The sequence below is a fragment of the Quercus suber genome, unplaced genomic scaffold, assembly GCF_002906115.3.
Source record: "Quercus suber isolate HL8 unplaced genomic scaffold, Cork oak 2.0 scaffold_40, whole genome shotgun sequence".
NCBI classification, from domain to species: domain Eukaryota; kingdom Viridiplantae; phylum Streptophyta; class Magnoliopsida; order Fagales; family Fagaceae; genus Quercus; species Quercus suber.
Window position 1 is genome coordinate 1,039,337 of NW_027069505.1, and position 57,311 is coordinate 1,096,647.

Below are 57,311 nucleotides of genomic sequence, written 5' to 3' on the forward strand. Positions count from 1 at the left end.
TAGATGGTTGGTGACAAAAGATAGTACCTTGAATATTTGGCATAACAATTGGACGAATGGGGGAACCCTTAGAAAGTTGATCCAAGGGCCTATTTCTCAAGAAGCCAACCTTTTGGAAATTAAAGATATTATGCTTGATATGGCCTGGGATTGGGAGAAAACAACCTTTGAGTTGCCAGATGAAGTTAAGGGATTGATTCGTGCAATTACAATGTCGACCTTAGGAAGTGGCCTGGACAAATTGGCCTGGGCCGGTTCATCCAATGGGTCCTTTGATGTCAAAAGTGCATATGGTTTTACTATGGAGTCTTCCAATGAGAGTGCTTTCACTGCTAGCTGGATTTGGAAGACAGATGTGATTCCAAAGGTTAGAATGTTCCTTTGGTTGTGTGCTCATAATAGTATTGGTGTCAAGGTTTGCTTAGGAAGAAGAGGAGTGGTTCAAGATGAAGTGTGCCCTGTTTGCTGTAATGGTGCTAAAACTATTTTGCATGCTTTGAGAGATTGCTCTCACCTAAAACATATTTGGAACCAGCTTGGGGTCACGGCCTCTAATTATGATTTCTGGCATGCTAATTTGTTGGATTGGTTGTCTCTTAATGTTAGATTTAATGATAAGCTGCATGTAACAGGTATTCCTTGGAAACTCTTGTTTCCATTTGCTCTTTGGAGTATTTGGAAGAGTAGGAATGATATCGTTTTCAATAGGAAAGGTCGGAATCAAAAGTTGGCTTTGGATATATTTATTGTGTGGCTGCTCCAAGAATGCAAGGCCGTAGAGTTTTGAGGAGAATTAGGTGGGAGCGGCCTGTGCAAGGTTGGAAGAAATTGAACACTGATGGGGCATGCAGTGAGCTTCACGACCTGGCTGGTTGTGGGGGAGTGGTGAGGAATGAGGATGGGCAATGGGTAGTTGGGTTTAGTAAGCGGATTGGAGTCACCAATAGCTTTGCAGCTGAGTTGTGGGGGCTGCGTGAAGGTCTAAAACTGTGCTGCAATTTGAATATTCATTGTCTTGTAGTTGAGATGGATGCCAAGGCTATTATTGATGTGTTACGGAATGCAAATTATGATAACAACATTATATCACCTATTCTGGATGATTGCAGGCAGCTGCTTACCAGCTTCCATCAAGTCCGCATTAATCATTGCTTTCGACAAGCAAATCAATGTGCTGATGGTTTAGCTAGGATGAGCTTTAGGATATCTACTGATTTTCTTATTTTTGATAGTCCGCCTGTGGACATTTTAGATGTTTTTAAAGATGATCTCAATGGGATGTATTTTAACAGGATATGTCATGAACCTTGTATTGGTGCTTAGTTTTAATACTATTGTCTTTTCATAAATTAAAAAAAACAATACGCTAACTCCAAAACTATTAGCGACTGACTCTAAAACTGCTAGCAGCAGTTAGAGTCGTGGAGCCACCAAAAAAAAAAAAATTGTTTATTTGAAAATTTTGCAGCCTCTATCTACGCTTAACGCACAAAGGTATAGAAAAAGATTAAATTACTGAACATAGAAAAATCTACAATAACAGCGTCTAGTTTACCAAATATTATTCTAAATTTTTCTTCGTTTGCATCATTATAACTCTAGAATAATTAAATAGTTTTACTACTAGCCAAAATACCCATATATATATAAAAAAAAAAATACTCTAATTCCAAATAAAGTTTAGATTTGACAAGAAAAAGATTCTAAGGCTCTTACCTCAATTATGCAGTCAAACTTTCTCTATTTAAGTATTTTAGGTAGTCTCCTCTCTCAAAATATCTGTCATTATACGCTAACTTAAATTAGATTATATATAGCTAGAGTTTCGGCCTTATTTTCTAAAAATCCCTTAGTAATATTAATTATAAAATTCACCCCATAAACAAATTTACTTAAATACCCCTTCTTTTAAATCTTTTTTTTTTTGGGGGTATTACAGACAGTATACAAAAGCTATGATGCTTGGTATTGTAATAGAGCAATACATCTTTTAGCAAATTTTTAAATGGTGATACAAAACCGGATGTGGGAGCTTTATATATATAGAGTTTCAATTCTAGCCAGTTTTGTTATATAAAAAAAAAATGGAGAGCCTAATGTAAGCGCTCTTAAATGTTTAAACCAATTAAGGTACATTTTTGTAGCCTCAAAATAGGTTACACATGTGAAATGGATCAAGATCTTCTCCATTTGTTTCAAAATATGGAAAACCTATGTCATGATAAAATTTTAGTGTTTTATAAATCCAAAAGTGAATATAGTCAAAAGTGGATATAGTGTAGATTTTATCGTGTACTAAAGATTTATGAGAAAATAAATTTATACTATAAAATGGATATATATATTAGGCATTTTGCAAATCAAAACATAAAATTATTATTAAAAACAAAGGATTATATGTAACCGTTGCATACATTCCTCTCACATGGGGTGAAAAAGATGTTAGATGCAATGGTTACGTAAAATAATAAATCGTAGCGGTGGGTTATAAAAAACGAAGCAGATGCTAATTTAAGATGTGCATGGTAGGGACAGTACCATGTGCTTGTGGATTGTGAAGCTTCTCAATCACCCATCAATAAGCATGGACTAGTTATTCCTAACTTTTTGTCTTCTTTAGATAATTCTATTCAAGACCCCATTATCCCTACTTTTTCCTCCCACACATTTTTGTGGTGTTTACGCATCTTTCACAAACTTGTTTCAGTTTTTTCTTTTGTTAATTAATTGAAAGATCACAGCAAAGAGATTCTGACACTTCCTTTGGGAACATAACTTGCCCACATGCATTTATGCTCTTTCAATAAGAGTAAGACCCATAATTAAGAAACCTAATAACCCACACGATCTAAGAGATGTAAACAGCAGAAAATAAAATATAGAAAAGATAAAAGCAAATACTTAAATTTAAGTGGCTCCCCCAGAACTAGGGTCAAGTACACAAAATTAATGTAATTTTATTGTAACCGTTACATTAAAAGTTACATGGATCATCAACATAGATATACTATTCTATTACTTGAACTACATGTCATCCTTATGTATTCTCAAATTCCAAAAATACTCCCTAATAATTATACTTACCCCAATTTTAGGGGCCCTTGATATAATTAACATAATAGATCAGACGTACACATCCTATACGTAAACAACAATAATAATTTGATAACATGATGCATTTAATCATTTATAATAATAATAAAATATATATATATATATATATATATATATATATAGTTGATGCCCACTTTGGCAAAGAGGCCTAATGGCAGGAAGAAACCTAACAATATGGGAGGAAAAGAGTTAGTAAATTGAGAAGAAAACTATTAAGCCCGAATGACAGGAATAATGAATTATAAACCTAGAAAATAATAAATGAGCCTCAAAGAAAGCAAGCAAGCCTAAAGGAGCCCAGAGAAAGAAGTAGTATACCCATGGGCATTATGAGAAATAAAAAGCAAGTAAAAATGGGCCAAAGAGACCTGAAATAATGAATTAAGTTAGTAAGGAGTTGATGAAAAGCCCATGAACCCTAAAAGTAAAGGATATGGTGATTTGGGTTGGGGAAGCCCAAAAGAATAAGCGAAGGCCCATGGGAGTAAAGAATTGGAATGGGCCGAGAATGCCCAAGAAAAGGAAACGAGCCGAGGATGCCTAAGGAAAGGAAATGGGCCGAGGATGCCTAAATGGATGAGATGGGCCAAGGGAGCCTGGAAGCAATGGAATGGGCCAAGGAAGTCCAAAAATAGCATGAATACTAGCCCAATGACAATACTGGGCCACTGGAATTAAGCATACAGCAGGCTCAAAAGAGGCCTAGCAAGCATAAGTCAAACAATAACGCAGCAGGAATGATAGAATGGCACGGCAGAAGTGCTAGCAGATCCACGAAAGAGGCAAAAAATGGATTAGAGAAGGAATAAGCCACAATCAAGCAAGGCCCAGCCCAGGAAGTAAGTAAGACATAAAGAACGAAGGCTTAGGGAAACATTCACACCACAAGAGGTCAAGAACGAGTAGCAGACTGTACAGACAAGCCTTCAAGTCATGACAAACACATGAGCAGCAGACAAACCATGGACACAAATGAAAGTGGAGCATGCACAAGACTCAGGCACCACCAACCTGTACCCAGCCAATATAGGAGTGGTGGGCCATAGGTCAGAGGTAAGAAAGGGTATGGTCTGGCGGTGGGGAGAAGGGGGAAGCCTATTCTGGGGTTCCTGCTCAAACTTTTTTGGGGGAAATATCTTACTGGGATGACATACCACCCAAAAGATGGAAAGATGAGTTAAAATCACTAGGTGTATGACATGAGGGATAGTGAGAGAGAATGTCCACCCTTACCCGGATGAGAATGCCACGGTGAGCAAGCAAACAAAATAGGACTCTTTGTCTAATAATGGGATGTGGCATGGCCAGCACAGATAAGTGGTGGTGGCTGGGCAATTGACAAACCAGTGGGTGGTCTAAAAGGACACTCACACCAAGACAAAAGCAATTTAGGGGTAAAATAGTAAAAACTTATCACTGCAGGCAATATAAAAAGAGACTCTGCCATGCACAGTAGATCATCAGAAGAACAACGGAAGGCAAGAGTGAACATAACAACCCTACAAGGGAACAAGAAAAAGAGAGAAAATGGAGTAGCAAACTTAAAAAGAAAAAGAAGGATTTAGAAAGAAAAACAAGAAGTAGGCAAGAGTGTGATAGTAGGCATGCACCGATAGGCTAATCTTTTCTCTCCCTCTAAAAGCCTACCCTCTAGTAAGGATTAAAGAATTTAAGCATAAGCCATTTAGACCCATTCTCTCAAAGTGGGTAATTTTCATGGCAGGATCTCCCTGTGAGGTTACCCATATTGAAGAAGCGGTTCCCTTCTTGGACTTAACTCCGTAAGACAACCAAGTGTGGCAAACTGACCATTCTTTTTTTCATTTTATGGATTAAGCATTGCATTAGTGTTATTTCTCTCTTATTATTATCATCTTATTTATATTGCATTTATATTGCTACATTGCTTTACCTTTTATTTCATTCAATATTTTCTGATTTCCGGCTAACAGTAAGCGTACTTCCTTTTATTGTTGTTATATTATATATGTCCACCATAACCCTTTTGTAACAGTTTCCTCTACTATGGGCATGTCACCAAAGTTTTAGCAAAGGGGCCTTAGTTTGCACACAAGCTAGTTTGGGGTGTGTTGCAGTCAAGCCGATCATGACTCTCCTACCTAGAACCTTTGGGCCGTAGCATGGCAGAAGGTAACCTAGCCCGTAGTTGCAAAAAGGCCCACCATATATATATATATATATATATATAAGATTTAAGGTTTATAAAAAATAAAATAAAATAAAATAAAAAAATAAAAAACCTTGCCCCTTAAGCTAGGGTTGATTGCATAATGATAATGTCATGACACTTTTCCAATTTCAGCTGGAGTCGTGGGAATTTTCCCTCCACACACATTATTGGTTGTGCTGAGAATTCCTTCCATGGAAAGAATGGTGGCTGCTTCGATGAAAAGATGAAAGCTAATGCCTTTTTGATCATTTGCTAGAGTATATGATTCCTCTACGCTACTAAAAAGTAACCTGAACAAACTTTGCAACAACAGATTTCCCTCCGTGCCTTATTATTTACTTTTCACCACTGAAATGTTGCCATTAAATTTAGGTCCTTAGATCACCAAATTTCACATACCAATCACCACAAACTTGGGACATAAATAATGGAATATTAAAGAAGAATGCCCCTACACTATTGATGGTGCATTGTTGTCTTTTCAATAAGAAAGTGATAGCAAGGAAACCTGTTTCTTTAGCAACTTAACTCTATTTCAAAAGTATACACATCAAAATTAAAACTCAATAACTTGAGCTAGAACCACTCTTTTTCATCACAAATTGGTCGAAAACACATTAGTACTTTGTCGTAATGCTCTTAATTAACAAGTTAACAGTCAATTCCTATGATTGAAAATTACATGATTACTTGAAAAACACATTAATTAGAGGAAAAAAAAAGTGTGTTGGGAGAGACAGATAAGAGAGGAAGAGATCACACAAGGACCACAAACAAAAAGCTTTCAACTCCCTCTACTACTTTATTACTTGATCATGAAATTCTAAGATGCAAATTAAATGAAGCCCTTATATTATATGAACAATTAAATGATTATAGTAAAAGGTTCAAGCCCTTATAAATTAATTCAAAAGATTATAATAATAATGGGTATTATAAAAGCCCGAGTGGAAGAATAATACCAACCTTACACTTTATATAAAGTGCATGATGCATTCTCTAGTTGGAGAGACATAAAGCAATCTTAAGAAGTAAGCCCAAGTCTCTTAAATCTTTGAATCAAGCACTTAAAAACAACTTTAGAGATCCTTCAAATTTGATCACAATTCTTATGGCTTCTTTACAGTTTTATAGGGCATAAAGTTGTTTGTTTTTTATATTTTTATTCATTAAAGAATTATTCAGCTAATGGTTGATCTTTCTGTGTCAGCTAATCATTGGCAACAATTGACGATATCCATAGCCCAAACCAAATGACATGATTATTGGCAGTTTTTCTTTGTCTATATATAACATAGGTTAAATTTCTAATATCACTTAAAAAAAAAGAATCATAAATTGATGTGACAATAAATATAATTCATATCTTATTAATAAAATAATAAATAAATTACATGATTAGTTTTTATTTTGTTTATAAGTTTACAGTACTGGTAAACCTATGTAATAAAATAACAGTAAATGTAGCTAGCTATTTTCATTTTGTTTTATATAGCATTCACCATCTTAGTTGATGCAATAATCCTAAAATATTCTTCTTAGTAAAAAGTAGTCCCGGACAATATATAAACAGGAAAATATTGCCACCAGATGTATGGCAAAGGGATCTTATACCTATTGTCTGTAGCTTTTTTTTTTGGGTTGAGAAACACCTATTGTCTGTAGCTAATTATGCTCATTAAAGGTAAATCTCTTAAACCAACGCTAGAAATCAGAGGGAAAAGATTCTAGCTAATTTTCTGGTATAGGGGCTGTTGTACGTTGATAATATTCCTATGCACTACTTTTATACTGTTTACAATTATGGAATTGAATTACCACTTGTACGGTTGGAAGATTGTTATTAAAAGTATGTCTAGATGCTGTAAACTCACTTCAATTAAGCGATAAAAATCTGTCACTTCATATATAACAAAAACAGAAACAAATTAAGTTTGGAATTACCTTAATTTCTAAGCTTACTAATAGTAAGTAGTAAGGCTTACACACATATACATTTAGGTTATGTTAGAGTAAAAATTCTATCTTATATCAAAAAATAGTATGAAGTAAAGCTCAAATTAAAAATATAGCACGCCTACCCTAAAGCCCCAATTAATTAAAAGGTCGACATAAGGTCCCCTACATTTACAACAGCCACATGCAATTCGCTTTCAAAACCATTGCAATAACCCATTCAAATGAGGATCATAATTATAACAAGTCCCTCTCAACTAACTACTCCATATTTTCCCAAAAAGTTACATATATAGTAAAATAAATTTGTTGTAACTTCAGTTACTAGAATTTAATTTCGATCACTAAAGTCTTTTTTTTTTTTTAATTGTTGGTGTAAATTTCTGACCAAATTTATTTTAAATTTCTTGTATTAGATGTCATAATATGCATGTGAGTCGAACATGACTTAATTTTGATTAAAAAATCAGAAGAAAAATTTGAGAAAATGACCATTTCTCAACCTACTTCATTTTTAATTTTCTTACAATAAGATTGACATATTTAGACAAAAGGGGTGAATAGAAACACAAATAACTTCAAAGAATCTAATTAAACACCAAATTTAGACCAAATTGAATTATCTAATAGCTAATACTAATACTTATATAGAGCATGTCCTTTAGCATATCGAACATTCCCCATGCACCCAACGTAAGCCATTGACACCCAAAGACTTCTCATTCCTCTCATCCACCTGTCCTACTCTCTCTCTCTCTCTCTCTCTCTCTCTCTCTTAAACAGATTAACAAAGAATCAGCCTCTCTCATCGGAAAATGATATCTTCAACACATTGTTGGAGCCCTCAAAAACTTCTTCTGATGCTTCTTTTTCTCTTAATATCATTTTCATTTCCAACAAGTGCCACAGTTTCTCAGAAGCTAGACCAAACTCCGCTGCCTCAAGAAGCAGATACAGAAGTAAAGTGCGGTTCATGCCCTTGTTCCAACCCATGTGTCCAGCAGCCTCCACCACCGCCACCATCTCCGCCACCGCCACCACCAACTCCAACTCCAAAGTATCCATCCACACCGTATTGCCCTCCTTTGGCACCACCACCACCAAGATTCACTTACGTCACAAGTGTGCCTGGTGGAAATTTGTACAACACTGATCCAGTATTTAATACTTGGGTGTATCACTCAAGTGCCGATCGGAATATGATTGTGGGGTGGTTGCTTTTGCTTGGTTTTGGAGTGTTGGAACTTCTAGTGATTTGGGAGACTCTGATATAGACCAGAGAATTTGGTCAAGATTGAAGGTCTTGGAAATGGATACATATATATTAGGTCTGTTCTTACAGTTCTTGTCTAAATGTTATAACATGAATATTGTTTTTTTTTACTATGTTATTATACTTTTGTCCTCTCTAACATAGGTGGTCCATTGTGGAGATCAAAATATGTTTAATCTCTTTTTTTTTTTTCATGCAGAAATAATTGAACTTTCAATTTACCAAAATAAATTAATACAATTCATATGGTTGTCTTGTGTATATCTTTCATGTAAGAGGGAAACATTAAAAGAATTATGTGTTGCTTCTTGAACTTTGGATAATTTCTAATTAGATTAAGGAAAATACTATAGGATTATTCGAACGACAAGTTGGAATTTAAAATTATGCGTTCATGAAGAATGGTTGCAAAAGAAAATACAAATTAATAGGAGGTTTAGATAATGTAAGTGTTGATTATTATTGTGCTTGTTAATTTCTTCAAGGAGGAAAATGATCCTACCCATTTTAGAAGGATATATTTCATGTTCAAAATATATATTATAAATTTAAAAGTGTTCATAAAGCTATGCTACTTAAAGCGTGAAAATATTTATTTATATTCAAGAAATAAAATTTAATCTTCAATAAATTACTATTTTTTTAATTTTTTATATCTGTGTTTTCATTCAATCCAATGCCCAAATCAAAATTCTTAACTAGTGCCACGGGTTTGGATCGTGTCACACATTTTGATTTTGACAACTTAATTATGAAGCTTGAAAAAAATGAGAGCTAAATTCGACCAAAAAAACCCCAGAAAACTTAAAGAGGTTCTGGTTGCAGGGAAGAATAAAAAAACCCAACAAATTTACCTTTTAAAAAAAGCTTCAACTTCACTATTTGTCAAAATTATTATAGCCAATTGGTCCGACACTCCCTGGCGTCAGAGTTGCTCTTTATTCGGTTTTAGCCACCGGCCACCCAGACACTAATAACCTATCTTTAAGTATGTAATATGTGTCACTATACGAGATAGGTATATATGACGTACACAATCAAATTAAAGTTTTGAACCACCCTCATTGCTACCTCAGCTTTTACTCTTTCTTAATGTACTTCCAGTTCTTAGGTGTTTTTGGTAGGAGGAAATAAAGTTTATCCTGTTCATAGATCACACACACCATTTATCCTGTTCATATTTAAGTTATAGTAAAAATTATGACATAAAAATTAAGAATCTAGAAATGAGCATTTATAACTGCAACAACATTGTTGCACTTTCTAGATGTCAGTGACTCTCAGTGATCACAACCACAAGAAGAGCTTTAAATGAAGCTGTGTCCCAACAAACTGCAGCTCAGAGTATCAGAAAGAGCATTTTTCCCAAGTCCTCTAATGAGAAAAAGGGATGCAATATTTTTTGACTTCAGCAAGGATAAGATAAAAAGTTAACTAATTTTAGTAAAAGAATACAGGTAAATGTTTGTGCTTAATTACGTGTCTGATAGGAAAGAAATGACAATCAACCTTCTAGAATCTACTCACTAAATTAGGGGGGACCATGGTTTCACAGTTTTCTGAATACTAGGGGCAGCTAGTTGGCCTTATCCACAGTTAGGTGAGCATACTAAATAGTAAATAGCACGTGTGACTAAAAAAAGAGAGAAAAAAATTCGGATGTTGGCGGTAAAGAAATTTAACTATAAAATGGATTTGGCTTTCTTTCCGTGGTTTTTAGTATTTTAGAGGGGATACAAGTCTATTCTGTGTTCCATCTTGTACTGCTATCTACAAGAGGGAAGTCTCACTCATGATAAAAGACAACCACTCTTGTGACTAAAAAAAGGTGTGGAATTTAGATTGTGTTTGGTTCCGTAAAATATTTTTCAAAAAATATGTTCTTTTTCGGAAATGCTATTTTCGGAAAAGGAAAATATTTTCAAGTGTTTGGTTGCATTATGAAAATTATTGTAGAAAATATTTTCATGTGTTTGGTTCTATTCTGAAAATGCTATTTTCCTACACATTTTTCACATTTTCTCAGCATTCAAACAAATTTTATTGCAAAAAATTTCAAAATCACAGCTAAATTTCAATCCACAAAACAAACCACAGTCAAATCTCAACACCACACACCACCAGTAAGGTGAGGCTAAGGTGTGTGACGCGAAGGCGCGGGTTCGCAGTGTGAGTCGCTGGAAGTGCGATCGACAATCGACGATCACTGGGTCTGGAAGGGCGATCGATGATCGGCGCTCGCTAGGTCTCGCCGATGGGTCTGAAAGTGCGATCAACGATCGCTGGGTCTGGAAGGGTGATCGACAATCGGTGCTAACTGGATCTCGCCGATGGGTCTGCGTCTCGCCGAGCTCTCTCTCTCTCTCTCTCTCTCTCTCTCTCTCCGAAAATCAATTGAAGTGAAACTAGGAACGGAAATGCATTTCCGTTGTCTAAGGGAAAATAGAAAGTGATTTTCCGAAAAATTCTATTTTCTGTAACTGCCAAACACACGAAAAATGTGAAAAATGATTTCCTTAAATTGTTTACCACCAATTCAAACACAGCCTTAAATGCATTGAAGGTCAAATAGAAGCATTTGATTTTCCAAGTCAAAAGAACTATTTTGATAAATGGAATAGAATAACAACTAGACATCTAGGTGATGAAAGCATTGAGTATCAAATGAAGGTGAAGAGGTGAATGCATGTGGGCGTTTAGGAGCCATGAAATGGACCTGAGATTAATGATACAATTCAATTAAGAGTCTGTTTGGAATCCGCTTATTTTGCTGAAACTGAAAATTTTTTGCTAAAAATATTGTAGATAAAGATAAAAGTTAGCTGAAATGGTATATTGAGACCTATGAATAGTATCAAAAGTGCAGTTGGACTCATGAATAACAGTAAAAATAAGTTGAATAATAAAATAAGTTGGCAAAATTAATCATACAATACGGACACTAAGTACTCTTAAATGTGTATGACATGAACAGTTGAAACACATATCCTAAATATTATATACAAAGAACTAAGCAAGAGAATGTAGACCTATGATGTCTAAATGTGAATGCCTCAATGATGCACCCTTCAAGTATGTATGACATGCTTTTGACAATTTCATCCCAAAATGCAACTTGTGACAACCACTTCCTAAAACCAACATCGGAAATTTTCAAGTATGATGATACCCTAGGATTTCTAACTGAACATGAAATGAATTTAATGACTAAGGACAATTAGTACCATAAAGCACATACCATGAAATTGAATCAAACTTGAGTGAGGCATTTTGTTGGACATTTGGTGAGCTAGATGCAAATTGGACATGAAAAAGGTTTGTTGCAATATGAAACAACCCAAAACTTTACACCCAATTCCCAAGTTGCGCAATACAGTTGATCTTTGAATCAAGAAGCCCATCATTACAAGATTGTGTAAAATGACAAACATGAAAAACATCTCACAAAAATTGGCAAACAAAATCACCATCTAAATGATAGGGAAGGAAATGTTACTTGAATTCAATCTAAATCCATGCAGAACAAAAACTCATGACATCCAAAATAAAAGATGAAACAAGAACATAAGAGAATGTAGAAAATCCCAAATTTTGAAACCCAAGGTTCAATGCAAAACTTCATGAAATTTGATCTAAAATGAGAGGATTAGAGACAATGCCATAGCAAAGATGATGTGTGAGGAGTTACACTCAAGAATGTCTAGTTTGTCTTTGTCTATTGGATCACCGACATGTAATCACACAACTGATTACTTACGGAAACTCGGACATGCAGCTAAACTTAAGCTTATGTAATTTATGCGTACATAAAAGTGCAAGTTCAAGCTACAACTTATGCTCTAATAATGATCTTTAAAAAAAAAAAAAAAAAAAAAAAAAAAAAAAAAAAAAAACTCATGCTTTAATAATGATCTAACGTAGTATGGCCAAACAAGGTTTCCTTTTTTTTTTTTTTTTTAATTATTTTATATAATTTTAAAATTCAAGAAACAAAATGCAACTCAAATCAAAACATGAAAAACAACACATGAATGCAAACACTAATGTAAAGTTGTACACACTCCAAGCGTGTATGATGGATCCAAAGATGCACCCTAGGAGGAGCAAAAACAAAGTTCTGAAGAGACAACAAAAATACCAATAGCCTTCCTAAGATACTCAAAGTGAAGACCAATAGCCTTCCACGAGTTCATAATTAAAATGGTATCAATGTAATGCCACTATGCTTTGTCTGAGTGAGTTGAACAACGTACTTCTTGGAGATGATGATGATGGCATTGTTAGTACAATATATTAGTGCCTCCATCAATGCCACAATCATTTAGCAACTGTTTCATCCACAGGAGTTCGGGTGCAACAGCTGCCAACGGCAATGCATTCCGCTTTAGCCAGTGGACAAGAACTGACTTCTTCTTCTTCTTCTTTCTTCTTCTTTTTTTTTTTTTTTTTTTTTTTTTTTTTTTTTTTTTGAGATTAGTCAAAAAATCAGGTAGAAGTAGAACCAACCATACTATTGTGGTTCTCAGCATATTGTCATTCCTCGCAGTACAAACTTTGTCTTGCTAGTTGCTAATCTTGCTTTGTACTCTTGTTTTTTGTTTTTCTTCCTTTTTTTGGTGTTAGATCTATTAAAAGGAGAAAGTAGATAATAATAATGATTTTTACTTTCTTTCATCCAACATTTTTTTCTCAGATGAATTCATTCGACAATTCACTTGTATAACTATTCAGTATATAATCCATCTTTAAACATAAAATGACTGGACACTTTATGAATATAGCTGTGCCCGCCTAAATAAAATGTGCCTTTTACAGTCCTCTGTTTGTTGAAAAACCATGTTAGCCCAGCTCCATTCCAAAATAGCCACGTCCAACCAGAAGGCTGCAGCACCTGTTTGTCACTCCTTTAACCATGGATAGGTCAGTACAGTTCAGTCATTACACACTTTATGCTCGTATGGTCCTTCCTCCCCCAAGGAAATCTGTCCAGCCAGATGATAATGCTTATTTCAGGCATTACTGCTTCCTAATGACTTGATTACCTTACGCCGCCACATTGCAGTGTCAGGATTAAATCTCAATTCCCATGTAGGCCAGTAGTGCAAGTCCTGCTTCAATGTTAGTACTCGAGGCTTCCCATTCAGGTGAATTGTTCGTACACGGACAAACTCCCCATGTTCTAATTCCTGAATTTATGTAAAGAGAATCTTCATAAATAAGCATATGACTTGGTATAACATACCTACCAATCTGATGACAGAAGAATTAAAATACGAACACACTGTTATGCTATAACATTTCTACTATTGGTTCTAAGATAGCAACAAAGAATATCCGATGTAGAATTACCAAAATACTAATTGTCTGACCAATAGTCAATTGTGAATATATATTGTGCCCTTGCTTGACTATGTATACACAGTATGTCTGACTCATGCATAAGTTGGAAACACAACTCAGAAAATCATCATTGACATTTCATATGCACTGTAAATAACCTCTCTGCATATAACGAACATAATCCATATGGAAATATACAAGTAACAATGAAGTGATATGCAAAAATTATAAAGATTTTTATAAAATTACTTGAATAATAACCATGATATCTCCCACTAATATTACCAGAGTTAACAAGGTGCAAGCTTATGTCAGTAAAAGTTGACTAGCTCTGATAATGCTTAGTATCTTGTTAGTCAAACATACAATTAGCTTAGCACATATAGCCACAAGATGTCAAAGGTCCTCGCAGTCCTTATGTCAAAGTGAGCCTTATGAAAGTGATTCAAATGCAGTTTTACCCAAATCCCAATATAAATACAAACAAAACCCATGCACCATGACTTTGCTAACATTGAATGCCTATACTTTGGCCTAAATTAGTGATCTGTGGAAAAAAATGAAACAGAGAATTTTTTTTAAATCATTTTTATTCTTCATATTGGCATTAAATGCTCACGTCACTTCCCTTGAAATTGGATAACCATGCATCCAACATCACAATGTATTCACTTTCAAAGCATTATTGTAATTTTTCAAAGTAGCTATCAACATCAAATATTTAAATCAAAGGGAGAGAAAGGAGAAGGGGGGAAAAGTTAGTGGATTAAGGGGGCATTGTCAAATTTTCAAGCATCACAACCACAGGCACATGCACGCACCCACACACAGACAACATATAAGTAGAGAGAGAGAAAGAGAGAGAGAGAAGAGGAAGGTAAGGTTGCGGATATACCTTTGTCACATTAACAAAAGCATCTAAATCAGGAGTCAGTTTGCCATTAACTTCAACGATCCACTGAAGTGCATACAGACCATACCTATGCACTGGACTGCCATGGCACCACCTGATAAATTTTAAAAATTGTCAAGCATACACAAGTAGTTGAAGCTTTAACGGTAAGTAATGAAATTTTATCAAAAATGTAAAAGAGTGGTGCAGGGTGATATTAACATTCAGTGACTATTTCAATCTTCAAAGAGTATGGGAGGAATTAGCTAGCTGGCCTGCACTCAAGGTAAACAGTGGGTAGAAAAACAATAACAGTCAATGTTTTGTGTTGGCTGATGCACATCAGGCTGAACACTAGCTACCCAAATTGGCCTAATTAACAACTTTTGTGGGCGCAAAACATTTCTGTATAACACCCTGAGATGAGCATTTAGCAAAGACTTAGGCTGAGCTAGTCAATGGGAATGCTAACAGAACATCAATTATGCAATTCCTTAAAATTATAAAATTATATACCCCTTCACGTCAGGAAAAGCATGGAATACTTGTAAATTCAAACAAATATCATACCTTGCCACATACACACCATGACCTTCTTCAGGAAGAAATCCAAGAGCACGAACTGCTGGATGAGGATCATGAACAATACACCCACACCAATTTATTACACGTGTTGTGCCATTGCCATCCCTAACATCTGTCCCCACAAGAACATCGATTTCATGTCCCTGGAATCATACAGATCAATGTATGAATGACGATTCATTCAATAGCTGCTTCGATTAATGTATGAATGATGGTTTATTCAATAGCTATTTCTTATATCAAAAAGGATTCAATGCACAACAATGTGAAAGAGGCAAATATACCTAGGCAATACTTTCTTGAACCCCTGCTTCTAAAAGAATGTAAAAGTAAAAAACAAAACCCACATGGGACATATTATTTGCTTACCTGCCGAAAAATGGTCATGTTAAGCTTCCCATCATTGTTGTCACATTTGTCTAATGCTTGGCAAGCATTTTCTATGTCAAGGAAAGATGTAACTGGCTCTTTGTTGATTGCCAAGACCATGTCTCCTTGTTCTAATAAATTTTCAGCTTTTGATCCAGCCAAACAACCTTTCACACGTAAAACCTGTCGTCTAATTGGATCTTTCTTGACAAGTGCCTTCAAGGAACATTCACCAATGATTAATTACAAAAATAATGAATTTGGTAACCAAAAAGATTCATTCAAGAAGGAAATGATGTAAAGAGACCAAAACATGATGACAAAACTTAACTTATCACATCTAATGGTGCACCATTCCAGTATCTAAACCTAGAAAATTTTGATGATGTTTAGCCATAGCAATACATCAGGTGAAACATCCATTAGCCATTAAGGCTGTTTCATCTATATCTACATGTTCTCAGGAACCAAAATAAAATATTATGAGCAATGTGAATTTTTTTTTTCCCACTGAAATAGTAAGCCAGTATGGATTCACATGTGGCCAGCCACAACTAATCTATGGAGAATCCATAACTGACTCCAAAATATGTGGGACTAAAGCTTTGTTGTTGTTGTCGAATGGATTCACAATGAAAAGAGAAACAAAGAAACAAACCATTTTCTTTATAAAAAAAAATTTAACAGCATTTACAAAGTCGAACGCAGGAAACAAATGCATTCATATTGCACACCAAATGAAAGCGAAAGAAGGATAAAATATTTTCTCAGGAAGAATATGTACTTGCACCCAATCATCGCTCAGTCCAAAACTCCGGGCCTTTGATAGCAATGTAGGATAAAGTTCAACCTCTAAAATTCGAACAAGTGGCATTGGCTTTTTGACACCATTTATGAGAAGAGGTGGCCCATGTGCACCAGATAAGATTTTGTCAAGGACTTGGCTGATTGTATATATCGGGATTCCTCTGACAAATTGATGATCCTCAGACGAATTGCAACCAAATTTCAACTGCAATCAGGAATTTATATGTCAGATTCATGCTCCAAAGGAGCACATCAGAAAAATCAATTTAATAATGAACCTTAGTTTTTTTCTTTTTCATTTTCTTTTTTTTGGTCCGAGTGGAAACCTGAGTTGAAAAGCTTCCCCAGATAGCTTGGACTCTTCCTTGTTCATCAGTTAACACCCCCGAAAAAGTACTACCAAAATCTGATATCATACATGCATAATGTCAAAATCTGGATGAATAAGATCTACTTTGGTAATGAAAGTACAGTTACCAGTATCAAGCTCGATGACTTCCATATTGGTTGCTCTGTACCGTGGACAATCAGCTGAGCCAATATTCAATGCAGCACATGGATTGGTCACAATGGATTTTCTGGATGTTGCTTGGAGGCTTCTACTCAACCCCACAAGATAAACCGAGTCACCACGACGTAATGTAGGCTCTGTCTCAGAAAGTATGAAAATTCTTCTTCAATATGCATATTTTAGGTAAAATAACTGTCAATGTACTTGGAAATTAATACAAATATAATAATATTTGCACACACGGAAGAAGACTAGCTGTATGAATGATTCAAACATGTGACACACCATAAACATAGAATTGTATCAGAATAGGGAATCTGACAAACTCCAAATAAAATTGAACAAAGAGAAATTAAAATTAATGTAGTCAAAATTACCTGGAAGTAGTTCAGCAGCACGCACAACTGAGGCGCCAACAGCTCCCAGTGCAGAGGGATCATATGCAATGAGAGCATAATTATGAACAGGATGGAGAAAAACCACCTATATAGAATGTAAACAACTTAAGCAAGTAGCAGATTTTTATTTTATTTTATTTTATTTTATATTTTTAACTTTTACTGACGCTAAAAGATTTACCTCCCCAGGGATTTCAATTGGAAAAGCAGCAAAGGACAGCATCACATCGGATGCAGATATTGCAACTGTGTTCTTGTCAACCACGACAAGTCCCATACTTTGAGAATGATGTATAATGACACCAGTCCCAAAAAAATGTTGTGAGTGCACACCATCAAGCATACACGATGGTGGCACATGGACCTGCAGGTATAAAGACCAACTTACTAATAAAATGTAAGCCCTGGAAAGAAACACTTCCAACCACCCATGCATATATATTCACACATATACAAAGTTTCACCTCAACAATTGAATAAAAGTAGGTTATTACAATTTTGAACAAGCCACTAAGCTAAAATCAGTAGTTTTTTTTTTTTTTTTTTTTTGATAAGTTAAAAAAAAATATAACTGTGAGCAAAATATAAGTAACAAATATATATATATATATATAGAAGAATGACTCTGAGTAAAATATAAGTAACAAATATAAAAGAGGGAAAAGGGGCCTTTAAACCCAAAATCTAATGAAATACAAGCCTCATGTCCCTATACATTTTCATCAGATAGTTCCAAATAAGGACAACCTAAATTTTCTGATATAACCTAATAAACAAACGGCACAATAAAAAATCATATGGATGGATCCACTGTCAGTGTCTAGTGTCGTATATTTTGTTCAAAACCAGTCCCAAGCCTGGAAAAAGGAGGGTTTGCAGTGCATTGATAGCAAGTGTAAGATTTAGTCACTTCTCATGAATGAATTTATTATCATCTTGATTGAAACCACGTGATAATTACATTCAAATTAACATGGGTTCTCAATTGTATTTGTAGGCAAGGTCATCTTCCAAGACAATTCCAGATAATTAATCATAGAAGGGCTAAATTGACAAGCTATTCTTTAAAGGGAAACAATTAAAGGGGTACTTGACTCAACTTGCGAGCAAGATTCAGAAAGCTAAAGTGTAAAGCCCCTTACTATTGAAGTTTAACTTAATATGAATAAAGCAAAAGGCATCACAAACTAGTTGGGTGAAAATTAACTAGCTTGGTCAATTGAATTAGGCAGGCAATTGAAGAAAATATGATTTAATATTTCTAAGATAATTACCTCAAACATTACAAGAGTGGGCTCTATAACACGTTCAGGAAATGAAGCATTAGCTGCTGTCACCATTGCACCTTGAAACTCTCTTAAGATATCATTTTGCATAGTATTAGGATCCTCCAACTTCACTTCTCTGGTTTCAGGCAAGGAACAATCAGCAACAACATTGCCCTCAGCAGACAAATCTTCTTCCACTCGTCGTTTCTTTAATCCAACAGGGTCATTCCCAGGACGTGCTTCATCAGAAGCATCTTCACAATTCGTTTCCATACTAGTAACACCATCAGTCAACTCCTGGCCGTTACTTTGATGTATATGTTCCATAAAATTACCCTCACCACCCATTGAAATTGTCTGGCTTGCAACATCATTGATACCAGAGGATGGTAGAAGGGAGTCAGTTTGAAAAGCTGGCTTTGCAGTCCATAGACCAGTACTATCATCACGAGTGTATATCTGTGGAGGGGCATACCATTCATGCCGATCAACTGTGACAAGTACAGACTGAACCCACCAGAAGAGTCAGAATAGTAAGACAAAGAAGAGGGTGGTGAAACAAAAATGCGCATAATCAAGTTAGAACCCGAAAGATGCAGGGCGAATCTAAGAGTAAATGTCAATGCAACAATAAGTACATAGCATAAAGCACATGACAGAAGACCACGGAAGGACATTTAGTGTCTCTCATGCTTATAAATGCTATCATGTAAACCAAGGCTTCTATGGGTCTGAAAATAGCACATCTATGGACTAAAATTCAGTGGAAATGAATCTTTTTTTTTTCCTCATCCAAAAAAAGGAAATGAATCTTTTCAGATATTAACTATAATGATATGAGGTAATAAATACCACTGGGACTCTAAAGGTCCATTCACTAGAGGCTCATTTTTATACAAGTAAATGACCAAAGCAACATCAGGCTCACACAAGCTGAAAGAACCAATAGACCTTAAGGTCCATAAACCTAAAAGAAAGCCTTGACTGATTTAAACAAATACAACTGATTGGGCCTTCTCACAAATACAACTATAGAGATATTCCAGTTGAAATCAATTTGGAAATAAAGAAAGCCACAATAAATCAAATAATATGACTGCTTCCCCATAAACACTATTAAATAGTGTTACCTATTTATTAAATCAATTAATTATTGAATTAAACCAAAAATAAGAAATCATTAATAAATAATAATAAGTACCAGTTCGCTGTGCTGATAAATTATCAAATTGATCAACAGAAGTGTAATAACTAATCATCATATACCTTCCTCCGGTGACGATCCGTGTAGCTTATATACTCCAATGGTACTCGAACACCCCTAGACAGCTTGGACAAAATTGAAATTAGTTCCTCAAGACATGATATTTCTTCACCCGCAAATTTCTTAATGATGGCATGGCGAGGAACTCCTGCCCTAAAGAGCATATATCTGCAATAGGTAAAACAATTGGCCCATTACATTAAAAAGGCATAGAGTGGAAAGAAAGCAAACACAAATTGTTTCAATTTTCCAAATAATTAAATTGCACGCCCATATTGTAACATAAACTCATGAGTCATGACATGAAAATATAGTGCAGCAAAAAAGTTCAATACAGGAACATCGAACCAAGCTACAAATTCAAAATGCCCTATTGAGATTCTCGACAACTCAGGCCTAATTTTGATGGTCACTTTTCAACTCATTCCACACTAGTATGTGAATGGATGGAAAAATTTTACAATGAAGATCATCAAAACAGTGGATATGTTGCCCCACTCTCTTTTCTGTCACCGTTCAATGCACACCCCATTTGTTCGCCCACTCTCTTCCAATATGAATTCAAACAATTTTGATTCCACACAGAAAACACGCCTTCTTTCCCATCCCTCGTTTCTATAGTTCCGGACTTCCAGTAAACCCTAACAAAAAGAAGTAATAAACAACTACTGCCTTTAACCTCACAGACTGCCTGTTTTTGCCATGGGAACCGTGGCAGGGAGAGTTCAGTTAACAGCTGGTGTTCCCTTCAAGGACAGGAAGCATTACGACATCACTAGATGCTGCCTTTCAATATTTAAATTTATGTTAGTGTGTAGATTTGTATCTGGGAACTCCAGATAGTTATAATCTTGAACCTCATGCTATCGCTTATCAAAATAAAATTTAAAAAATCTTGAGCATCATGCTATCAAAACTTATAAACAAATGAATTGAAGGGTTTTACAAAAAAAGATTAAATAGTATAAAAACATCAACATCAAACATAAAGAAACAGAAGAACAGGTTTTTTCTATCAACATCAAAGGAAGTGTAGTAGTGCCTGCAGAACAGTCATAAAGCACAGGGTGGAGCTTCTAAAATGTTACTGAGAAATCCTCTTTGGCAGCTACTAACAAGATAGGCTGCTCACATATTAAAAGCACAAAATAAGCTTGTTTTCTGCAGTGAACCACTCTAGGGAACCACTGAAAATTATATCAGGTAATCAATCTTCTCTAGATATTAATTAGTTTCAAGTCTTCAATTTTATTATCAATATATATAGAATACAAAGTAGAAAAGATCAACATTTGTTTGCATACTGTACATTACAATTGATGAATAAGTCAAAATAATTAGTAATGTATATCTTAGTACTAGATCTGATTAAACTTACCCTGGTTCTGCAACATATACAAGACCACAATTGAAACGGAAATTTCTAGCCTGCATTGAATAAATTAAATGAGTTACATGTCTGCTATAATAATTAAGGGTTGTATATGAAAAGTAGTTAGCAGAAAGCAAGATTGACTAAACTACAAGTCAACAAAGCTAGGTCAACAAGTTTGATTTCACAATAATAGAAGGTAAAAATAAATAAAATAAAAAGTCTCATGAAAAAGAAGAAACTGATTTAACCCATGAAGTTTCATTTCTTGATTAATGGAAAGTTTGAACTAAAAGTATTCCAAAAAGTTATAAAAACCCCCAACCAAGCTTGTCACATGCAACAAATACCAATGATTCTCCCATATACAGTGCTATGATTAAGGCACCAGATAACTAAAAAGAATGTCAATTGGGATGAAAGCCAAGGCACAATAGCATAAGCAGAAATGACTTTCAAAAAAGTACAGAAACAAAACAGGATTATTTATGTGGGCTCTCTATAGTTGAAATAAGGCTTATAGCTATATAGTCTTTACATCATCTTATTATTATATATGTGGGCTCTCTATAGTTGAAATAAGGCTTTGCTACCTAGTCTTTACATCATCTTATTTAAGATGAAAAATTAAGGCAAACATGCAATATTCTTTTCTGGCTTTGTAGCCACACAGTACCTCTCCCGATTTTTAAGGAGTGTGTCTTGAGCTCAACTTTCATGGTATGGATGTGTTGGGCTCAAAGTTTATTCTATTAATTCGCCAACACCATCATTGAAAAAGAAAATGTACAGGACTTGCCAATATGAAATACACATGCACATCCAATCACAGACAAACTGATGCATCAATTGAGAGGAAAATATCAGCAAAAATAGATGGACAGTAAAAGTTGCCACTCTAAAGAACTGAGCAAGAACTGCTAATCCCAACCTACCTGTTGATATGAAAGAGGGTGTATCACCGCACCACTTACTTCTAGGAAGTAATCGGGAGTTATTGAATGTAAATCCTGGACCTAAAATATATAAAGAAGACATTAAATTTTACATTAATAAGATGAAGCAAAATGGAAACTAATATACAAATATCACCAAATAGCTAGTACATTTAAAACATATTGTATCAACGAAACCTAACATGCCAGTGAAGGTGAGAGCTAGCGCATACTGAGGATTTAGGTAAATCCATGGACTAGATGATTGATTGGGCCAGCCAAAACCAACCCAGAAATTTATGTCTGAGGTGTAGGGTTGATATTAAATCTAGTCACATAGTACATATTCATATTGATGTGATAGAGTATTCAGATTAGAGTTTTGAAAGAATAAATTAGTTATCTTCTCTTTCTGGCTTTTAGTTTTGCTCTCTTTCTTGATTATCTGAATCTACCAAGCTTCATTTCATTTCTCAGGGATCCAAGCCCACTTCTGAACATCACAAAGGACCTTTGCTAAATTGGCCCACAGTCTAACAATCTTGGGTCCATAGTTTTTAGCTGTCAACCTCCATTTGGATTACATCACTTCTTCATGCCACTCTGGCCATTATATTATAAACAAGCATCATTTTTCACTTGGTAAAGCTACTGCTAGGTGTTCACTGTAAGAGCCACCCTCCTATACCATGCATAGAATGGTTCTGGCAGAGTTTGTGAAATCAATCCCATAATACAGATATAGGCTTCCATGTGAGTCACTCCAAGATCAAGTTCATTATTTCTCACAGCAAGCTATCTACCAAGGACCTGTGTAAACTTCTTTTCTAGATAAATTGAAAGCAGTAACCAATACTTGAACATTAGCACAACCCTTACCATCAAGCTGACAGTCAATGGTAAGCCACCCCTTTCTATTTGTAATTCAAGGTTCTGGTTGACACTGTCATCAATTAAAGTCTCCAACTTCAGGAATTGGGTAATTACCTGCATTAGGAGTTCCACACGTTAAAGCAACTAATACAAGTAATAGCTCCAAAGTAGTAGAAAACATTGCCTGTATACGAACTAAGACATGATTATTCAAGATTATTTCACTCTGTGATGTAAATATAATTTTTTTTTTTTTATGAGTAAAGATAAATTTATTAAATAGAAACATAGACAGTATACAAGAACTTAGAGGGAGTAACTTAAGAATACAGTAGCATAGTATCTCCCCAAAATAATAATTACTTACATGCAAGTCCAAAAACTCCTAATATATTCAAAGATCTATGTCCATCTAACGACATCCAAAAGAAACTAGTTCAAATGATATTGCACTACTCCTCACATAAATTGTTACCAAATGGCATATGGTCTGATTCCACATATGCAAACAAAACAGTCACAGGAAATGTCCAACAAAGGTATGGGAACAAAACAGAAAAAGGAGAACATTGGGTCTTGTTAGAATCTGCTCCCTGGAAACAGTTTTGAGTAGCCTGCTCTAAGGGTTAATCCTGGAAGCTTTTCTATGAGAACAAAACTGGTGGTACATTTTAGTAAAAAAGTTTCAGTTTGAAAATAACAATACAGCTACCAAAACCGTCCAGCAATTGCAAAACACAATTAAAGTCATACAGGAATAGCTCATAGAATAAATCAATGTAATCAAGAATAATTCAAGACATCACTTACTTCCCCATTCACACGAACAAGCACATCTCCTGGCTCCAAATTCTTATGAGCCGGGCCACCTGGCACCTGAAACAAAGTCGACACCCATTAGTCAGAAAAATATTACATAACAGCAACAACAAAGCCTTAGTTCCAAAATTTTGGGATTTGCTATGGATCCTCAACAAACTCGAGATCGGCAGAAACATTTCCGTTGCTGGGATTTGAACCTTAATCCCAAATTTATTTTAAATAAAAAAAATGACATAATATTACCTTTAAAATAATATGAAAATTAGTACGCAATTAAGCATTAGAAACACAAAACATACTTTATCCTTTAGAGGTAAAATATCAAACAAATGTACTTACCACAGAGTCAACAATGAGCATGCCAGTTTCCCCTTGTGGAGATGCATTCCGCACCATCTAAACAAGTCAAAAGCACAAGCATAATTACACATTGAGGAAACCCAATTTTATCCAAAAAATATATATAAATCATCACTGGAAACAATGTAAAATCAGAGAACTAAAGACCTGCTCTGTTTCACTTTGTAGACCAAGCCGGCGTGTCTCATCAAATCCTTTATGAACAAATGTTACCTATACCATGGATTAAAGAAGCCAAATCATGTAATAAACCCTCAGATATTTTATACAAAGATTTATTGTTTATGAATAAAAGCACATACATGTATACACATTAATCAAATATTTATATATAAAATAAAAATTGGCATAACTAATTGAGCATTTTTTTACCACAACTCCGTGTGATGCTACTGGCATATAAGGCTTTTTGAATTGAAAACCCTCACTAACAACCACTTTAGAGATTAGGAGGAAAACTCTACTTCGAAGGCTACACAAATGAAAACTTTTTCATAACCATTTTCTAGATTCTAGGTTGAAGTTTTCATCTCCTTATGACTCAGTTTTCACCACAAGGAAAAAAAAAACAAAAGAACTAGTACATGCATCTGGTCCATTTACGTATTTCCTAAATAAGTAAATTAGGTCAGTGATCAAATCAAGAGAATGTACAGAAAATCCACTCTGCCCAACTCCCCCCCCCCCCCAAAACACCACAAAACCTCCCAAATACCAAAAAAAAAACCACAAAACCTCCCAAATATAATAAATATAGATGAAAATTAATTAAGAATCTTTAGGGGTTGTGTGTGTGTGGTTGGGTTTTGGGGGGGGTGTCAAGAAATAAAACAATGTTAAGGGGAAAGAACACTTCAACATTGAAATAATGCACGCCTGACAATGTCATGTTTCAGTTAGTGTATATTTGGAAATGTACAATATGTGCTTCTCAAGATTCTAGGATCAGGGTATTTTTATTTTCTATATATTCCAGAATCCAGACCAACCACAACAAATGTCCTCAAATTTTACATGCTGTACCATAGCTTCCGCAACCTTAAAAATTAAGAATTTAAGCAATAACGCCCTGATTTATAATGACAGGTCATGAGAAAAATGTATACTGGCCTACTCAACAAAACACATTCTATCTTCTGTCTAATGCTGTTAAGAGTAAACAACTAAGAAAATCAAATTAATGGTAGGAAAGCTATGCAAGGATAACATCAACAACAAACCTGAAGCGTACCCCGGGGTATGGAAATTGGCCCCCATTTATTTACATAAGAATCACAGCCCTTCTGGAGAAACTTCAATGCCCTCACAACCTGCCAATTAAGTTCTTCTCTGTTTAGTTGCCTAAGTTGAATTACACACTCCCCACGAGAAGAATTGTGCTCAATCCCAGTTTATACCGGAAGGATGGCATAAAGGCTCAGCAAATATACAAAAAGCGCTCACTCGTTCTAAAGGCAAAAAAAATGCTGATGCACTTGATGACTTGCTCCCAGCATTCAAGGCCACCGCTCTGCCTTGCCAATCAATAACTGGGGAACCGCTAGAACCACCTTTAGTCCCAGATGCAGCCTGTAAGCAAACCAATCATGAATTAAGAAACAATAACATTTTGGCTCAAGCTGCAACATAGCAGATTAACAATTTAACAACAAACAACCAATAAGGAATGTTATGTCAGTATCAAATAAAAAAAGAATCAAGAAATGGACTCCATGAAAACAATGTTCTACAATTTAGCACCAATTTTGATACACCATTGAGCATCATAAGATGTCATGACCTTCTACAGACACACCAAAAGAACAGTCTTAAAAAAATAAAAAATTATAAGGATGGTACTTTAGGCGCCTATGCCAATCACAAATAAGAAGTTTAATATTATAATATAGCAGCATTCTTAGCAAACAAATTAATTTATAAACAGGCGCCAAATTCATTTAAATATTTTCCAAAAAAAGACTCATTTTTCTTCCAATGAAATGAAAAACAAAGTAAAATTCTTCAAATTATATATATATAGTTAAAAAATTCTTCAAATTGATATTAGCTCAGAATGGCTTGCTTAACTTTAAACAAAAGACAAGTTCATATCTTAGCCCACAATTAAAACTGAAATCGTGTTTTCAAAACACGATTTCACCTGTGCATGCCATACACAGTGTAACTAGCACTACTCTAAAAACAATATAACATAAGTAAAAAAATCAAATATAAAATTATAATCAAAATATAGGAGGCCAAACCCCCACAAAGTTCCCTTCAACAGAAACAAACAAAGGCCCTCAACTTTAGATATCTTTAAAGGAGAGAGAGAGACTAGAACGAAGAGGGAAAAAGACAAGACATTACCTACCATCCAATTTAACCATTTGAAACAAGAGAACAAAAGGTAACCCAAGAAGCAAGTAGGGCTGCAGATGAAAGTGGACACTGATGCCATCAGTTTGAATTCAAATGTGCATGGCGCAATGTGGACATGACTGGGTCTGACTTTATGTTTAACTGGTCATAAAAAACCATTGGGAGGGCTTGAGTGAGGTTGGCAAACTCGACCTAAATGTGTGCCTGGCCGAGCCGGTTCAAGCCAAGCTCAGGTTTCAATTTCAAGGCTCAATTGCTCAAATCAAGTGAACACAAGGACCCCACTACATAGAATACTACAACAACAATCAAAGCCTTATTTCCAAAAAATTTGGGGTCAGCTATGGATCCCAATAGTCAAGGTCGAAAACATATAATCTTTTCCACCATTCTATACCATTCCAAGTCATACACATTGATACTTTCTAATTGTCATTACTTTTTACTACTTCTATTAATGTAATTTTCAGTCTTCCTCTACCTTTTTTAGTTTCCTCAACTTAAATTAACTCACTCTTTCTCATTAGTTTATTAATCACTCTTAATATGACCAAACATCATAGGCAACTCTTCCTCATCTTTTCATCAATAAGGCTCACCCCACTGCACAAAATGCAAACAAAAATAGAGCCCCTAAAAGGAATACACCAAAAAAAAAAAAAAAAAAAAAAAGCCCCTATAGAGAAGAGAAGAATACAAATATTATAACCCAAGTAATTATATTTCACAAATCCTTAAAATCATATAAAGAAGAAAAAAGAGAACAGCTTGACTCCACCATTTAAACAAAGAGTGACCAAATAAATGAGAGCATCAGAGCATCAACTTAGAACCAGGAAGCTTAATCCTTTCAAAGGTCCAAGCAATTCTTTCTAGCCAAATGCGCTACATGAGATGTAGAGGATCAACATCCCATATCACAGGTGCCTAGCAATGTGCCTTTTCCGATATAGCAGTTTCTCTGCAACTGTCCTAGGCATTACCCATAAATCCCAATAACAAGAAAACAAGTGATCTAAGTTCCCAATCGATAAAACAATGTTGAAGATGGTCTACTGTGTCTCACCACTAACTTTACTAATATTATTAACAGCATGTCTTAATGTATGCATGAATACATGTATTTACAAACACATATGCTTGTCAACATTAACAATAAACCTCCTCTCTGGTACTACACTATGGAATGAAGTACATTGCATGAGAAGCCTCATAAGTTCTACAACTGCAAAACTAACAAAAGATTCACATATGCTGCAAGTAGCATCAATACAATTTTCAAAAAGCTAATCTATTGTTGACAGTCAATTACAGTTAGGGTAAAAGGAACATTGATTACCCTTAGTGACAACCATAGTCATCAGAACCATACCATGTGCTAACCTAGAAAATTGTTGGGTCAATGTGTCATTGTCTCAACCATTGGACCAACGGCTGTACTGTTGGTTGAATTATATATATTTTCTCAACAAATTAAATAATCATGGATAAATTTGAAAAGAAAATAGAAATGCATATAATTTATGAATGCCATTTTGGAGATTTATAATCAATGTACTTTTTCCTTCTTTTTTTTACTTGTCTTCTTTTTTTTCTTTTTTTGATTGGTAAGTTACACATGCACCCAATGGGGTCCCAATGGGTCTTGAAGCCACGGGCTCACCCTCCACCAAGAACTTATAAGGGAAGGAGGTGCCAATTGTGCTTAATTTAAAATAGATTATTTTTTACCTAAAAAATGAACAAAATGGGATGGGAGTAGTACATATATTTTACACTACAAATTCAAAACTAACCTACATAAGAAATTACACTACACAAAATTTAATTAGAAAAAATGCAGATGTAATACCAAATCATAACCCCCATAAAAGATATTACTTGATAATTTAGTTTCCATTGACAACATAAGCATGTAAGAAACCAAGACACAAGATAAACATATAAGAAACCAAGACTAAAAGATTAAGACACTTACTTGCATGTAGAATGTATTGAAATCATTGTAGCCATCCCTGCATCAAATTACAATCATTATCAACTACTATCAATCGGTAGTGAACACAACCTTTTTTTTTTTTCATTTCTGGCAAATAGAAGGCACATATACTTTTTTTGATAGGCACTAAGACTTTTATTGAGAAAAAATTGAACATCATGTTCACGATGGTGAACACTTTGAACAAGAAAACAAATACAAGTGTCTGCAAAACCAAACATCAATAGGGATAACATGTTCATGTGAATTGCAGCACTGGTTTCTATTATAGCTCCCGCATATAATAAAAAATGGCTGACAAGAAGCCATGACCTAAACCTAGCAAATTGCATCCACATCCTTAAGAATATTATGATAAAAGATGGAAAATTAAATGCCATACCTCAGTTTTAATGAACGAATCCCACCGTCAAACGATTTACAAACATTATTAGAGGCGAAAAAAAAAAAAAAAAAAAACAAAATTCCCTTAAAGACAAGAACCTCTATTTTGACCATTTGGTGTCAATTAATTGAATTTTTTTCCAAATGTGTTTCTTTATAGATTAAAGGAATCAAAATGAAATAAAGTAAAGCCAGCACATACTTTTTATAATGAGGAGCATCTCTATCTAATCGAGCAAGAGTACCAGCCAAAATGGAAACCTGTAAATTCAGAGTTAAATCAATGAAGGAACATTCATGGAAAAAAAAAAAAAAAAAACTAATATAATAGATTAAAGTCCTATAATAAAATCATAGGAAGTACCAGAGGCAAAATATATGTAACATTAAGAAAGAAGGAAGCTACCACAATATTCCATTTTTATTTCTTGGCTTTGTAAGCAGAAAAATCCGCCATAAATACAAAGTACATGTAGGCCACCACAATCATGATCAAGCAATAGTTTTACCAGAAGATTTATAATGCTAAATCATTAGCAACTGCACTAATCACCAAAATGGTCAACATCAAAGATGGTTTTAGCTCCTCAAATGGCTGTATCAGTAGGGTTCCTTCTAGAGACATCTTCCTTCAATGCTACCTCTTCTATTGGTTAGGAGACATTAGAGGAAGACTGCCAAGGTCCTTAAACCATGCTAATGTTGGACTATCTCCATTTTCTTTAAAATTCCTTTCAGATTTGGTCTTGCTAATAGAGCAATGGTGATTGTTTCTGGTATACAACAAACTAAAGTACAACTCCAAAATTCTTAAATCAATGAAAACAACCGATTAGATAAAAAAAGGTTTGTGAAGATCTGCCTATTTACTCAGTTTAACCAAAGAAAGTAAGGACTTCTCTGTTTTAATATCCTTGGCACGATAAATACACTAATCAAAAACAGCTGATACTTAGACATCCCTTACAATTTCTCTTCTTTTGCTGTGTGTATTTAGATATTTTATCTTCTTGCCTTTCATTAATTGTTTTCCTTTCTAAGAGATCAACATAACTTGGTGTTTTTAAGTAAGTATGCATCTTAAAGAAAACTAAAGCTCTGCTCTCATCTACAAGAGATAACTACATGTGAGAACCTCGTTAAGAGAGGTTATACTTTATTAGGATGGTGTTGCATGTGCCGGTGTAGTGGGAAGACAGAGGACCAATTTTTAATTTAATGTACAAATACAATGGCCCTTAATCTGTGGAGTTTTGTTTTTAGGTGCTTTGAGATACATTGAGTCCTACCAGGGAAGGTGATGGAAGCCATATTTGGTTGGACGAATTGGGTGGGTAAGCATTCATCACCTATTTGGAATATGGTTCCTTGTGGTTGATGTGGACTATTTGAAAGGAAAGTAACCAGTGTACATTTGAAGATGTGGAGCATACAAAGAGTCTGCTGCTAGCAACTTTCTCTAGCTCTTTATTTGATTGGTCTCATGCATAGGATTTTACACATTGTGATTCTATTGCAAATTTTTTAAAATCATTGTATTTTTTTACATAATTCTTTAGGCTTCTTCATGTGCTCATGAAGTAGCCTTTTCTTTTCTTTTCTTTTATAATAAAAAGAGATAACTACAGCAAGGACTGTAACCTATCCAACAAAATATCCCCTTTCGGGGAGGTTTTAATACATTTTCTGACATCTACAACAGAACCTTGTATGCAGAAATGATTATACATAATACATGTCTTCATTACAAGAGAACATCAAACCTTAGATTTGCTTTAACTAGAACCAAGCAAGACACACATCTATCTGCTAAACTTTCATGAGTTTCTCACCTCCAATGATATCAAACAATCAGTATACATATTTGAACAATGTTTTCATGCACATAAGCACAAATATAGCAGTACTTCAGACTGGCCTTTTGGTACACCAAAAATTTTAATTTAAGCCACAATTTTGTGTTATCATTTAATTAAAACTATATAAAGAGGGAGGGGGGGTTCATCAGTAATTACTATTTGCTTAATTTCAGCATTGTCAGGTATCTCCCAAAAGATAGTATGTATTACAAGTGATTTCCAGTCCCAAAAGATAGTATGTATTACAAGTGATTTCCAGTCCAAATGAATACCTTTTCACCGCTATCATTACCAACAACCCTGATTTCCAGTCCAACACAGGCAGCCTCAGGGGCAAGAGGAATCTCCTCGTAATTCAGAAACTGGATTGCACCAGGATCATAACGAAAGAAGCCAAAATCATGGACCTAGAAAAATGTTCACATAAAGTTATATCACCATTGACATACACAATGAAAGAAGCCAAAAGAAAGATAATGCTGAAACTTGAATGATTTGTCTATTATTCATGTCAGCATGAGGATTTTTTATTTATTTATAACTATGTCAGCATGAGGAAGATAATATATACACATTAATAGAAACACGGTAGAAGCTAACTACAGTGTTTATCATGTTGAGAGGAAACAAACATAACTCTTTAAGTGAATAGCTCTTAAACTCTCGCAACATTCTGAAAGTTATATTCAAAATAAATAAATGTGGAAAGAAAGAGAAATATATGGACCAAAAAAAGTGGCCAGCTCCCCTTTGTGGTAGCATTTTTAACTAACTTTTCTTTTTTATAAGATGCTGACTTGAGTCAGATAGCGAAATTGAGGGATATTCTTCGTTATTTGGAAATGAATCAGGTTTGAAGATTAATTTGGAAAATTTTGAGTTGGCACTGGTGGGGGAAGTGACCAATTTGGGAGAATTAGTGACTTTGTTGGGATGCAGACAATCATCGCTTCCTATGAAATATTTGGGTCTTCCCTTAGGTGCTAAATTCAAGGAGAGGACATTTTGGAATCCTATTCTTGAGAAGTGGGAACGGAGGCTAGCAGGTTGGAAGCAGCTCTATCTATCTAAGGTGGGTAAGGTCACTTTGATTAAAAGCACACTCTCAAGTTTGCCTACTTACTTTCTTTCTCTCTTCCCCATTCTGGTGGAGGTGAATAATTGTATTGAAAAGCTACAGAGAAATTTCCTGTGGAGTGGCATTGGTGAGGATCATAAATTTCATCTAGTTAATTGGGATCAAATTTGTTAACCAGTAAGATATGGGGGGTGAATCTTTGGAAATCTATAAAAACGAGAATGGTTGACCTTTTCCCGGTTTCTTCAGATTGATGTGGGTGATGGTACTAGAGTGAAATTTCATCTAGTTAATTGGGATCAAATTTGTTAACCAGTAAGATATTGGGGGGGGAGGGGGGGGGGTTTGGGATAAGGAACCTGAGAAGATTTAATCAAACTTTGCTAGGGAAGTGATTGTGGAGATATGGGAACATAAGGGAGCTTTTGGAGGAGGGTGATAAGAGGCAAAGTATGGGAATGAATGGGGGGATGGTGCACTAAAAGTGTTACAGGTCCCAATAGTGTGAATCTTTGGAAATCTATAAGACGGGAATGGTTGACCTTTTCCCGGTTTCTTCAGTTTGATGTGGGTGATGGTACTAGAGTGAAATTTTGGCATGACATTTGGTGTGGTGATTGCCCACTTAAGGTGGTTTTCCCAGAGCTATTTAGTATTGGTTGTGTTAAAGATTTCTCAATAGCTAAGGTTTTACATCTCTCTAATGGGGTGCCCCATTGGGATGTTCGATTATCTAGACCGGTCCAAGATTGGGAGTTGGAATCACTGCTTACATTTATGGATCTAATCTATTCCAAGGTTGTTAGGGGTGAGGGGATGCATAGGCTTTGTAGGAGACCTACCAAGAGTCGGATTTTTGAGGTGTGAGGTTAATATCACTCTTTATCTTCATCTAATGGCATGTTGTTTCCTTGGAAAGTGGTGGGGCAATCTAAGGTCCCTATAGGGTTGCCTTCTTTTCTTGGACTCTTGCATTGGGAAGATATTATCTACTGACAATCTTCAGAAGAGAGGTATTATTGAATTGGATTGGTGCCTCATGTGTAGAAGGTGTGGGGAGTCGGTGGATCATCTTCTTCTTCATTGTCCTATAGCTTACAAGTTGTGGACAATGGTGTTGTCTATTTGGACTCCAATGGCTTTTATGCCAAAGAGGGCTATTGATATATTTGCAGCTTTGCAAGGTACTTTCAGCAAGCATAGAAATATTTCTTTTTGGAAGGCTGTGCCACATTGCATCATGGGGTATATTTAGCAAGAAATTAATGCTAGAATTTTTTAGGGAAGTGAACTATCTATCCTTGAAATCAAATCCCTTTTCTTTCGTACCTTGTTAGATTGAAGAGCTGATTATCACTTTCTTCTTTGTTTTTCTCTTTTAGATATGATTGAGAATAGTAATTTGAGAGATTGATATTTTTCCTTCTCTCTGGATACACCCCCGATGTACTTGGTTTGTTTATTTTTAATATAAAAAAAATTGTTACTTATCAAACAAGAAAAAAGTAATTAAATATTATTAAAGAAAAGGAACTACCTTATATACACAAACAATAGTCCTAAAGAGACATAATCAAATTAGAGTTGCACTTTAAAAAAAGAGAATCAATTAAATCCACAACCGAATGTATCTTACTATGGCCCAAACAAAGGAGACCACTAAAACAATATTATTAGAAAATATGATTTCAGCTAAAAAACCAAGGCATACCCTAAAGAATGCATTGGTTTCTCTCCCTCTACAAAGTCCATAAGAGGCATAACAGCGCTAAGTTCCAAAAATATGAAGAATGTTTAACAAAAAAATTCCTACATCCAGAATGTAATTCAAAAACAATTTTGGAGATTTCAACATTACTCATCAAACCATGTTGAAGAAGAAAAAGAAAAAGAGAGATATTTTACAGAAAAGGAGGAGATGGATAATCAAGAATCTCAGCACTTAGACCATTCATTACACTTATATGGAAGAGATGGTTACAATAGGATAAGGAATATTATGACGTTGACAGCTGGCAGGGACACCCAAATGCATAACCAGGTATAAGTCAACAATTCATGGGCAATGTCACAACGCAACAACAAAAGATCTATGAACTTACCACTCCTTGTGCACATAGAACATTTAATCAGGACCCTCACTGCTTGGGATATTAGAGTAAAAGATATCAAACAAAGAGTCAACCGACACCAATTTCCAATCGTCATCATTGGAAACATACACTTAATATTCCATGAGCATGTCGTTTCGTCAATCAAAAATCACCAAGTGAAATCTAACTAAACTAAATCATCCTTATTAATTGTAATGACATACAATTCAAGATGCATTTTTATTAGAGGTCGATTTTTACACCATGCATCATGCCAAAACCTCACCCCTATTACCATCCCCTACCACATACTGAACATGCCCTGCAAATCTATCCCAACCCATCCTAATGCTTCTCCATATGCGACAACCATGAGTACACCTTACCTCCTCCCTATTCCTCACCATATTTGAAAGCTAAAACCCATTTTCACAAATGAAAATTTTCTTCTCCATATCTCCATAGCCATTTGCCCAACAAAGCTTGATTGAAAGCGAACAACTTACACGCTCCCAACTCCCCCCCACCCCCCCCCAACTCCGAAATTTGAACCCTTAGTTTATAAAAAAAAAAAAAAAAAAAAAAAAAAGGCCTATGAGCTTCTTTAAGCACAAACACAAAACCCATTTCACACCCAGAAATCAAAATTAAATCTCCAACGAGATATGCTTGTAAAGCACCCAAAAGTAGCTTTTTAGCACAAACACCATGTTCCTCAAGAACCCAACCCAATTTCACACATACCAGAAATGAAAACTAAATCTTCATCAAGAAATGCTTGTAATTTTGCAAGATTGTTGATAAAGAACAAGTATTGAAGAACAGAAAAAGAAAGAGTGAGGACTCACAGGATCTCTATATATAGGATGCACCGGAACTTCTTCACGGTTAACAAACATAGCCTCTGCAACCACAGGTCCTACAAACCGAAAACACAGGAAATGAATATAACATAAGGGAATTCAATTTCCTCACAAGAATCTCACGAGTTCGACACCGGCCGTACCGGCTTGACGACGTGTCGGTTAGTAAGAACGATGCGCGGCGCTTGTCGACGACGAAGCCGGTGGCGTAGCTGGTGCCGGCGGCCTCTGTGTCGAAAGCGCGACAGGCTTGGTCGGAGGACGACGACGGCTGCGGGACGACCCTGCACGAGCGCCCTCCTCCAGTCCTCGGCCGTGGCGACGTTCTCGCGAAGCGGCGGCAGCGGGTCGATTTCCATGCTCAGGTCGTTGTCGACCTTGATCGACGAGTCCGACTCCGATCCCAACCTCTCCATCGGATCCTCCATTGAAAACGAAAATGAGAGCAAAAGACAGAGAGAGAGAGTTGAGTTTTAGGGTTTCAATGAATGAGAGTGATGAGTCCAAAAGAGGAGTCCGTATTATTTGAGTTGAGACTTTGAGAGAGAGTTGAGTCTTTTCTTCTTTCTTCTTCTTCTGCTTCTTCTATTATTATTTATCGTTTTGTTTGTTTGTTAGCCTTTTTTTGGTTAGGTGGTGATGACTTAAGAAGTGAGGGCCGCCTGACTCCGAGGTGGGGGTGCGTCACGCTCACAGACATGGAGGGCCAATCACCTTCGCTTTCTTTTAATTCTTTTTTTTCATTTTTCAATTTTCAATTTCTTCACTAAACAATGACCTTTCACAAGCATGCTTTTAGCATGATTTTTTTTTTTTTTTAATATTATTTTTTTCAGTTTACTTTTTAATCACCTTTCGAATAAATTGATTTAAAAAAAAGAAAAAGAAAGAGTAAGTTAAGATTTTTTTGTTTCTCTTCTAAGTTTTAATAAAATGACATATTAACGGATGCCCAAAGCAATTATTAATAAATTATGAAAGAAAAGTTTTAACACTATTTTTATAAAAAATATAAAAAATTGTCAATAATATTTATGATTTCATCATTCTCTAAATAACTACAGTAATGGTTAACATTTTCCTTTAACAAATAAGCTACTAAGCTCATGGATGTTTATGTATGAATAGATATGTGATTGGAATAATTCATATATTAAAAATGTAGTAACTCAAGGACGCTTATGAATGAATGTAAGCCATTAAGCCAAGTCATGCTAGTTCTTAATTCCACTTTTTTTTTTCTCTCTCATCTCTTTCTCACTATCAACTTCCAACAATAATTGTAATGCTATGAATAAGTGGAAATTTTAAAGTCCATTTACATTTGAGTGAACGGAAAAATGTGTTTTTTTAGAAAAGCACAAACTAAGGACGGTAAAAATCTCTTGCCCCGCATTACCTCAAGTGGAATTTCCTTTTAAAATGTGTTTTTTTAGAAAAGCACAAACTAAGGATGGCAAAAATCTCTTGCCCCACATTGCCTCCAGTGGAATTTTCTTTTCTTGAAGATAGGGCTATGCGAGGATTGGTTTTACTCACCCTGCTTTATCTCTTTTTTGCCACATCTCTAATGTGTATATACATATTTGTATTTAGTATATTTAAATTATATATTAATTTTTTATACATTTTTTGCATATATTTTATAACTATCTCCCATTTACTCTCTCTCTCTAATGATTTCTCTTTCCATTTTTCTTTTAAGGATAGCAAAATGGCCAAAATTGGATCCAGTGCATGCAAGAATTGGATCCAAACCTAGGTAGTCCATAGCAAAATACATCCAACTTGCCACTCTCGTCCAACAAATTTTTTCCAATTTTTTTTAAATGAATATGGTAAAAACAGAGCACTCTTAATTCAACCCCGTCTTATCCTGTTGTCGTCCCAGCAGTACCTCTCATCCTATAAATGATCAATTTTCTAAGGAACTCATGTGCACCTTTACCAGATTCAAGGTCCAGTCCAATCAGACATGACCATTTTTTTTTAAACAAAAAGGAATGCAATGTTTGCATTTTACATCAAATCCAAAAGATATAAGCGTGAGACAATGATCAAAATCTCTTTCACGGTGAGCCATTGCTTTCAACAAAATGATTGACTTGTCAATACTGGCGTCTAGCGTTCTTAAAAAAAAAAATTTTAAAAAAATACTATATTGATATATTACAAAGGTACTTTATTTATACATTATTTTATAATACACTTTAACTTATATATTCTATTTTTTTACTACCTTATTTAAATATAATTTATTTACTCTTTTTAATTAAGAAAGATATTTTAATCTCCCATTTACTCTCTCTCTCTAATGATTTCTCTTTCCATTTTTCTTTTAAGGATAGCAAAATGGCCAAAATTGGATCCAGTGCATGCAAGAATTGGATCCAAACCTAGGTAGTCCATAGCAAAATACATCCAACTTGCCACTCTCGTCCAACAAATTTTTTCCATTTTTTTTTTAAATGAATATGGTAAAAACAGAGCACTCTTAATTCAACCCCGTCTTATCCTGTTGTCGTCCCAGCAGTACCTCTCATCCTATAAATGATCAATTTTCTAAGGAACTCATGTGCACCTTTACCAGATTCAAGGTCCAGTCCAATCAGACATGACCATTTTTTTTTTTAAACAAAAAGGAATGCAATGTTTGCATTTTACATCAAATCCAAAAGATATAAGCGTGAGACAATGATCAAAATCTCTTTCACGGTGAGCCATTGCTTTCAACAAAATGATTGACTTGTCAATACTGGCGTCTAGCGTTCTTAAAAAAAAAAATTTTAAAAAAATACTATATTGATATATTACAAAGGTACTTTATTTATACATTATTTTATAATACACTTTAACTTATATATTCTATTTTTTTACTACCTTATTTAAATATAATTTATTTACTCTTTTTAATTAAGAAAGATATTTTAAAAATACCATATTGATATATTACAAAGGTCCTTTATTTATACATTATTTTATAATCCACTTTAACTTATATATTCTATTTTTTTACTACCTTATTTAAATATAATTTATTTACTCTTTTTAATTAAGAAAGATATTTTGTATGGAGAGAAAGATTGAATAATAAAAAAAGTACATTTTTTTATGAGAATAAAAAAAGTACATTTAGTGACAGAACATCACTATAACAAATGCCAAATTTATTTAGCCATTGACACATTGTTTAGAGGTGATTTTTTTGCCTTTGGTATGCTAAAAGTTAAATTTTTAGCATTTAACACGCCTATACTAGTGCTTTAGTCACTATTTACTAGCTTTATATGTAGGGTTGTGTTAACAGGTACGGTAAGATACTCATTAACAGCAAATTTTTGACTTTTGTACACTTTTTTGTCTTTTTTTTGTAATTTTATGTCATTTTTTCAATGTGGGCTAATTTTATAAAGAGGGAAAAAAATATTAAAATAATCTATAGGATCAATTTTATGTCATTTTTTTTATTTAATTTTTTTATTAAATGAGACCCACTTTAATACAACCTTAACAAACACCAATGTGGTGGTGCTTGTTAACCTTTGTCTTATATATATATATATATATATATACTTTTACTAGCATTATGATGGTTGTGCACTTTTTCTTAATTTGATGAACTTCTCCTGAATTTGAGCACACAGTCCCATTTTCTATTTTTAGCATAGTACCTTAATTTTGCATTCAACTTCTAGCTGATTATATTCTCTCATGGTACATAATAAAAAAGAGAATCATAATAAGTAATTTCTTTTCTGACAATAATAGAAACAATTTAATTCCACCCCTTTCTTTGCCTAATATGGCATTGTAGGAATCACTGATCAGACATCAAAATTTTAAACGTATTAAGCAGTAAAGGCAAGTCTCATAATTTTTAATCCTCATCTGAGTCATCTTCATTCACAACTTACCATTATGTTGCTTTTTTTTAATAAATGATTATAGTGATTTCTAATTTGTTAGATTATGATGCCACGTGCATGCCAAATCTTGGATGAATCAATGACTATAAGTACACTCATTATGAAAGTTAAAGACAATGCAAGAATCTTTTTTTTTTGAGAAACCAATGCAAGAATCTAGAGAGAACTTTCCATGTTTATAGTTTCATAATTTGAAGATAAGATGAGATGTGTTTGGGTATATACTAGAAATTCACTGCATCAATAATTATAAAAGAGTTTAAATTTAATAAGAATTTGGTGTAAAACTATATATTTACACCCACCACTAATATCTTGCTGTGTCAGATTTGTGATGACTTAAAAGTAAATGTTGGGGATATTACACAAAGTAATAACAGAAAAATAAGGTTAACACAAAAGACAAACAGAAAATAAATAATATAGAGGTACTATATCGTTTTCCTTAGACAATATTTATCCCCCACACTTTTGTTTTTAAAAGATTATCGCAAATTTATCTTCAAGATACAACCAAAATGTTGGGTTCTACAAATAGCAATTCTGGAAAATGACCACAGAATTTCTTGTGTTTCTCTTGTGTTTTACCTTTTGAACATAAGCCTCTATTTTTACTCATAGGATTGTGTTTCATGAAAATGCATGTATAGAGAGTTAGTTATTTTTTAAGTGAACATAAGCCTCTATTCATCAAAAGACACGTATGTTTTATGAAAAGACACGTATGGAAAGTTAGTATTTTTTTTTTTTTTTCATAAAACGGTTAAAAAATATTGAAACATTTTCAAAATTTCTGAATAGTCACCAGAAAATTCTATAGAAAATTCTAGAAAATTTTAGAAAATTCATATTTTCAAATTTTCACTTTAGAAAATTCTAGAACTTGAATTTTCACTTTATGAAATCATATTCTCCAAACTCAACCATCATTATTACAACTTATCCTTATATATACCTATATATACAACAATAAAGGCCGCCTGACTCTGAGGTTGGGGATGCGTTAATCATGCGCTCAGACATAGAGGGTCAATCACCTTTGCTTTCCTTCAATTAAATAGGTAATCTTTTATTTTTTATTTTTTTTAATTTTCAATTACATTAAACAATGACCTTTCACAGCATGCTTTTAGCTTGATTTTTTTTTAATATTATTTTTTTCAGTTTACTTTGTAATCACCTTTTGAATAAATTGATTAAAAAAAACTAAGACTTTTGTCTCACTTTTTTTAAAAGAGAGTTTCAACTTATTGCGTACACTCCTAATAATAGCTTTTTATCATTAGACCAAGACATCAATCGGTTTTTTTATGTAGGCGAGGATTGAACCCCAAATATCTTATTCAACCATCAAAGACTTTACTAATTGAGCTAACTAGAACCCACGACAAAGTAGGAAAGTTTCGACGCCACTTTATGGGAGATATAAAAAGTTGTTAACAACATTTATTATTTTATCATTCTCTCAATAAAAATGTTTCTAAAAATAGCTTGGGCATTGGTTAACATTTCCCTTTAACAAATAAGCTACTAAGCTCATGGACATTTATGTATGAATATATCTGTGATTGGAATAATTCATATGTTAAAGATGTAGTAGCTCAGGGACATTTATGTATGAATGTAAGCCATCAAGCCAAATCATGTTAGTTCTTAATTTCGCTTTGTTCTCTCTCATCTCTTTGTCACTATCAACTTCCAACAATAATTGTAATGCTATGAATAAATGGAAATTTTAAAGTCCATTTACAATTAAGTAAATGGTGTAATCTATTACAGCGAACATAAGTGAAAAAATGTGTGTTTTTAGAAAAGCACAAACTAAGGATGGCAAAAATCTCTTGTCCTATCCTACATTGCTTCAAGTGGATTTTCCTTTTCTTGAAGACAAGACTATGCGAGAACATGTTCTACTCAACCTGCCTTAACTTCTTTTGCCCCATCTCTAATGTGTATATACATATTTGTATTTAGTATATTTAAATTGTGTTAATTTTTTTTTCTATATTTTTTTAATATAGTTTATTACTCTCTTCCAATTACTTGCTCTTAGGGATGACAATTTTTCCTCGTCCCGCTTAACCCGCCCCTCCTCGCTTCGCCTCGCACGGGTTTTTCCCGCCTTGCAAAGATGGTGGGGTGGGGATGGGGCAAAATTTTAGCCTCGCACCATGGAGCAGGCGGGGATGGGTTTAAAATTTTTAAACCCGCCCCACCCCACGTTGCTAAGAATTATAATTGTAAATTTTTCATACCTTAAAACCCTACTATTTAAACAAATGTATTAATATTGGCTTATTTTATTGTACCCAATGTGGTTCTTTGCTTTTATTTTATTATGTGTTATACTATGAGGTTTTTATTTTTTTATTTTTATGATTGTCTTGTTAAACACTTAGATATATTATTCAGTTTTTTAAAAAAATTGATTTGATTTAATGGTATAAATTTAGTTGTAATTTTAAGTATATTTTTATTAATGAAATAGGTTCCACTAAAATAATTGTACTAGTTGTAAGGCAAATTAACAAAAAGTAGAATTTTACAGGATGAGGCAGGGCTTCGCGAGGCCCCAAGGGGCGGAGATAGAGTGAGAAATTTTTCTTGTCATGCGGGACGGGGCGGGAATGGGGCAAGACAAAACCATGCAGAGAGCAGGAACGAAGACCCCATCCTTTGGCCCCACCCTGCCCCATTGCCATGCCTACTCTCTCTCTCTCTCTCTCTCCATTTTTCTTTTATCCTTAAAACTTCATTACTATTAAAACCACCTCATCAAGGATAGCAAAATGGCAAAAATTGGGTCTAGACTTCTAGTGCATAAAATAATTGGATCCAAACCAAGTCCATAGCAAAATACCTCCAACTTGTCGCACTCTCGTTCCACAATTTTTTTCCCCGATTTAAATAAAAAAAATATGATAATAAGTAATTTATTTTCTGACAATAAAAGGAACAATTTAATTCCACCCCTTGCTTTGACTAATATGGCATTACAAGAATCACTGATCAGGCATCAAAATTTTAAATGCACTAAGCAGTAAGGCAAGTCTCATAATTTTTAATCCTCATCTTCATTCACAACTTACGAGCATGTTGCTTTTTTTTTTTAATTAATGATTATATTGATTTCTAATTTTGTTAGATTATGATGCCACGTGCATGCCAAATCTTGGATGAATTAATGGCTATAAGTACACTCTTTATGAAAGTTAAAGACAAAATGCAAGAATCTAGAGAGAACTTTTCATGTTTCTAGTTTCTTAATTTGAAGATAAGATGAGGTGTGTTTGGGTATATACTAGCAATTCACTAGATAAAGTATTATCCAGCCCCAAATTCTGCAGATCTCCAAAGTCATCTACCAACAAAGCCAATGTTGATGTCTTCCGCTTTTATTGCATGGTGTAATTCATAGGTTTTACACCACATCCTGATCAAATTCGATCTCATTATAAAATGATGATTGGCCAATGCATATGGAAACTGTAGCCTTTACAGATTACAGTTTCATGTTTTGTGCACTTTGCAATTAGAATCACTCTTGTAATAAGATAATTCAATGTATGGCATGTAACATAACTAAATAGCATTTAGAAAATTATTTTCAAAAAAATAAGTCAATGATAGAAAATTCTTTAGTGCAAATCTCAAATAAATATTTCCTTTTAGAAAGATTTTTACAAATAAAATTTGTTCGTGTCCGTCCAATCCCAATTAATATAGGATCGAAGGGATTTACATATGAATAATCACTTACACATTCATTTATTTAGTTCTATATACAGTATCTCTTGATCCTCAAAAATAAACAATATATACACACACACAATCTCTTTTGAATTATTACAATTTCACAAAATATTTCATAATAAATAATTATCGAGGTGGTAAGTTGTTAATGTCAAATGATGAATTGATATCAGTGGTTGGCCCAAATGAGAACCAACTTGTCAACTTAGTTGTTGTGAAAAATATTATGAAAATTGTTGTGATTGGAGTGTTACTCTTCTATATATGTTCTCCATCTCATTGATTATTTGAATATTGAAATATAATAAAACAATTTTGACATTTAAATTTTTTCTCATTTTTGGATGTGGCTTTCGTCTAGTACTCCAATGCATTGTATGAGACATCGGGCCAACACATGGCTGTTTTAGAATACGTGTCGTGTCCATGTCGTCTCTATTGCACGAGAGCACTGGAGGTAAGCTGAACACTCTTATTTAAATAAATTTAAAAAAAAAAAAAAAAAGACAATGAGCAGAAGGTCATTCATGTAAAGAAAAATAAGTCTATCAACATTAAAAACACAAAAAATCAAAATCTTTGAGAAAACGAAGTGGAAAAACATTACTAAGGCTGAACTCAAACCGAATAACCGGGCCTTGGTTTAATTCACAAATCCAAAATCTATTTTAATAATCAGCTCTTTAATCTACATCAAAACCGTGAGTGGCAATGTAATTCTGAGTTATTGAAAGTAGCAATGTAATTCTAAGTTATTTTAGCTTAGACCACAATTTTGTCATAACTCGGACGAGGCAAATTGTGAGTAACTGTTTATCACTTTGACATGAATCCATCGTTTTTTTCTTCACCATTCATGGTCACTCACATCAAAATTGTCTCCTTTGATTTTCTCTGCACTTATTCAGCTGAAGTACCTCTGAGGAATGACCCACTCCGAACTAAGTCCTTAAGAGGCATGTCTGTGAATCTTATTAGATTATAAGCAAATGCTCCAGCAATTGCTCCAATAATTGGCCCAACTACATAGATCCATAATCCTTTATATACATGTTTTACAACAGCAGGCCCAATGCTCCTTGCTGGATTCATTGAAGCTCCTGAAATTGGCCTGCAAACATTTTGTTCTAAATTGTGTTAGCATAGGGCAATCATTGTGTGTTTACTGTTTAGAACATAGAAGCAGCTTTTTACTGATTACTTTTATTTTGAATGTTAGTTAAAGTCTACCAAGGTTTCAAAATTTTGATATAAACGAACAAGTTAAAAATTTAAAAGAAAAAAAACTTGTGAGTTGTGACAAAGCGATTATGAATTGTATCAAATCAGCTTGGTTACTTTCTTACTTTTATTATTGAAAACAGTTAAATGAAAAAATTTTGAAATTGTTGTTACGTTATAAAATAAAATCTTTGTTAAATTTTGAGGTTTCAAAAGTTTATATGGTACAATATTATAAAGTAAATAAAAAATTAAAGTATTTGGTTTTATATAGTACTCCTATATTATAAAATAGGCTAAGGATGCAAAAATAAATTAAAAAAAATTCAAAACCTGTAAATTTAGGACACACATCAAAGTAAGTAATATGATATATGTAATCTAGTAATTTTATGATATATCCACGTTGACATAACATTTAACAATCAAGTCATGGAGTAAAAAAAATTCAAAAAATAAAATAAAAAAACGTTAAGAATAGTATTTTTGTGTGGTTTTTGGTTGAAGACTTGAAGTTTTCTTTTGTGTACGTTTTCTTTTGTTACACAACATAAGCAAAATTTATAAACCCGGAAATTTTTTTGAAGAAAATCAAGTTTTGAGTGTAAGGTCCTTTCCAACTAAAAATATGGGACTTTACGTTCCAATTAGAAATAAGGACCTTGGTTTATTTACTTAAGGAACAATCATTTTCAACTGAAAACTTTTTCATGACAGTTAATAGTATAATCATTGTTAATTATCACATAATAAAGAATTACCCATCAACGAAGACATTTAATAGTATATAATTACTCATTATCAAAGAATAGAGAATTACCCCGCAACTAAAACATTCAATAGTATAGTCATTCCAGTGACAATCCCTCCTAGTTCACCTGTCTGTCGAACAAAAAAAAAGGAATTTATTGACTTACAAACGTGTTTGATTTTTTTTTTTTTAAACTCGAAAGTTGATTAACATATAGTTGTAGGGAGAAAAAATAAAATTTTTAAAAACAGTTTATAAGCAAATAAGTTAAAACGCTAAACAAAAAGGCATTTACCAAATACAATATTTTTCACAACTGCTAGGTTGACGTGTTGTCACTATAACGCCCAACACAATAAGTTAATTAGTATTTTATGTGTTTAAGAGAAAAAAAAGTTTAGTATTTTATGTATGATAAATGAAATTACAGTGTGTAAAGTAACAAATATTAAGGTGTATTTGGATTACATACTGCTCTGTCGTCTGTGCCAACACCAGAGATGACAAACAACAAGAGGAAGGATATCACAATTTCCAGAACTAAGGATTGACAGTTCGATCCAACTGGTACAGTTCCAAAGTAAGCATTAGGGGTTACATCAAACACTAGAGCCAAAGTGCCACTAGCAAGAATTGATCCCATTAGTTGAGCTACAATGTATAGAGGAACCTGCAGAATACAATGGCAAATCATGTATTATGTATTTATAGATAATTAGATATTATCCAGCAAATATTGCGACATGTGTTTCCTATCACATTTAGAGGAAAAATACTATTACTGTCAAATACTTCTAAGCATTTACAATATATTAGAATTTGAATTGGGGATGAGAAAAAATTGGCATGGTCTATATACTATAACTAGGAAATGTGGGTGAATTCTTGTGGCCTAAATGTTTGATTTATATAGGAAGCAATTTTAATTTGCAAGAAAAATAGTTAATACATTCTTTTTTTATAATAATGAGTGAATACAGTTTTAAAGGAATAAAAGTACTCCGGGTGTGTGAATTTATCGCAAAAAATTTTATATTCCACCAATTAAAAAAAATGCATTATATGTCTATATAATGCATTATATTCCACCAATTTTATATTCTTACTAATTAAAAAAAAAATGCATTATATGTCTATATTTTATTTATTTATTTTTAACTTTGTTTACTTTATAATGTATGGACTGTGATTAATAGAGCATAAATTCTATTTGGAGTATAATCTAGAACATAGAATTTTTATTCCTCTATGATATTAGGGTGGGCCGTTGAGAAGAAGACTGACCTGCTTGTAAGGGAATCGGCGAAAGATGGCGAAAGTGATAGTGACTGCTGGATTAAAGTGAGCTCCAGAAATATGACCAACAGAATAAATCATGACCATAACAATCAAGCCCCACGTTACACATATGCCTGGAAATGTGACCGACCCATAGATCTTGTTCACAACAACTGATCCACAACCAGCAAATATCACAAAATACGTACCAATGACTTCTGCAATCAACTACAAATAAACCAGCAATATAGAGACACTCAGTTTGGTTAGACAATTAGAGAGCCTAGCAAAAAATATGTTTTTAAAACCCAAAACATTGTTTCACAACAGCAACAACAACTCCTTATACTTTTTTTACAAAAGTTTATTTTAAAGCCAAAATATCTTTTTGCAACAGTTTATACAAATGCACATTTAAAAGACATCTTTATATTTGAGAAATTAAAAGAGAGATATAGAGAGAGGAAGAGGAACACTTATTTTTTTATTGACTATACCTTTTGTGCGATGGTTACTGTTGAAGGTGATGAGCAAAGACCAAAGACACAATTGGTTTTGTCTGTGGTTTTTGTAAATTCCTCTTCTACGTGATCAATAGTTATTCTGGCCATTGTTATGAAAAGAAAGTTACAATCTTCTGAGAAAGAAAGTTTTGAAGAGCATAGAGTAGGGAAAGTCGTTTGCCCTACTTAGATAGAGTACTGAAGTGGTTTAATGGGGTTTTGAAGATAAGATAAGGATGTTTTCATTTGGATAAACTTCGGAGAAAAAATCGTAAATTTAGTTGTGGCAAAGCAGCCAGGTCTGTGGATTAATTAATAAATACACCCTTGATTTAATTGGTAATTAATAATTAATTAATAGAATTTCATTTTTTTTTTTAATTTGTATATCAAAAAACGCGTTAAAAGTGGAATTTAGTCAATTTACCCTATAATTGGAATTGGCTTTAATTTTTTTTTTTTTTTTGGGATACATTGATATTTGAGGGTGAGGAAATTTGAACAATAAATATTTCTATTGAAAATATCAGAAAGTACCAACTGAGTTACAACTCACAAAACACATCATGTTTTGCTTGATCAGACCTAGCATGATGCTGTAATCAAGGAAGTTGATACCATATCGGTACCGGCCGGTAAGTACCGTACCAGTTCCATACCGATATCGAAACATTAACGTTTCGTACCGGTTTAAATACTGGCCGTACCGGCCATACCTGCCAATTTCGGGTAATACCGGCAGTTACCAGGCATACCGGTCGGTACATAAAATTTTTATTTTTTTATTTTTTAAGTTTTGTAATTTTTGAATTTTTGTTAGGGTAGAATGATAACTTATTTGCATTAACTTATTAATATTATTTGTTTTCTTAGTATGCAATGGTAACTTTTAAGCTTTCTATTATTTATATTGTGTGTGTTTGTTTGTTTTTTTTTTTTTTTTTTACTTGATACTAAAGTCTAAAACCATGAATAATTAGTTTTGAATTAAGAAATGTTTTATGGTAAACTTTTATATTTATTATAATATATACACACATACATACATGTATATATTTATTTATAAATATAAAAAATAGCGGTAAACCCGAAACGGTACACCGATATTGACCGGTATCCGAAATATATCGTACCGCTAGGCAAACCGATACAGCATCCGGTACGGTATTGACTCCTTTGGCTGTAATAGATCAAGTAAGTAGCTCATGCATTCACGAGGAAGATCAACATTAAATATGATTTGTTTTCTAAACATGGAATTTTTGTTTTTGAGAATCATCTAAATATGGAACTTTTTTTTGATGAAAAGTTTTTGAAGAATTTCAATCCAAACATGAATTTGTTTTTTTTTAGAGAGTTTCAACCTATGGCCCAAATCTCTTATTCAAACATCAAAGACTTTACTAGTTGAGTTAACTAGAATCCACTAAACATGAAATTTGATTATTACTATTGTGTGTTTGAAACTTTATTTGTATTTATATTTAGTTTACTTCCTAAATGTTGCCGCTTACACGTTTGAAAGTTCACACTTTTTCCATGTGAGTATTGTAATATATATATATATATATTAATTGAATTCAAATTCCCTATATTTACACATTTCATTAAAATAGATAGTTTCCAGTTTCCACACACATGTATAAAATTATGAGAATTTACAAGCTTATGTAGCAAAATATTATATGGTCAACTAAAAGTCAAATGTCTTCAATTTTATACATATTACATAGATTATAGATCATAGATATAGACTAGTTAGTAATTTAGCAAAAAATATATAAACTAGTTAGTAATCCATATAATGAACAAAAAAATTTAACAAAATATGATTTTCTTTCTAATATGAATTTTGATAGTTGAGGTAATTATTAATACACATTTATTATAATGATGTTTATTTTCTATTCTACCATTAAAGAAAATATGATTTGTCAATACTCTAGAAAGATTTTAAACATAAAATAGAACTTAAGTGATATATATTTATTTTTACGTGGAAAACTGAAGATATTTGAATTTCTGTTGACCTTATAAATTTTTTTTTTTTTCTATTCATGATTGTGAAATCTCATAGTTTTATTCGAATATATATAGATAAATTGGTTGCAAACCCGTGTAATGTACAAAAATGCTATTGGAAATGAGATCTAGTAAAGATATTTTGGTTTAATTTTCTTATTTAGTTGAATATATAAACCTTTTCTTTTTGGAAGTTTGAGATGTTGTAAGTTTTATTTTTTTGATAGACTGAGATGTTGTAGGTTAGAGAATGTTTTAATCATCATATGATTTTAGTTTTGCAAGAAAACTTTGCATAAATGCATAATATTCTTAGAAACAAGAGATGACATTAATAATATACTAATGGTGTTTAACTCTAGTTTTTGCAATGTATTCTAACCTAATTTATCGATTTTTTCTTTACTTCTATGTCTCCATATGTTTATTTCATGTAATCATGACTTTTTTTCTTGATAAAATATAAATTACACCCATTAATTTGAATGAATTTTATTTATGTCTCTAATTTTTTTGTCAAGTCCATATTTTAAAATTTATTTTTGTTATCAAGTTGGTCATTCTGTTCATTGTCCTTTGTAAAATTGTTTTTAACCTCTTACAGAATGACATAAATTTTGCTTCTACACAAGCGTTATTGTTTTATACTATCTAATTTTTTTAATATTAAAAAAGTACCCAATTTTATTTTAATATATCTCACTCTTCTGGATGTTTCTCACTATTCTTTCTCTTCTTCTCGAATTGTGGCTCACAGGGGAGACGATCAAATGGGGCTTTGTTCTTGCCAAGGAGTTCAGTAAATGCATGTGAATTGTTTTTTTTTTTTTTTTTTTACCTAATAATAAAGGCTGTGTGGCATGTCACGTGTCTTCAAGATTATTATTCTAATATCACCATCTATTTTTTTTTTTTTTTTTTTTTTTTTTTTTTTTTTTTACCTAATAATAAAGGCTGTGTGGCATGTCACGTGTCTTCAAGATTATTATTCTAATATCACCATCTTGCCATGTTAGATTTTTGGCTAAAATTACAAATTAGTCCCCTAATTTTGACCATACAATTGTTCAATTATTTTCTCTAAGGGTGCGTTTGTTTTGGTGGTAAACACTTTTAGGAAATTATTTTCCATCTGACCCACGTGTTTGGCAACTACGAAAAATTGAAAATATAATTTTTCGGAAAATCATTTCATTTGACCTGTAAAATGAGCCTTTGACCCTGGAAATGGTTTTATACTTTTATTTTCACTTCAAATGGATTTCGAAAAACATAGACAAAGAGAGAGAGAGAGAGAGGGAGAGAGCAAGAAGAGAGAGCACACCCCTCCGGCCAGCCAAGCTTCGGCCAGCCCAGATCGTGCCGCCCCCACCGCCCAGATCACGCACCAGCCAAGCTTTTTTTTTTTTTTCAACGCTTCTTCTCCCGATCTGGGCTATCTAGACGTCACCGCTCAATGTCACCAACCCACCCCTCCCTCATCACTGATCATCCAATCGATCCACCCCTCCCTCATCACCGATCCACAAACACCCAAGACCCACCTCTCCGATCTTGAAGGTGACATTTTGCTTGCTTGGGTTTGTTGCTGTCGGTCATGGCTTTCGCTCGCTGGAGTTCACTTGCTGTGGGTCGTGGCTTTTGCTTACTTGTCGTCGGTTGTGGCTTTTGATTGCCGAGTTTGCTGCCATGGGTTGAATTGGAGTTTCGGTGGTGGGTATAAATTTTGGTGGTTGTGGGTTGTTGTTGGTGGTTGCAAGTGATGGGTATTTGGCTGTGATTTTGAAATTTTCTGTAATAAAATTTGTTTGGATGCTGAGAAAATGTGAAAAATTTGTAGGAAAATAGCATTTTTAGAATAGAACCAAACACTTGAAAATATTTTCTAGAACAATTTTCATAATACAACCAAACACTTGAAAATATTTTCCTTTCTCGAAAATAGCATTTCTTTATTTTCCGAAAAATATTTTACGGGAACCAAACACAGCCTAAGATTCATGTTTATTCAATTAAAGCATCTTCAGCAACTTTCGTTAGATGTTGTTGTTAAGTAAATGTTTTATTTTTTAAAATAATAAAAATCCATAAAACTAATAAAAATATTTTTTTAAAAGATAAAAACTAAAAATATATAAAATTAATTTTATTTTCAAATGGGAAGAACACAAACCCATTACATATAGATTTGAACATAAAATTTCTTCACAGATTCAAACAACCTTGAATATTATAACTGTAGGGTTAGGATTTGTGGCCCAAACCCAAAAACAATAAATTTGTAGAGCGTGGATGATAGAGCTAGGTTAATTATGGAGCTTACAACAGTTGATCACAACATACAAGTATATACTAGCATAAATGTACACGTAAAGACTAAGTAAGTTCACGTCCGAAGAGACTTATGATAAATTGAATACAGGTTACCACTCTTAGGGTTACAATAAAAAAACCTCCCCCTTTTTTAGGAGCCCTTCTTCTTTATATAGCATCCTCTCCCTCCATCTCCATCATCCACTTGTTCTTTATCTAGGTACCTACTTGAGTGCATGTCATGTCATGTATCTTCCTCAGCTTTTTGTGAGTGGTCGTAGATGAGGTTACCTTATGCAGGGGTCTTCTCCACATAAATGCGGCCAGAAAAGTTGCTGCAGTGCATTTAATATGGTGGTAGCAGCTTTTCCCTTAGATATTTCTTCATTCTTATCGTCTTCAGATATACTCAGAGCTTATCTTGATCAGTAGGGATGTTAGGAAGATCATTTGGACCTTCTAAACGTTCGATTAATCAATACTATTCGTATATGAGGAATAGGACCTCTTCGGACCGATGGCGACCTCTTCGGATTATACCCATCCTTCTTCTTCTTCCAGATGGACTTTGTCCCTAACAGTTTTTTCTCTTCGGACGCATAGTAGTCCTCAAATGGGGCCCCAAGCCCACTACGTTAGATTGGGCCTTTCCCCTCACAACAACCAATACATTGAAGCCCCACTATCATATACACAGAAGATATTATCAAATTGAAGAAAAATAAAGAATTGATTGTAATATTGAAGTAATGAACCTCACAAAAAACCTAGAAATCACAAACATAGAAAACCCAATAAAAATTAAAAAACTTAACTCAAATTTCGTCAAATTGGTGTGCAAATAAATAGATAACCCATAATCAGACCCACAACAAGCTAGAGGCAAAATTTGAGATAGATCATAAAAACCTCAAAAACCAAAGATCTGAATGCTAGGTGTTTGCTTTGTAAAAGAAAAACAAATTACAGAGAGAGGGAGTACCATTTGAGATGGGTTTTTTGATAAAATATTTTTTAAGCTCTTCTTTTCCAATCCAACAGAACCATCGATAATGAGATCCTTGACGATTATGCAGGTTTATTCTTTGAAGAAAATGTTTCGATGGATTTGGAAGTGCCGTAATCTTGATTTCTTTGCAAAGCATGAGCCTTAGGCTTTGGCTGGAGATCAAAATGTAGGTTGGATTGGGCGAAGGAGGTAGTGTACAGGGATGCCACAAATGACGTTGTAGGGTGCTTGAAGGGAGGGAGCAAATTAGTGTTTGGAAGATTTGGGTGAGGAGAGAGGGGAATGAAACAACGAGACAAAGGTTGATGTAAGTTGGGGAAGTGATTCTAGATTTGAGCTTGAAGTTGCTAAATTTGACAACATAGATTTCATGGAGTTAGAGAATTAGCGGCTCCATTTATGCTGAGGATGTCATTTTCGATTTGAGGGTACTCCCAACATGTGAGATTTTAAATAGGAAGTAGAGTAGAGGAGACAGTCATTAATTCAGGATCTCATGCTTTGACACCATGTTAAATTATTGATTCTTCCAAAAGTTTATACTATTAGGAAAAAATAAATTTAATCATTTAACCACATACTTATACACACACACAAGGAGAGAGAGAGAGAGTGAAGTATTTTACCACTATTTGCTTTTTTTAAAATCCAAAATAGGAAAAAAAAAAGCTCCTTTTGACACACAACTATTATTATTTTTCTAATAACTCACACATAAAAATATAGTTTCATGTTGCATACACACATACATTAATTATGAATCCCATCACTCAGCAGACCTTGAACAAACTCATTTATTTTACTTTAGCTCTACTTTATTACAGCTCCTTTTTTTCTTTTTCTTTTTTACTTTAATTTGATTTGACATCAACATTTTTTCTTTACATATCTTAAATTAGGAAGACCAAACATCTTGTAGCAATTTCTTGCTAAGGTTTTAGAAAATATCTCATTAATGATCATATATACATCAGTTAAAGGACTAAAGCTAGACTTTTATTACACAAATCTAATGAATTCTTTCCTGAAGCAAATAGAATTCTTACGGATATAAAAGTAGGTTACAGTCCAATCCAACTTAGTTCAAAATACTTCAACTAACATATAGATAAAATGAAGGGATAATTATTTTCTTTCTTTTTTTTTTTTTTTTGGGAGAAGAAAATGAAGGGATAACTAATAGGAGAAGATAAATAAAGAGAATTAATATAAATCCAAAGTCTTCCTGCTGAGTTGCAATGTTTGGTGGTTTAGAAAGCTATGAATAAACACTCATATTTCAAAAATATTTATTTATTTATTTTTAAAAGGATTGTGAGAAAATGTATGGGATTCATAATTAATGTATGTGTGCATCGGTAGAAGCTCATGAATACTAACCTTGAACAAACCCATCTAAATACTTGTCTCTCTCTCCCTCACATGCATACACGTAGGGGGGGCAATATGTTGGCCCACTCTCTTGCAAAAAGAGCAGTTTTAGCTGCTGATACAGATGTGTGATTAGAAGAACTATCACAAGACTTAGTTGATGTATTTCAGTCTGATTTATTTTAATAAAGTTGACTTACCTTTTCCTCAAAAAAAAAAAGAAAAAAAAGAAGGATTGTGAGAATCGTAAAGAAAATTTTACCCCATGATTACTGCGTGAGAATAATACTTGGCCCTTTCAATTGTTCAAATACTTGTAATTAATCCAATGGTCAATAACTACTCTCTCCAAATAGCATAGATGTCAACCCATTAATCATTTAAAAACATAACTTTACTTTTCCCTTTTCATTCTCACTATTAAGGAAACTAGTGCCTACAGGTGCTTTTGCTTGTTTTCCTCTATGGTACTACCAACCGATTGTTTATTTCTTATTAATTCATCTCATCCCAATATTCTCAACACGGCCAAACAAAAACATAAAAGTTTGTATTGGTGTTTAGATTTTTAAGAATATGCTTTGTTTATTAAGGTTGTGTTCATTTTTTTTTTCTATAGTTAAATGATGGTATATTACTATATTACATTTCTCTTCTGGTTAGTATATCATCCATTATTTTTAAGTTTATTTTTTGAGATTTGAAATTAGGTGCCAAATAATTCATTAAAATAAAATAAAATATAAGAAAATTTTAATAATATGAATAATGATGGGTTGATAATGCTCAAAATAATGGTGAAATTTTCAATAGATTTATGAATTATAATTATTGTGTCAACACTATGACTCAGCCCCCCAAGCGAACATTCCTGACTCCATCATCAAACCATAGGTAGATCTCCAATTGATAACAACCTTGAACAAAGCATCGGTAGAAGCTCATGAATACTAACCTTGAACAAACCCATCTAAATACTTATCTCTCTCTCCCTCACATGCAGACCTTTCTCTATTTCTACCGTCAAGCGAATTGTGATGAAGCAGTTAACAGTCACTATACTTTCTGTATATATAGGATAGCAGTAGTTGAAGAAAATTCGGAAAGAACTTAAAATAAATTAAATTTTTTTCTGGATTTTTAAAATAATGAATTTAATTTTTTAGTTGAATTATTTTAATAAAAAAACAAAATTGGGACACTTAATGACAACATTTAATAGAAATTGATAGTGAGGCCATAATTGAACAAACCTAAAACTTAGAGGACTCAATACTAGCACGTGCTCAGAAGTTAGTATTCCCTCTTAATACATAAAAAAGAGAAGAGAAGTGCTTTAATTTAAATTACTTTCTTTCCCACTAATAATAGCAAGCAAAAACCTGTCACAATGTCACCTAAAATTTGTTGTGAAAATGTTGTGGATATAGCATTTTTCAGAAGAGAATATAATTAGTTTTTTTTTTTTTTTTTTTTTGAGAGCAAAGGAAACCATTTATTTCCGCCCTTTGCTTTGACTAATATGGCATTATAAGAATCACTTAATCAGACATCAAAATTGTAAATGCACTAGGAAATTCTCATCATTTTTTCAATTCTCATTTTCATTCACAACTTACTAGTATGTTGTCTCTTTAAAAAAATCAAATTATTATATTGATTTTTTTTTTTTTTAAAGATTATGGTGCCACGTTCATGCCAAATAAGAATCACTTAATCAGACATCAAAATTTTAAATGCACTAGGCAATTCTCATCATTTTTTCAATTCTCATTTTCATTCACAACTTACTAGCATGTTGTCTCTTTAAAAAAAAAAAATTAAATTATTATATTGATTTCTATTTTGTTTTTTTTAAAAGATTATGGTGCCATGTTCATGCCAAATCTTTGACGAATTAATGACTATAAGCTTAAAGTCTGTGCTGTGTATTTAAGAGTTAGGCCATTTTGAATATACACCACTGTAAATTCTTTTAAAAAACTTTCTCACTTCTCCCCATATGTGTGTTAAAAAATACTTAGTATTTTCAAAAAAAAAAAAAAAAAAGAAGAAGAAGAAGACAATAAGCGTGAGTTTGGATTGGGCATTTTGCTCAATCTGTGTGTTTTGCATTTTTTTAGTGGGTCCCATTGGTACTATTTACGGACCACCAAACTTAGCAAAACACAGATTTCTAGGTAAATTTGAGTCCCACACTACTATTCACACCTTTAAAAATTATTTTGCTACAGTGTTTTTAGTAATAAATTTTTAGATTTCAGCAAATAAGCGGTATCCAAACACACCTTAAGTACACTCTTTATGAAAGTAGAGAAAACTTTTCATGTTTCTAGTTTTTATTTATTTTTATTTTTATTTATATATTTACAATATAGAAATTCTACTATAACCTAATTTAAGTGTATATTTGTATGAATATCACTTTTGGAAACTTGAACCTCGACTATTGCCCTCCACACCTCATAAGCACTTATACTTGTAGAATGACCATCGTGCCAAGGGTGTGTGGTGATATGTTTCTAGCTTCTTAATTTGAAGATAAGATGAGTATGTTATTCTCTAAAAAAAAAAAAAGATGAGATATGTTTGGGTATATACTAGAAAATCACTACATAAATAGTTATTAAATGATGCTTGGCTAATATATATATGTGGGGGGAAAAAGACTCAATCTAACATAGTGGGCCGAGAGCCCATATGAGGATTACTGTGCGTCTGAGAAGAAGGAGATGGTAAGGGCAAGGCCCATCTGGAAGATGGACCCCTAGAGAGAAAAGTGATTACAATCCGAAGAGATCGCCTTCTGTCCGAAGAGGTTATATTCCTCTGATGCGAATAGTATGGATCAACTGAACGTATAAAAGGTCAAGATGATCTTCCGAGGACTCCTCCTGATCAAGATAAGTTCTGAGTATACTTGGAGACGATAAGGATGAAGAAATATCTAAAAGGAAAGCTGCTACCACCATATTTAATGCTCTGCAGTAACTTTTCTGGCCTCATTTATGTGGAAAAGATCCCTGAACAGTGTATCCTCACCTACCGCCACTCACGCAAAGTTAAAGGAGATCTTGACATGACATATACTCGAGTAGACTCACGGATGAGGTACAAGTGGACGATGGAGATGAGGATAAGGGAGATTATATAAAGGAAAAAAGCTCCTAACGAAAAAGAGGAAGAAGAGAGAAGAAAAGAATAAGAACTTTATTGTAACCCTAATATCTGTATTCACCACATAATCAATAATATAGCTCTTCGGATACCCATTCTTTACGTATAAATTCATGTTGGTTTGTGTTTGAGGGTTGTGATTAGTTGTTGTTGATCCCATAATCAACATAGCTCTTTCACCCATACTCTACAAATTCATTGTTTTGGGCTTGGGCCACAAATCCTCACCCTACAATAAATATATATATATATATATAGCCAAAACTCAAATAAAATCCAATTAAAATTTAATTAGATTCTCAATTTTGTGCTATGTGTCTTATTTAATTTTTAATTTTATGTCAAGTGAATTATTGAGTGCAAAAATTGAAAGTCCAAATCCAATTAGATTCTAACTTGAATTTCAATTGGAGTCTAATTTTCGCCATATGTTCATCTAAGTTTTTAATTTTTGTGACCAGTGATTTATTAGATGTGAAAATCAAAAGAATCTAAAACTAATTAAATTCTAAATCATATATATATATATATATAAAATGAAAAACGAGATGAGTTCAAGTTACACCTAGTGTAACTCCATAAAAGTTACACATTTTTTAAGCTATATATTCTTATTAGATCTAATGGTTAAGAAATCACTACTGCCATGTCAGATCTAATATCATTAAAGTCATTAAATTACCTTCTTAAAAAAATCAATTATTAAATTCTTTCCTCCACTCACCAATGTCTTCTTCTTCTTTTACCCCCCCCCCTCCTCTCTCTACTCTCTCTCTCTCTCACATATCTGCTGGACATTCATGAACCCCTCCATTTGAAAAACTCTCTCTATATCTCTCTCTCTCTACGTTATGCTTGAATCTTCATGCATCTAACTCTATTTTTACAATTTATACCTAAAATAATATATTTAATATTTGGTAGAATGGATTGCCAATTGCCAATTGCTATGGAGATTGTTAAATTATCAATTATCCCAAAAGCTTAAACTATTAGGAAATAATGAATTTAATCACTTAA

The 57,311-nt window shown here is 33.6% G+C and overlaps 3 protein-coding genes across 3 annotated transcripts; 1 reads left to right on the plus strand and 2 right to left on the minus strand.

The window, feature by feature from the left end:
- Window positions 1–8,076: 8,076 nt before the first annotated feature.
- LOC112020026 (extensin-like) lies at window positions 8,077–8,535 on the plus strand. Its single transcript, XM_065771145.1, has one exon. It carries the CDS (start codon window positions 8,077–8,079, stop codon window positions 8,533–8,535), a length of 459 nt encoding a protein of 152 aa, XP_065627217.1.
- A 4,645-nt stretch (window positions 8,536–13,180) lies between these two features.
- LOC112020055 (protease Do-like 7) lies at window positions 13,181–35,573 on the minus strand. The gene is given in 26 exon segments (XM_065771186.1): window positions 13,181–13,720; window positions 14,770–14,881; window positions 15,337–15,494; window positions 15,721–15,936; window positions 16,505–16,732; window positions 16,854–16,933; window positions 17,005–17,175; window positions 17,416–17,521; window positions 17,618–17,800; window positions 18,711–19,211; window positions 19,971–20,136; window positions 21,347–21,396; window positions 22,276–22,356; window positions 23,155–23,262; window positions 23,959–24,024; window positions 24,310–24,366; window positions 24,478–24,543; window positions 25,551–25,640; window positions 25,774–25,899; window positions 28,670–28,706; window positions 29,277–29,335; window positions 31,206–31,340; window positions 34,953–35,025; window positions 35,112–35,145; window positions 35,148–35,221; window positions 35,223–35,573. Coding segments are annotated over 26 exon segments (3,327 nt in total). The 5' UTR covers window positions 35,396–35,573; the 3' UTR covers window positions 13,181–13,543.
- Window positions 35,574–43,501: 7,928 nt separating this feature from the next.
- Window positions 43,502–47,152, minus strand: LOC111995468 (probable aquaporin NIP-type). The gene is made up of 6 exons (XM_065771152.1): window positions 47,116–47,152; window positions 46,394–46,533; window positions 45,903–46,124; window positions 45,091–45,288; window positions 44,688–44,749; window positions 43,502–43,757 (listed from the first exon to the last, which is right to left on the minus strand). Exons 1-6 carry the CDS (start codon window positions 47,150–47,152, stop codon window positions 43,547–43,549), a joined length of 870 nt encoding a protein of 289 aa, XP_065627224.1. The 3' UTR covers window positions 43,502–43,546.
- Window positions 47,153–57,311: the final 10,159 nt, after the last annotated feature.

Coding starts and splice junctions, on each gene's coding strand:
- LOC112020026 (XM_065771145.1), top strand. CDS start 8,077: ATGATATCTTCAACACATTGTTGGAGCCCTCAAAAACTTCTTCTGATG.
- LOC111995468 (XM_065771152.1), bottom strand. CDS start 47,152: ATGCCTGGTAACTGCCGGTATTACCCGAAATTGGCAG. Junction 46,125..46,393: donor CAGTAACCATCGCACAAAAG/GTATAGTCAATA, acceptor GTTTATTTGTAG/TTGATTGCAGAAGTCATTGG. Junction 43,758..44,687: donor TTGAATGTTTTAGTTGCGGG/GTAATTCTCTAT, acceptor AAATGTTTGCAG/GCCAATTTCAGGAGCTTCAA.